This window comes from Ceratotherium simum, chromosome 28 (assembly GCF_057802395.1).
Source record: "Ceratotherium simum simum isolate JZ-2026a chromosome 28, ASM5780239v1, whole genome shotgun sequence".
Taxonomy (NCBI): Eukaryota; Metazoa; Chordata; class Mammalia; order Perissodactyla; family Rhinocerotidae; genus Ceratotherium; species Ceratotherium simum.
In genome coordinates this window covers 23,651,783-23,723,871 of record NC_141927.1, presented here as the reverse complement: position 1 = coordinate 23,723,871, position 72,089 = coordinate 23,651,783, and positions in this window count along the sequence as shown.

Genomic DNA, 72,089 nt, shown 5'->3' with positions numbered 1-72,089 from the left:
CCATTGACTCTCTCACTGAATCACTGCCAAGCAATCTTCCAGGGGCAAGCGAGAGCTCCCAAAGCAAAGGGCACGGTATGATTCCTTGGATTTTTCATATTGAAAGATTCATGTGCTTTGCAGTGCAGCAGTAAAGCAGAGGAACCCAACAACATGCTTAGTCTTGCATTGCTGGCATTTTGTAAAGATCTGAATTAATGAAACACATCATCACAATCAGGCGAGCCTTAAGTAAAGTAGTTGTTCAATAAAAGATTGTTGATACGATTAGAATATAATTATCTGCTTGAAAGTGAAGGAAAGACTATTTGTCTTAAAGGATTTTAAACACAAGAGAATTGAGTATTGATCAGAATGATCAGGAAAGTCTCCTGCCAACTATTGCCTTTTAAGGGACTGGTAGTAGAGCAATACTAAAATTCAAGAAGGAAATATTTATTCATATAAGACATTAAAGACCACATTTGATTTTGAATTAATCATGTTTCAGTGCTAATAAGAAAATAATTTTAAGAAAAATAATATATCAATGTTGTTATAGCCAGTAAAAAACCATGATACACAGTACTTTATCAAATTCTAGAAAATATTATTTCTGATCTTGCCCATTAAACTTCTTTATCCAGGTAATTGGGACTAATGGAGAAGATAATCAGAATCAATGCTAAAGCAACACAATCTCATTTTTCTAAAATGAGCTTGTCTCCTGCTCTGGCAACTGTCTTCAGGCCACTTAGAAGTAGAGTATGACACACAAATTGAGGAGACTTAAATCATATTGTCTTGTCAGGAACTATCTTTTGTAAGCCATTTAGTCTTCATGGAACTTAGTTTTATCTAAAAAAGGAAAGGATTTGATTAGAAAACATCTTAAATTTATTTTTATCTTAGTCTTATGAAACTAAAAATATTATATTTGTTGATGTGTTGCTTTTTTGTGACTATTTTCGGTATTAAGATACCAATTCCTATAATAATTATTGTATTGGGCATCTGCTATATTTCAAGTATTGTATTAAGAATGTTACCTTAATCTTCCCATTATTTCTATGAAGTTAGTCTTACTATTTCCATCTTGTAGATGAAGAAATTTTATCAGAGATTATAAATATTCTGTGTGAGGTCCTATAGCAGGAAAACGGGGAATGGAATCCATTCTAAAACTATAAGAACAGAGCATGAAAAGAACAAAAAGAAAACCAGGTTACAAAATTGGGCTCCTTCAGTGTAAATACTGCATGCCCGAAATACCAAACCTAAAAGAGATTAAAGACAGACCAAATGCTATGCTATGTCTCAATCATCAAATGCAAACTAAAGAGCTATGCAAATAGATTCTTCTCTTCTGTTGCATTCATAAGCAGAAGCCCAAAAGAAATTTACATGCTAACCCAATGAAAAAGACAAACAGTTTTATAAGTCTACTATCTAGAATTTTATTAATTGGATTTTATTTTGCATTCAGGGAAATGTTGTATGGGAGAGCTCATATTCATGGCATTAGAAAAACTAAAATTCCATTCTTCTTAATAATCCTACTCTCCACATAATTGCATGGCTGGTCAGTAGGAAGTTTCAGCCACTAGAGCAGGAAATGTGATAGCTTGAGAGAATTTTAAATAGTAACTTGCCAAAAAAGAATAAAAGTTTTATGCCAGATAATAAATAATTTATTTCAGCTTTAAACTTAGAAATTCTTGGAGTTTAAATTTGAAAATGGCTAAGAATTGTGGGTGCTATTAAAAGAGACAAACTCATGTAAAATGGAAGTACAGGCAGAAAACACAAATAAGCAATTTAAAATTGTCATAAAATCATAGACTGTTAACAGATTTCAGAAATCATTTTAGCCAATGTTTTCATCTTACAAGTGAGAAAATTGAGACCTGGAAAAATTTTTCCTTATTCAAGTCAAAAGATTAATGGTAAGGGCAAGACTAGAACTGAACCTCCTGACACACAGCCAAAGGCTCTTTGCACTGTTCTGATTTCCACGTTAGCACCCACATTCCAGACTAGTCCTTCATTCCAGGCCTGAATTATGTGGGTGTGGGGGTGGGTGTGTGCAGCCCTAGTTTTTATTCACTTAGCAAATAGATGCTAAGCATCCACTTTGTGTCAGACCCTGCAGTAGACTCTAATAATACAATGATAAGACAAAACTGATAAGGTGGCTGCCATGGAACTTTCATCAGTGGATACATAACTACACAGTAGGATAAGTGTTCTGAAAGAAAATGGACTTGTGAGGAGCAAAAGGAAAGCAGTGAGGAGGAAATGTCTTCCCGAGTCAGTGATGTCTGGACTGACACCTGAAGGATGAGTAAAAGAAAACGATCCAAAAGGGGATGATGGTTTTTAAAGGGTGAATATTAGCCAATGCCATGGTCAGGTGACAATATTTTTTAAAAAAGAAAGGAAGGAAGGAAGTCTACTTAGCAGAGACATGCAGGATACAGAGCAGAGTCATATAAGATGAGGCGGAGAGTCGGGCCAGGGCTGCGATACACAGTGCTTCTAAGTCTGTTGTGGTGGTTTATTTTATGTGTCAAGTTGACGGGGCCATGGGATGCCAGCATATTTGGTGCCCCAGTATTTGGTTAAACATTATTCTCGGTGTATCTCTGTGGATGTTTACAGATGAGATTAACATTTGAATTGGTAGACTGAGTAAAGTAGATTGCCCTCCTCTATGCGAGTTGGTCTCATCCAATCCATTGAAGAAGGTGGAATATGATAGAACTCACTTTCTCTGCCTGACTGTCTCTGAGTTGAGACATCAGTCTTCCCTTGCCTTCAGACTTGGACTAGAATTGGAATTTCCACCATTAGCTCTTTGGACTCAGACTCAGATGGGAATTTACACCATCAGCTCCCCTGGGTCTGGGTCTCTTCTCAGCCTCCATGATCCCAGGGGCCAATTCCTCATATTGTATTTCTTTATACACACAAACATCTTTTTGGTTCTGTTTTTCTGGACAACTCTGACTAATATACCTATTTAAGAATTTTTTTTATCTTTACGGAAAGAGAGATGAGAAAGTTTTGAAATGTTTAAGCCCGAGAAGTAACATGATCAAATTTGCATTTTGAAAAGATTGTTACACTTGCAATTTGTGCGGCTGATTTGAAAAAGCCCAAACAGGATAAATTAAGACCTTGCAGGCAGGAGAGGTTATTTTCGTAGTTGAGATTAGTAGTGATGGCAGTTTGGAAGAGGCAAGTGCCCAGAAAGACTCTGAGATTCTGGGGCAACGCATTTTTGTCATCCACCAATGATAGTTATTTTCTTCCAAGTTATCAGAATACTAATTTCCTATGTTCCTAGATATTTGTAACAAGAAAGCAGGTTAGGCCTTTTTATTCAGAGTGTCATTGACCCACAAGAACATTCTCAAATTTGATTGTTTCTAAATTATTGTCTTATAAATGGCAAAATTAAGAGAGACTGATTAGAATTTTATGTATCTGTTGTGTGAAAATGACTTACTATGTACAAGTATACCTTGTAGAATGTCTGGCACGTGGTTAAGTGCTTACTAAACGCTCTTGCATCATTGTCTATCCATTCATTCATGGTAAACAAACACTAAACCAAATATTCTTGTGTCTTCTAGAGTACATCAAAAAATTATTTCTTTTACAATAACAAAAATATATATCTATAAGTAATAAATATGTCTTTGCTTAGAGACAAATAGAGGCACTTGATAACACACACAGACATAGCATATACAAAATACAGAATATGATCCTGAAAAAAACATTGAAAATCAAATATCACAAAGAGATGAATAAATGTTATTTATGAAAACACTTCTAAGAATTTCATAAATATTCATAGATAGCACATTTAGCCCATTATTCTCATATTGCCTTATCAACTTTTAAGCCTAATCAAAATCAACATTACTCGTGTTTCTATTCTAACCTTAGTTCTGTTCAACAGAAGGCTGCCCAAATATTATCTATTTCCCCATGAACAGTTGTATTATGCCCAAAATAAGACAAATTTTAGAAAGTAAAGAAAGTTTCACATTATTGGGGAGGTTTGTTTTGTTTATACCTCAGTGGAACATATATAATATAGATGATATATACTACTTACAAATATATATAATTTATATAATTTGTATTTTATGTTATATTTACACATTATATATATATATAATTCATATATTATTTACAAATTCTTTAGGGTAAAAGTAAGATTTCATGGAAAATTATTTTATTTTGTAATAATAAAAGCAAATATGTGCCAAGTACCTTTTTTGTCCTAGATACGAAGTGTTTCAAACACATTGACTCCGGGGCCGGCCCCATGGCTTTGCTGTTAAGTGCGCACACTCCACTACTGGTGGCATGGGTTCGGATCCCAGGTGCGCACTGACACACCGCTTCTCTGGCCATGCTGAGGCAGCGTCCCACATACAGCAACTAGAAGGATGTGCAACTATGACATGGCTTAGCCGTTAAGTGCGCACGCTCCACTACTGGTGGCCCGGGTTCAGATCCGGGCGTGCACCGATGCACCGCTTCTCTGGCCATGCTGAGGCCGCGTCCCACATACAGCAACTAGAAGGATGTGCAACTATGACATACAACTATCTACTGGGGCTTTGGGGAAAAAAAAGGAGGAGGATTGGCAATAGATGTTAGCTCAGAGCTGGTCTTCCTCAGCAAAAAAAAAAGAGGAGGATTGGCATGGATGTTAGCTCAGGGCTGATCTTCCTCACACACACAAAAAAATACATTGACTCCTATCCTATTCACCTCAATCCTATGAGGCAGGTACTATTATTATCCCTTTACACAGATGAAGGAACAGCCTCAGTGAAGTTAAATGACATGCCTGAGTTTTCCAAGCAGCTAAGGAGAAGAATGAAGATTTAAACTCAGAAGTCCAGTTCCCAAGCCAGCCTTGCCACTTCTCTAGGTCAAGACTGCAGCATAGCTTTCACCGATGCAATTCTGATTTTAATCTACATATGCTTGGAACATTTGATGAATTTTCATTTAATATTTCTCTTTTATTTCTCTTTGTTCAGATAATTTTAAAAGAGTTTCTATTGAAGAGATAAATAAGTGTGAAATAAAAAGTATTTGGTACTGTTTCCATCATAAGCATTTAAAATGCTGTACAGGTAAATAATCCTACTGTTATTTATCGTTATATTTCTTCTATATACTTAGAGAGTGGATCCACCAGTAGGGTAGATTCTATTATTTTTCCCAACTATTCACTTTCCCCTTCCCTATACAAGAATGATACATCCTTTCCCAATGCCACGTGATTTACAATGCCCCGGGGGAGGAGTACACTTCTCTCTACTGGGACCAGTTTTTCCAATGGGATATAACACGTCTGACTCCAAAAATTAGAATCTTCAAATGCCATGGTTTCATTCTAGCTGCCTTACTCGTTTATTTTACATTTATGGAATGCTTTACCTACTAAATACCTACGTTAGAAAAGAAGAAAGGTTGTAAATCAATTATCTCAGCTTTCACCTCAAGATACAAGAAAAAAGAAGAGTTACTTAAAGCCAAAGTACGTAGAAAATCAGATATAACAACAAGCAGAGTGAAAGTCAACGATAGAAAATAATCAATATAAAAATTTTTTTTAAAAAGCTGGATCTCTGAGGAGATGAATATATTAATATACCCCAGCCAGACTGATCAGGGACAAGAAGAATGAAGATAAATTATCAACATTAGGAATGAGATAGATAACATCAGTACAAATTCTACAAATATTAAAAGGAAGACAATGAATATTTTGAATAACTTTATACCAATAAATTTGACAATCTAGAAGAAATAGGAAAGTTTCTTAAAAACACAAACTGCTAAAAGACACTCCAGAAGAAATATAAAAACTGAATAGCCCTATATCTACTTCAAAAATTGAATTTGTAGCTAAAAATCCTTCCACAGGAAAAAAAATTCAGGTCCATATGACTTCACTGGCAAATTCTACCAAACATTTAAGGGGAAAAAAAAATTACATACAAACTCTTCTAGAAAATAGAAGAGGAAGTACTACTTCCCAATTCATTCTACAAGGCTAAATTACTCTAATTCCCAAACTTGGTAAAGGCATTCCAATAAAAGAACATTGCAGACCAATATCCTTTGTGAACACACATACAAAATCTCAATTTTTTTTAGCAATTCAAATCTATCTAACAATACACAAAAAGGATAATACAATATAACCAAGTTGAGTTAATCACAAGAATTCAGGGTTGATATAAAATTCTAAAGTGAATCTATATAATCCATCCTATTAACAAAGTAAAAATAGGAAAATCATGTGGTCATTTCAGTAGATACAGAAAAGTATTTAATAAAATCCAGCAACCATTCCTGACAAAAATTCTGAGCAAACCAGGAATAGAAAGGAAATTCCTCAACTTGACAAAGGGCATTAAAAAAAAAAAAAAAAAAAAACAAACCCTAGAGCTAATATATTTAATAATTAAAAAACTGAGTGCTTGCTCCCTAAAATCTGAATAAGTCAAGGATGTCTGCTCTCACCATTTCTTTTTTTTTCATTGAGATATAATTGATATATAATAGTTTCAGGTATACAACAGAATGATTCAATATGTGTATATACTGCAAATGATCAGGTAACATCCATCACCACACACAGTTACAAATTACTTTCCTTGTGATGAGAACTTTTAAGATCTATTCTCTTAGCAACTTTCAAATATACAATACAGTATTACTAGTTATAGCCACCATACTCTAAATTACATACCCGGGACATTTATCTTATAATTGGAAATTTGTACATTTTGACCAAGTTCACCCATTTCACCCACCTCCCACCCTCCGCCTCTGACAACCACCAATCTGTTCTCTATAAGTTCAGGCTTTTTGCCTACGTCATTTCTAAAATCAACATTATACTCGAAGTGCTAGGCAGAGACTTCAGGCTACACAAACAAATAGAAGGCATCCAGATTGGAAAAGAAGCAAAAATGTTTTTGTGAACAGACAACATGATTATCCATCTAGAATATTAGATGGTATCTACAAAGGAGTTACTAGAACTAATAAGTGAGTTTAGAAAAATTGAAGTATAAAAGATCAATATAAAATCATACATTTCCATAAACTAGCAACAAACACTTGGAAAATAAATTTTTAAAAATTCCACGTACAATAGCCTAAAACTTATAAAATTCTCAGGGATAAATATGATGGAAAATGTTAAAGACATTTTAAACTATAAAACATTTCTCAAAGAAATGAAAGAGGACAAAAATAAATGGAAGCATAGCCTGTGTTTATGGGTGGAAAACCTCAATATACGGTTAAGATATCAGTCTCCCCAAATGAGTCTATAGTTTCAATACAATGTCAGTTAATATCCCATCAGGCTTTTCTATAGAAATTGACAAAATCATTGAAGATTCACGTTTGAATACAAAAGGTCTAAAATAACCATAACAATATTAAAAAAGAGGACCAAATTGGAGAATTAACACTATCTGATTTCAAAGCATATTATAAAGTTATGATAATCAAGATAGTGCTATGTTAGAGAAAAGACAGACACATTGATGTATGGAACATAATAGAAAGACCAGAAACAGACCCACACATATTCGGACGTCCCTTGCAGAGACGAAAAAGCATTTCTATGGAAGAAGGATAATCTTTTCAACAAATAGTGTTGGAACAATTGAGTAGCCATACGCAAAAAAAATGAGCTTTGATCTATCTCTCCCACTATATACAAAATTGTTATGGCTTTCAGACCTAAATGTAAATGTTAAAACTATAAAAATTCTAAAAGAAAGCATAGGCTAAAACTTTGTCACATTGGATTAGGCAAAGATTTTTTAAGTACAGTTCCAAAAGTATGATTCTTAAAAGAATAGATGACAAAATGGACATCAGCAAAATTAAAAACTTCTCTTTGAAGGATACTGTTAAGAAAATGCAGACAAGCCACAGAGTGGGAGAAAATTATTACATCACATAAGTTTATATTTATATCAGAATTTATATCAATTTATATCAGATTTATATCAGAATATTTAAAGGACTCTTAAAAATCAAAATAAGAAAACCAGCAACCTAATTAAAAGTTTGTAAAATATTTGAACAGACAGTTCACCAAGAAGGCATATGGATGGCAAATAAGCAGAAAGAAAGATGCTTAACATCACTGGTTATTAAAGAAATGCAATTTAAAACCCCAATTAGATACCATTACACACATACTAGAACATCTATATTAAAAAGACTGATGATGACCATCAATGGTGATGATGTAGAGGAACTGGACCTCTCCTACACCACTGATAGGAATATAAAAGGGAAAATCCACTTTGAAAACAGTTTGTCAGGTTCTTAAAAAGTTAAATATACACCTACCATATGATCGAGCCATTCCACTCCTAGATATTTATCCAAGAGAAAATAAAAGTATATATCAATAAAAATAACTTTACACTAATCTTCTTTTTTTTTTTTTTAAAGATTTTATTTATTTATTTTTCCCCAAAGCCCCAGTACATAGCTGTCTGTCATAGCTGCACATCCTTCTAGTTGCTGTATGTGGGACGCGGCCTCAGCATGGCTGGAGGAGTGGTGCCTCGGTGCGCACCCGGGATCCGAACCCGGGCCGCCGGCAGCGGAGCGCACGCACTTAACCACCAAGCCACGGGGCCGGCCCTACACTAATCTTCTTAACAGCTTTATTTGTAATAGCCAAAACCTGGAAACAACAGGTGAATGGATACACAAGCTGCCGTATATCCACAAATGGAATACTACTCACCAATAAACAGAAACCAGTGAAATACACTACAAATACACTCAAAATAATCATCCTAAGTGAAAGAAGCCAGACAATAAGTAGTACATACTGTAAGATTCCTATTATACAAAACTCTACAAAATACAAACTAGTCGATCACGACAGAAAACAGACCAGTGATTGCCTAAGATGTAGGTGGGGGACAGACAGGGCACAAGGAGTCTTTGTGGGTGACAAAGTCACTATTCTGAAAGGGGTGATTATTTGTTTTGTGCCAGTCTCAGCCTATCAATAATCAATGTTGTGGTTGGACCGGCCCTTGCAGTTCTTATTATGTGTGCAAGATACCTTTCAGCAGTAACCATCAGGAAATTTTGAAAAAATACAAGTTTATTACATACAAGACCTGGAAATTACAGAGCACATCTGGGGCCATACAGCGTTTCGGAGGCCCACCCTTTATTGCTGAATTTAAAACATAAGAGTGGGAATTTAAGTGCAGGAAGGAAAAAAAAACAAGTAGCCCAACTGGTCTGTTATTGAAATCAACCAAGATCTCTAAAACAAGGGAGCCTCAGCAGGGAAGGCAGCCTCGCTCTTTATCTAGTTGTGTGGCTGGTAATGTGTTTATTCAAGATAGCCCTCTTTGAAGTGTGTGCCTCTTTGAAATAGATGCCTCTACAATCAAAACTTAGGTCAGGCACTTGCATTACAAAAAAGAGAAAACCCAACTGTCAGGGCTTATACTACATTACTTCATGGATGTATACTTATGTCAAACTTACCCATTTTTACATTTTAAAGATGTGCAATTATGCTTTAATAAAGTAGTTAAAAGGGAAAATAAAGCAAAGTTGAAACTGGAACTTATATATCTCCCAGCACTATCTAGGATAGCATCATTTTTAAATTAAGCACATTAAGCAAATTAAGCAAAGTGTCTCTTTTTTTTCTTTATTATTTTCAAATTACCTTAACACAGAAAGTTAAAGGTTTTTGGACTTCTTTTCACACAGGCATTGAGAAGAGTATATTCTACTAAACAGTCCTATTCTGGAATTTGCAAACTGATACAGATGGTCTCCAACTTAATGATGGCTTGACTCAAGATTTTTCAAGTTTACAATGATGCAAAAGTGATACTCGCTCAGTAGAAACTGTGCTTCAAATTTTCAATTTTGATCTTTTCCTATGCTAGCCATATGCAGTACAATACACTCCAGTGATCCTGGGCAGTGGGAGAGAACCACAGCTCCCAGTCAGCCAAGTGATCACGAAGGCAAACAACCGATAGACTTACAACCATTCTGTACCCATATAACCATTCTGTTTTTCACTGTCAGTACGGTATTCAATAAATTACATGAGATATTCAACACTTACTATAAAATAGGCTTTGTGTTAGATGATTTTGCCAAACTGTAGGCAAACATAAGTGTTCTGAGCACATTTAAAGTAGGCTAGGCTAAGCTATGATGTTCAGTGGGTTATGTGTATTAAATGCATTTTTGACTTGTGATATTTTCAACTTACGATGGGCTTATCAGGATGTACCTCCACCCTAAGTCGGGAAGCATCTGCACACCCGTTTGCTCTCTTCTGCATATAGATGAAAATATGTCTCACTTTGTGTTCAGAGGAACAATCTGTTTGCAATGCCTTTACCTGATTAGATATCTATTTGCTTTACTTCAAATAATTTCATATTACCTCACTGCTAAATTTCATTATATAATATTCATGTAAGTTTTTCCTTCAAATACTCATTCAATAACCATTTACTGAGCAGTCAAAATATACAGGCACCGTACTGGGTCCTGCGACAATAATGAATACGGGATGATCCTTGTTCTCAAGGAGTCAGCATCTTTTAAAGGGGAAAGTCATGTAAATAAATAATTAACATATTGTACTACACATATGATAGTCAAGAATTATAAAGATAGAATTGTGAGAAGCAAAATGAATGATTAGTTTTGATTGGGGAGTTGGTGGAGTGCTGGCAGAGCAAAAGATGTGTTTCAGGGAAGCCTTCATAGAATAAGAACCAAATGAGCTGAGTTTTGAAGGGTAAGGGTGAGGCAGACAGATAAGGGGAAAAGGATATTATATGCAGGACACGGAGATGCCTCAGAGAACCGGAACTAAAATAACTAAGGGAAAGAGATAAGAATTTGATGACAATATTTGATGTGTAATATGCCATTGCTACAGTGCCTGACCTTTATCCTGAAAGTAGAGGAAAGCTATTAAAGAATTAATGCGAGATAGTGATATGATCACATCTATGCAGAGAAGGAATTTACACATTGATATTTAACCTTGCTTCTTACAGTAAAAGGGCACCTTTACCAAAAGAATATCAATGGCTTATCCAAATCTTTTAAAGTAATGATTTGTTGATGGCTTTGAAACTCAAATGCTTTCATCATATTATTGTCCTATCAAAACACATTACCAACTAAAGAGATGGCCATCACATTTGACATAAGAAATATATTTTAATACTTTTTGCATCTTTGACGTAATCCACGTGTAGAATACTGTTTTCCACTTGTATCTATCTTCTGTGTCATTATTATCTCAGCCTATTGCTGGCCACTTCTGAGCTTTAGAGGGAACACTTTCTTGGGAATCTAAGTTGATTGAAAAAGGAAATTGTGCCCATCTCCTCTAATTTCAAGACTTTTCTTTTCCGCCAAGAATAAAAGCAGGATTATGCACAGGATAACCAGTTTTATTAAAGGAAAATAATGATAGTTGTGAGCCTTGAAAATACACAGAAGAAAAGTATTTGACATAGGGAAGTTTATTAGACCCATCTTTGACATTTCTTCTCCCAAGGAAATAAACTTCAGCAATTTACTTGTCCCCTCAGGTTAAAGGTTCCTTTGTGTCAGTTTTTTTTGGTTAAGAGTATTGTTGATTCCTAAACTTCCATGATCAAATTTTTAAAAGAGACCATATCTTAAAACTTCTCTGGCCAAGTCATCTCGGGAAATAAAAGCACAAAAACTCAAGTGCAATATTTCTCAAAGTGGTACACAATAATATTTCTAAATATTTGGAACATGAACAGCATAACCTTAAGCTTCAAGTTCTAAGAACATGGAAACACTGCATCAAAGTAAAAAATATTTTAAATAGTCTTGATACTTTGCAAATAGTTGATAGAACATAAAATATTCAAAGATAACTCCAGTTGATATATGCCTATAAATATTAGGAAAATATTAAAAAGGGAAGGTTTAATTGTTTATATACGATTGAGTAAAAATCTATCAAACTAAAAACTTGAATCAATAAAAGTTACTACTGAGCACACATAGTCCTGTGGAAACACTTTGCCAACATTTATAGAATTAGCTATTTTTCATATCAATTTAACATTTTATTGACTTTTTTTCTTATCACCAGACACCTATAATCCTCCCTACAAACATCTTGTCTTTTCCATTTTTGTTCATATTTAGTTTTTGGCAACTGCAGCTTGTATAATTATGTTGGAGCAGGACCAAATTTAGAAAAAATTGTAAAGTACAAAAATTTTCTTTGGCTCACTTCCCACCTCTAGCATTTCATGGAACAATGGCATTTCTCTCCATCAATGCCTTTCCTGGATTCCTGGGGTATTATTCCCAGATTATCCTTGACGAAACTCTACTAAGGTGTTAGCTCCTAAAAACATATGTTGTTATTTCTATGGGGTTTTTGCTTTCCTGATAATGGGAACCACTGTGGAGAAGACTGGATACACACTGTTCAGGATGGCGGCCATGTTCATCACCAAAAAGCCACTCTGCTTCTGAGGGTGCAGAGAAAGTGTCTTCCAATAATAACTTGATCATTCACAAATTAAACCAGCATTCATGTTTGAAGGAAGTAAAATGAAAGCATACATATGTAAATTTGTGCTATTTGCTGTTTCAAATTTTTTGCCCATGGATTTCTAACTCTTCCATATAATCTCAAGTTATTTTCTATTTATAGTATAAAAATTTTAAAGAATGGGGAAGAGAAAGTAACATTGAAATAGCTCATGTGAGTAACAATTGAGTATCTTCTGAGAAAGAGAGGCTTCTAAACGCAGGTCAAACACTGTACTTCCCATCTCACCTGAAGCACGCTGGCCACTCCACTCCACCAAATGCAGTTCCCTTGGGACCTACGCTGGATGGACACGAAAGGTCTCATGAGGTAAAAGGCTAGGACACTTGCTCTTTCTGACCAGGCAGTGCTGTGGCTGATTAATATCCATCCAAAGCCACAATCACCTTCTGATCTGAGGAGCAGGTGACGTGGAGATTCTGAAGTGTCTTGATAAATTATGCAGGCATACCAAACAATACACATAGCAGGTTAAAAAAAATTCAATCACTAAAGTGGTTTGCTTTGTTCTTTTAAGAACTGAATCTAGATAGTTCATCATCAATTCTTGACAACCTCTAGCATGAAAATGCTGAGAAATTAGTATTACATGGGTACCATATAATAGTTATTTTCTTTCCCAATGAAATGTTTGGGAAAGGAGAGAGGAAGGAAGGAAAATAAACAGGGTTATTTTAATAGCCTTTGAAATTTATTTCTTCCATTCTTTCTTTAGATTAACCAGAAGACCAATTTATTCACAATATCCAATGCCTTTGTGTTACTACCTCTTATCTTAAGCCTTCCTTCCTCCTTGCCAATACAAATTATACCCACCTTTCAAGCATCTTTCAAGGCCCATATCAAAGGTCAAATGTTATCTGCTCCACAGTCCATTTTGTAACCACCCCAATTTCCATGTGATTTCTCTGATAATTATACATATGCTGTCTGAATTTACAATATTTCTTCTAGTATAGTCACAAAATGTAATTGAAACACATAATTATAATTTGGCTTTTTTATGTTTACCTCATCTCCTTCTTAAGCACAAGAACTTTTTGTTTGCATATGTTGGGCTTTTAACAAACAGTGTGTAAAAAATTATAGGAAAAATAATTCACTGTACCACTTCATTCAGAATTCACAAAACAGAAATTTAACTTGCATCACATAAAATAAGTTAATACATGGGAATTTACAAATATATATAACTTATAGTTTGTTAGACCCCCACATTGTTCCATAAAGAGTTTAAAGCAATAAGAAAACATAAAAATCTACACATTTATTTTAGCAAAATATACGAATAAATTAGCAAGTAAAACTAAGGCACTTCTATAACCAATATATTAAATTCGATACTCTTTAATTTTGTCCTCATTATAGGAAACCAGTTGTTTTCTTTTTTTTTTTTTTTTTAAAGATTTTATTTATTTTATTTTTTCCCCCCAAAGCCCCAGTGGATAGTTGTATGTCGTAGCTGCACATCCTTCTAGTTGCTGTATGCGGGACTCGGCCTCAGGATGAACGGAGAAGTGGTGCCTCGATGCGCACCCGGGATCCGAACCCGGGCCACCAGCATCGCAGCGCGCGCACTTAACCACCAAGCCACAGGGCCAGCCCTGAAACCAGTTGTTTTCACTGGTTGTCAACAGTCTTTCTAAATATCATGATTATGATAAATGTAAAATATTTTTACAAAATATTTGGGTTTCTATGTTACTCAGGAGAAAAGGGAAGGATTCACTGGTCCTTCTGATTTTTTTATCCTTTTATGGATGTTCTCAGGAACATCAGCAGGAATTTTGTTTGCTTTTATCTTTGTTTTTTCATAAGAAGGTAGGGAGAGAGTGGGTTAACTGATATCAGACTCCCTAGCTGAGCACATACACCCCTCAGAGTGTGGCCCTCTCCAGTCTCCCCCATCCCAGCCATCAACAGCCCCCCACCACTATTCACAGATACATGGCATACTCAGAGATTTGACCAGTCCTTCTGTGTGGCCTTTCTTGGCAAATCCCTACCTTTGCTTTATTTGACTAACTCACTCTTCCTCCAGGATCCAGCTTTGATGCGACTTCCTAGGGGGTCTCCATTCTTAATTTCCCCAATTTGGGTATCAAATGTCTGTACTTTGTGCTCTCATTACACCTAGCCCCATCCTGGTCTATGCTTGGTATTCCCATGTAAAAACAGTACCCCATTTTACTCTTAACAGTGTCCTGGTTGGATGATAGATTATAGTCATAGAGTTTAACTTAACACCAGCTGTGATTGGAAGGTTAACTCCTGGCCTCTCATCTCAGGGCACCCCTACCAGCCATCACATGGCTTTCATCAACATCGATTAACTGGAGCCAACTCTGAAAAGTTATCAAAAATACGGAAAGCAAACATACGGTCACATTGTGGTTGTGTTATTGCAAAGATCCATAGAGGCACAAGCCTTAGGAAATTTTCTCAGAAATATTCCCCTTTTGGTTTTCATGAGCTTGAAAGCAGAACATGCCCAGTAACATAATGGTAATGTCAAATTCCAAAGACAGCCCTGTGATAGCTTTGCCAGTATGTAATTCACTCGGTAGAATTCTAAGGCTTTCATTTCATGACTCACACTGTTGGTGATTTGAGATTAGGCCACAAAAAGGAACAAACCCAACTTTTCACTAAGGGTCTACCTGAATTCTGCAAGACATTTTCCAGTGATAACAAACAATGCTATAATATAGTTACTGACAATTCAATTACTGTTTGAAGCACATAAATTCTCCAATATTTTCACTTGAGGTGTTTAAATCTATGACTAGTATTTTTTGAGCTAATCAAAATAGAACATATTGTTAAATATTTAAATTGAGGGCAAGATTAAGGATGGTGACTGGGGTCAAGATAGGAATTCAATTCTTAACACACTTCTTGTTGTGTTTAAAATTTAGCTAAGAGCTGATGTGAGACTGCTAAGTTATGATTCAATGGAAACAAATGAAAGAATCGCCATACGGGCACATCTACAGTGTGTATTGCCATGAATCCTATATCTGGCAGTGACTCCAGTGGGAGATTTTGGTAAGTTCATACCAGCACCGTTTAACATCAACCTCCAAAGGTTCAGCTTTGAGGTGAAGAGGCCATTTAAAAAAAGAAATGCTAATGAATAATAAGTAAAAAATATATTCAACCCTATCTAGTACTCAAACAATTGCAAATTAATATACATGGGCAACATTTTCTCACTATCAATTTGGTAAAGTTTTTAAAAAGATAAAAATATCCACTGTTGAGAAGCTGGGCACCCTCGTGCTCTACTAATTGAGCATGGAAATGAATAGAGCTTTTCTGGAAAGCAATTTGACAATATTAAAGACCTCTCCAAAATAAAGACTACAAAATGTTTGATTCCACAGTTTCTGCTGATTGTCCCAATAGAAAATAATTGAAAAATTAAATCAGAATCTCTGGGCATGAGGCACTCAGCAGTATTTCTAAACCCCTCCCCAGGTAATTCTGAAATAGCCAGGTTTGGGAACCACAGGTTTACACAGATAGTTAACGTCAGGAAAAGATGTTCATTAAATGCTGTTAAGAGATTAAAAGCAAACTACACCTTGTTATTTTTGAAAACACAAGGAAAAACACACATATACACATATCCAAGACTGAAACTATAGTCAGGTGTTAACAATAGCTATTTCTAGGTAACAAGATTATAGAGAAAGAATTTATGTGCAATGTTTACTATTATTCTTTTGGTTAATTTGTATTTTTCCAAATGTTACATAATGGAAATATATTGCTTTTGAATTAATAAAGGTTATTTTTACAAGATTAGTGTTAAAACATCTATTATTTCATAATAATATTTCACAGGAACTTAAGCTTTGAGAATCTCAGAATTACCTAAGTATGTTTTTAAAATGGTAGACTCCTTTGCCCTACCCAAGATTAATAGTCCTGAATGTCTTGGGAGGAGTGAGGCCCCAAAATACATATTTTGAACAAAATCCTCACGTGATTCAGATGCAGAAAATAGTTTGAGAACACTGTAGTCTTCAATAGATACTTTACATTTATTATAATCCCTGTTAAATAGGAGATAAACTTATTAACTTACCTCTACAACATATCCCAGTAGTTCTCAAACTTTTTGATCTCAGGAACCCTTTACATTCTTAAAATTATTGAAGACCCCAAAGAGCTCTTGTTTATGAGTGTTACATCTACTGACATTTACTATATTAGATATTAAACTCAGAAACGGTCTAAACATTGATTTACTAATTTGCTTAAACAATATTAAACTCATTACATGTTAGCAGAAATAACATTTTATGAAAAATATTTGTCAAAACAAAAAAACAATTAGTAAGAAGAGTAGCATTGTTTTACATTTTCACAAATCACTTTAGGTTCTGCTTTACAAGAAGACAGCTGTATTGTCATAACTGCCTCTGCTTTCAATCTGTTGCTATGTGTTTTTTTTGTGGAAATACAAAGAAAAACTGGACTCATACAGATGTGAGTCCACTGTAGTTGGAATAGGGAAGAATATTTTGGCCTTTTCAGCTAATTTTGGATATTCTTTGATACTACAACAACAGTCAACAAGTGGTAGTTTCTTAAAGTTTAGTTGCAATGTGGAATCTGAAACCTATCTATAAACTTTTCCCACTCAAGTATATGAAAAACCTTGGTTTATCTTGCATTTTGAGTGAATTTCTTACCCATGCCTGATTCTGTAACATAATACATCAGTCATCTGGAACATACTGGTTCACTGAATTATGCCAATTTTCTAAATGGTGACACATTTCATTACACACTATATGTTTCCATCTATTGATGAGGGTCTTATTCTTTTAGTCTTAAATAGTACAATTGACTTCCACATCAAAATATCAGTTTGTTAAATCCCTACCCACGTTATCACAAAAATTAAGCTCACGACGGTAGGTGCAAGTTTTCTAAAAATCATAATTTTCACATGAAAGCTCAAAGTTCATCTCTGGCAACAAATACTGTCAGTTTTCCTTGAAGTGACAGACTGACGTTGTTCATTTTTAAGAAAACAGCGTCACATGCATGTCGGAATAACACTTCTGTCACTGTTCTTTTAAGTGAAATGGTGTTCCGTGGAAAAGCATCAAAGCTCTGCTCACAGGCCAAACAAGCCCGAGAGTCCTTTCCTAAAGACAGTCACTGTGCCGCGGCACGCAGCGGAAGCGTTGCACGCGCACTTTCCATCCCATCACGCAAGTTACCAAAAGCCTTTAGTGAATGTTAATCACTGTAACTGCTTTATCAAGGATATTTTTAAGTGCGAGTGCGTAGCGGTAAAGAATACAATGAACACTAGTACATTTTGGTGCGACTCCCTTGATCACATTAAGAAGCCAACCGTATCACCTACTTTTGACCCATGAGTGAAAGTGTCAACGCAATAAAAAAGGCAAACAATATCTTATTACCATTATTAAAATAATTTTAACCCTGAAGACCATTGAAGGAGTCTCAGGGGACACTGGGGTCTGCAGACTAAATTTCCCTGCCCTGATCCACTGCCAAGATTAACAGGCAGAAGATTTCCTTCCTTCCATTAAACTAATGCCTCTGGCCTCAGTATGATGAACTTTTATCACAATACACTCTAACGCTTTTGCTCCCAACAGTTCAGTTAGCCAGTGTCCCCTGGGTAAATTCCTAAATCTATGTCTGCATGTGGCATACCTGTTATCATTATTCTACAAATTAACACAATATTATATAAGCTAGTGAAATATGAGTGCAAAACAAAGAGAATTGATACTGCAATCTAAGCTCCACAAAAGGAGGTTATTTTTGAATTTACTACTGAGTCCTCAGCACCTTGAACAGTGCACACAATAGACAATTAGTAAATGTTTACTGGATGATTGATTTGTTATTTGTATGAAAAGAAGGTGAATCTGTTGAGGCAGAGTCAGGATGGCGGCGTAGGCAGACTCTGAACTCACCTCCTCCCGCGGACACAGCCAATTTACAACTACTCATGGAAAAACTACCCCTGAGACAGAACTGAAAACTGCATAAGAGGAACTCCTGAAACAAAGGACGATCCTAACTGAGGTGCAAGAGGCAGAAGCTCCCTTCTGGAGAGAAAAACGCCGCCTTCACAAGCCGCCAGCTTCACGGCCGCCGGGAGCAGCTCACAGGTACGCAGCCTCCCTGGAGGAGCGGGGCCCTGAGCCAGGAGCGCCCCCGCTGTGGGCATTTTGTGGACCCAGCACAATCAAGACGAGTGGCATAATATCTGACTTTGCCTGCTACTAAAACATTGGGGAGCAGCCCCAGAAAAGCTGGTTCACAAAGAGATTAAAACCGGCTCTTAAAGGGCCCACGTGCAAGCTCACCCGTTTCAGAGAGCAACCTGAGATCGCCAGAAGCAAAGGTGCACAGTGCTTTGGTGAAAAGAGACTCACCTAATAGGCCCTGGGTGCATCTCCGTGAGAGGTGAGACCTCTCCAGGGACTGGGACATTGGTGGTGGCCATTGTTGTGGCCTGGAGTTCTCCCTGAGGCCTGCTAGCCCAGGGTCTGCCCCACCCACTAGAGCACCAATTTAATCCAGCTCAGCCAGGGCAGGCAGCCCGCCCTAGAGATTGGCCCCACTCAACAACAAGCCCTCAGGCAACTGGTGGGCCTGCATAGATTGGTGACTGGATTCTCTGCAGCCTGGCAACTGAGCCAACTTTAGCAGGGCAGGGTGTGCACAAGGAGCAGGTGGAGGGCGTGGAGCGGTGGCGGAGTGTGTGGGGCTCCCGCCGTGGAGAGACTGGGTCGCTTCAGGAGGTTGGGGCGCTCACACGGGGCAGGACTGTGTTGACTGTGTGTGTGGACCTGTGGGCGGCAGGGCTTGTCAGCTGCAGAAGACTTGTGCTTCTCAAAGACCCACATAGGGGGTTTACCCCACCTTCCAAAGCCTGAAACAATTGGGTGCTCCCGTGCCTGAGGCCAGCCCCACTCAGCTGCAATGCTCAGAGAGCTGACAAGAGACCTAATAGGCAAGAGGCTTACAGCAATTGTAAGGCCCTGAGCGTAACAACCTGCCACGCTGGGGGCCTACTCACTTAAAAGAAATATTGCAACACAAATGTGGTATTAGAACTTGCAGCCAACTGTGCTGGGGCTCCCCACACCTGATAAAGAGATTGAAGGGCCCACAACAACTACAAGCAGCTGAGCATTACAACAGCTGGCCAGGAGCATAACTCGGCCTCCCTGGGCACCTACAGGGAAAGAAAACAGGCCACAACAGAAGGACACACGTAGCCCACATAGGGGTCACCCCTGGAACGTTGAGAACTGAGGGAAGCACGGGGCAGGCCTCCTAAGCCATCACTTACATAAGGTCACCTATCCAAGAGCAGGAGACATAGCTGACCTACCTAATACGAAGTCACAAGCACAGGGAAAGAGGCAAAATGAGGAGGCAAAGGAATACATTCCAAGTAAGGGAACAGAACAAAACTCCACAAAAGGAACTAAGTGAAACAGAAATGAGCAACCTACTTGACAGAGAGTTCAAACTAAGAGTGTTAAGGATGCTCACTGATCTGGGGAGAAGAATAGATGAACTCAGTGAGAATGTCAAAAAAGAAATGGAAGATATAAAAAAGAACCAATCAGAAATGAAGAATACAATACTGGAAATGAAAAATTCACTAGAGGGACTCAAAAGGAGAGTAGAGGATACAGAAGAACGGATCTGTGAGCTGGACGAAAGACTAGAAGAAATTACCCAAGCTGAACAGGAAAAAGAGAAAAGAACTAAAAAGAGTGAGGACAGTCTTAAGAGACCTCTGGCACAACATCAAGCACACTAACATCCATGTGATAGGTGTCCCGGAAGGAGAAGAGCGAGACAAAGGGGCAGAGAATCTATTTCAAGAAATAATAGATGAAAACTTCCCTAACCTAAGGAAGGAAACAGACATCCAAGTACAGGAAGCAAAAAGAGCCCCAAACAAGATAAACCCAAAGAGGCCCACACCAAGACACGTCATAATCAAAATGTCCAGAATTAAAGATAAAGAGAGAATCCTAAAAGGCGCAAGAGAAAGTCAAGTTACATACAAAGGAAACCCCATAAGGCTATCAGCTGACTTCTCAGCAGAAACCTTACAGGCTAGAAGAGAATGGCATGATATATTTAAAGAGCTAAAAGGAAAAAACTTACAGCCAAGAATACTCTACCCAACAAGGTTACCATTCAAAATGGAAGGAGAGATCAAAAATTTCCCAGACAAGCAAAAATTAAAGGAGTTTGTCACCAAGAAGCCAGCGCTACAAGAAATGTTAAAGGGACCGAATTAAGGGGAAAAGAGAACCCACAAATAGGAAAAATGATCTATTTCTATGATAAGAGGGTAATGGATACAAATGCACAAAAAAGAGGTTAGATATGATATCAAAAACATAAAAGGAGGGAGGAGGGGAGTTAAAGAGTAGACCTTTCAGAGAGGGTCAAACTAAAGAGACCATCAATTCTGTACAGAAGAAGAAATGTACAGAGAAGGACTACTAAAACACTGAGAAAAAAAATGTTAAAAAATGGCAGTAAGTACATACTTATCAGTAGCTACTTTAAACGTCAATGGACTAAATGCTCCAATTAAAAGGCATAGGGTGGCTGATTGGATAAAAAAACAAGACCCATATATATGCTGCATACAAGAGACACACTTCACACCTAAAGACACTCACAAACCGAAAGTAAAGGGATGGAAAAAGATACTCCATGCAAATGGCAATGAAAAGAAAGCTGGGGTAGCAGTACTCATATCAGACAAAATAGATGTTAAAACAAAAACTGTAAAAAGAGAAAAGGGCATTACATAATGATCAAGGGAACAATCCAACAAGAGGATATAACACTTGTAAATATCTACGCACCCAATGTAGGTGCACCTAAATATATAAAGCAATTATTAACAGACATAAAAACAGAAATAGACAGTAACACAATAATAGAAAGGGACTTTAACACTCCACTTACACCAATGGATAGATCATCCAAACAGAAGATCAATAAGAAACATTGGCCTTAAATGATACACTAGAACAGATGGACCTAGTAGATATATAGAGAGCGTTCCATTCAAAAACCGAAGAATACACATTCTTTTCAAATGCACATGGAACATTCTCCAGGATTGATCACATATTAGGCCACAAAACAAGTCTCCACAAATTTAAGAAGATTGAAATAATACCAAGCATCTTTTCTGACCACAACAGTATGAAACTAGAAATCAACTATAGGAAGAAAATCAGAAAAGCCACAAATACGTGGAGATTAAACAAAATGCTACTGAACAACAACTGGGTCAACGAAGAAATCAAAGAAGAAATCAAAAAATGCCTGGAGACAAATGAAAATGAAAATACGACATGCCAGAATTCATGGGATACAGCAAAAGCAGTTCTAAGAGGGAAGTTTATAGCAATACAGGCCTATCTCAACAAACAAGAAAAATCTCAAATAAACAATCTCACAATGCACCTAAAGGAACTGGAAAAAGAAGAACAAACAAAGCCCAAAATCAGTAGAAGAAGGGAAATCATAAAAATCAGAGCAGAAATAAATGAAATAGAGACCAAAAAAACAATAGAAAAAATTAATAAAACCAAGAGCTGGTTCTTTGAAAAGATAAACAAAATTGACAAACCTTTAGCTAGACTCACCAAGACAAAAAGAGAGAAGGCACAAATAAGTAAAATCAGAAATGAAAGAGGTCCAGCATACATTTATGATAAAAACTCTGAATAAAATGGGTATAGAAGGAAAGTACCTCAACATAATAAAGACCATATATGAGAAACCCACAGCTAATATCATCCTCAATGGTGAAAAACTGAAAGCTATCCCTCTAAGAACAGGAACCAGACAAGGATGCCCACTGTCACCACTCCTATTTAACATAGTATTGGAAGTCCTAGCCAGAGCAATCAGGCAAGAGAAAGAAATAAAAGGGATCCAAGTTGGAAAGGAAGAAGTGAAACTGTCACTATTTGCAGATGACATGATTTTATATATAGAAAACCCTAAAGAATCCACCAGAAAACTTTTAGAAGTAATAAACGAATATGGTAAAGTTGCAGGATACAAAATCAACATACAAAAATCAGTTGCATTTCTATACACTAACAGTGAAGTAGCAGAAAGAGAAATTAAGAATACCATCCCATTTACAATTGCAACAAAAAGAATAAAATACCTAGGAATAAACTTAACCAAAGAGGTGAAAGAGCTGTACACGGAAAACTATATAACATTGCTGAAAGAAATTGAAGAAGAGACAAAGAAATGGAAAGATATTCCGTGCCCTTGGATTGGAAGAATTAACATAGTTAAGATGTCCATACTTCCTAAAGCCATCTATCGATTCAATGCAATCCCTATCAAAGTTCCAACAACATTTTTCACAGAAATAGAACAAAGAATTCTAAAATTTATATGGAACAACAAAAGACCGTGAATAGCTAAAGGAATCCTGAGAAAAAAGAACAAAGCTGGAGGTATCACACTCCCTGATTTCAAAATATACTACAAAGCTATAGTCACCAAAACAGCATGGTACTGGCACAAAAACAGACACACAGATCAATGGATAGAATCGAAAGCCCAGAAATAAACTCACACATCTATGGACAGCTAATCTTTGACAAAGGAGCCAAGAACATACGATGGGGAAAAGAAAGTCTCTTCAACAAATGGTGTTGGGAAAACTGGATAGCCACATGCAAAAAAATGAAAGTAGACCCTTACCTTACACCATACACAAAAATTAACTCCAAATGGATTAAAGACTTGAATGTAAGACCTGAAACTATGAAACTTCTAGAAGAAAACATAGGCAGTACGCTCTTCAACATCAGTCTTAGCAACATATTTTCAAGCACCATGTCTGACCGGGTAAGAGAAACAATAGAAAAAATAAACAAATGGGACTACATTAAACTAAAAAGCTTCTGCACAGCAAAGGAAACCATCAACAAAACGAAAAAACAACCTAACAATTGGGAGAAGATATTTGCAAACCATACATCTGATAAGGGCTTAATCTCCAAAATATATAAAGAACTCATGCATCTCAACAACAAAAAAACTACCAACCCAATTAAAAAATGGGCAAAAGACCTGAACAGACATTTCTCCAAAGAAGATATACAGATGGCCAACAGACACATGAAAAGATGTTCAAAATCACTAACTATCAGGGAAATGCAAATCAAAACTACAATAAGATACCACCTCATGCCCATCAGAATGGCTATAATTAACAAGACAGGAAACAACATGTGTTGGAGAGGATGTGGAGAGAAGGGAACTCTCATACACTGCTGGTGGGAGTGCAAACTGGTGCAGCCACTATGGAAAACAGTATGGAGATTCCTCAAAAAATCAAGGATAGAACTACCATATGATCCAGCTATTCCACTGCTGGGTATTTATCCAAAGAACTGGAAAACACCAATGCATAAAGATACTTGCACCCCTGTGTTCATTGCAGCGTTATTCACAATAGCCAAGACTTGGAAGCAACCTAAGTGCCCATCAAGGGGCGAATGGATAAAAAAGATGTGGTATATATACACAATGGAATACTACTCATCCATAAGAAACGACGAAATCCAGCCATTTGTGACAACACGGATGGACATTGAGGGTATTATGCTAAGTGAAATAAGTCAGAGGGAGAAGGTCAAATACCTTATGATTTCCTTCACTAAGTAGTAGATAATAACAACAATAAACAAACACATAGAGACAGAGATTGGATTGGTGGTTACCAGAGGGGAAGTGGGGATGGAGGAGGGTGAAAGGGATAATTCATCACGTGTGTGGTGATGGGTTGTAATTAATATTTTGGTGGTGAACATAACGTAATCTGTGCAGAAATAGAAGTATAATGAGGTACACCTGAAATTTATACAATGTTATAAACCAATGTTACTGCAATAAACAAAAAATTAGAAAAAAAAAAGTATGTCAAGAAATCAGGCCAAGTCTCAGAGTCAATTTATTTTTTGAAACAAAAATTCTGTGTATGATGATATCATATTGCATTTTTATAAAAGTAATATGAATACAAATTTAAAAACGTTTCTCACACATACTTTTCTGTGTCTCAACACAAAATGACCATTGCAGAAATATTGTAATCAGAAGAAATAGTGCAGTGATTATAATCAAGAACAAGCTGAACTTTCTTTCTCTTTGTGTATTGATGAGAACAGGAAATGAATGATCAGAGAGAAATTTGCTTTCCCCTCTAGGCATTATTCTCTCCTCCAGAGTCAGGACAGCCACTGAGGACAACAGTCCATCAACCCCAGAGGAAATAATACTTTAACTTTCAAAGAGAGTACAGCTTCCGCTTTCAGGAAGCAGCTTATTCAGTCTGCTACAAAGCAGATATGCTTCAGAGTTGACTTTTAACTTGTGTCACTCCAACTCAAAGGAAAGTAAAGAAAAAAGAAATGAATTGATTTTTAACCATCATATTGATTATTGAGATTATTGAAAAACTACAAGGTGAATTTATCACTGGGTTCTTTATTTCACACATTTAAAAGATCAGAAACACTGACTTTCCCTAGGTTACCCAGCTAGGAATGGCCAGAAGCAGGACTTCCAACCTGGCCTTATTCCAAAGTCTTTACACTTCCCACTCGTTCACACAGCTGCTCATGTAGATATCCTTGCAGCTCTGCAATAGAGATATGATTCTCATGGGTAATCATTTGTATAAGCCACTACATTCTCAATGTAAGGGTTCTATTGCTTTAATTCCAAATAATTGGCTGAGTTACCTAGAAAAAAATTAAATTAGCACTGATTGTCCTATCAATTCCTAATATTTTTACTGCTTTTGTCAACAATGCTGTATTATATACTTCAAAGTTGGTAAGACACTAGATCTTAAATGTTCTCAGCCCAAAAAGAGAAATGATAATTATGTGATGTGATAGAGGTGTCACTATGGTGGTAATCATTACAATATATAAATGTATCAAATCAACTCGTTGTACACCTTAAACTTACACAATGTTATATGTCAATTATATCTCAATAATAATAAATAAAAAGTCAAACCAGGGAAATCAATGCTCTATGAGGAAAGGTTTTTCTCTATTAAGTGAATTCTAAGTCCAGATATTATTATTATTTTCTTGGATTATAAAGGGGTCCTGCTGATAAAAGCATGGGAACTATTCAAGAATAGAGATGTGACCTACCTCTCTGATATGGCTAAGTAGATTAATTGTCCACATGCTGTGGAGACCTGCTTGTAAATACTGGAAATACACTAATGTACTCAATAGCGCCTTACATTGGGAGGGGCCCAGGATTTCCCTTTTTCTTTGTGAAAATTTACTGCTTCTTGGGTGAAAGAAATAGGTGGAAATATTTCCACTCTGTTCGATACAAAATACTTCAAAATACATTCAAAAAATTGCAATCTACTTATAGAAAGGCTTTGACAGGTTTGAGAGAATTCAACCTTTTCTTTGACCTCACCAATTCCCACATCAATATATCTCCCTAGAGCACCAAGGTATGAAATTATTATTCAAAATCATCTATAAAGTAAGGTCAAAACCTCTTTGTATCTTCAACAATGTTCACCACGCATTCCAATGTGGTCAACTTCCATTATTACTTCCTAGCACTTACATCTATATTGGTTTTTTTTTCCTATTTTACCCCATGTCCACTTGCATAAAAAATTATGCCGCTCAGGCTCACATTTTGTAATGTCTTCAAAAATTTAAAACTATAAGATAGAGCCGGCCCCATGGCTTAGCGGTTAAGTGCACGCGCTCTGCTACTGGTGGCCCGGGTTCCGATCCTGGGCGCACACCGACGCACCGCTTCTCTGGCCATGCTGAGGCCGCATCCCACATACAGCAACTAGAAGGATGTGCAACTATGACATACAACTATCTACTGGGGCTTTGGGGGAAAAAAAGGAGGAGGATTGGCAATAGATGTTAGCTCAGAGCCGGTCTTCCTCAGCAAAAAAGGAGGAAGATTAGCATGGATGTTAGCTCAGGGCTGATCTTCCTCACCAAAACAAAAAATTATAAGATAAAATTACTAAATAGGAGTATCAACTTTCTTATTCAAGACTTGAACTTTTATGCCTTTAAAAATCTGTCAGAAATTTAGTCAAATATGATTAAAGATTTACTCACATATCTATTAGCATATAACATACAATTTTCCATCTTAAAAATAATTTCTTTGGAACAGATCAATGGCTTGTTTCACTAGAATCTAATGTCTAGATGACTTGTGTTGATAAACAAGTCAGTTAATAAGATGTAGATTGCTTATTAGCATTTTTTTCTTCATTAGAGTCAGAGAAATAATGAGAACAGGCGACATGTACAAGAAGAGAAATTCTACTCCGATGCAGAAAACTTCTCCAACTCTAAAACCCAATTAAATTAATAGAACCAGGTGATTGTCTTTTGTAATACAGTATTTATTTCCCAATGGGAAGAGAAATCTCAAATATAGTCAAGACAATGGGAAACAAGCAATTGAAACTGCTTATAGATAATGGGTTGTTTCCGATTTTAAAAAATAGTCAAAAACATATTTTTTAGATTTAAATTGTCTTAAAATCACAATTCTTACCAAGATATCTCTACCATTCTCTTTAGAATTATCACAATATAAAATGGAAGGGATAGTTTAACAAATGGTCAGAAACAAAAAACTTTTGTTAAATACAGAAAAAATTAAATTCTCCTTCTGCTCTTGTCTGTTTCCTGGTTTATAGCATTGCCAGTCATCTTGTGGTCAGGACTACAGGATGTGAGTGTCTCTTCCTTCTCATCCACAACATCCACCTTATCTAGTTGGGCTTCAAATTCCGCAATTCTCCTCTCCATACAACGTTTCAATCTGTTCCCTCTCTTCCTTTTTCAATGCTGGTACTACAGTTCAAGTCTTTATTCTCTTTCAGAGGGACTTACGAAACTTTCCGTCTGGCCTCTCTGGCTTTGCTTCTCTCTGTCCTCAAAATCCCCCTATACTCTGTTGCAAGTTTTGATCAGAAAAACCACGATATAATCAGAATATTCAGTTATTGAAAATGTTTCATGGTTCCTGCTACCTGTAAAGTAAAATGCACTTTTTTTTTTTTTTTTGTGAGGAAGATCAGCCCTGAGCTAACATCCATGCTAATCCTCCTCTTTTTGCTGAGGAAGACCGGCTCTGAGCTAACATCTATAAAATGCAGTCTTCTTAGCATTACTTTCAAGGTCCTTTATCATCAGAACCCCAAGCTACACTATCAGTGCTTTACCTTCCTCATCATCTCATTGTCCCCTTCTAGGTCTCTTCTGACCCTTACTCCAGTTAAACTCTGCTCTATCAGAACATACCTCATGATTCATAATGATCCTGACCTTTTTTTCATGCCTTTCTTCTTTCTAGAAAGCTCCCTAACTCACTTCTTTATGATGTATACCATTAAAGCCAAAGATTTCTCCTCTATGAGTTAATTGTCTCTTCCTCTGCCAACAGAAAAGAAGCACAATAACCCCTTGTGAATAACTCGATCTCTGCAGTGTTCTGGTGACAGTGTTGGCTGAGGCCATATGAAAAGGGGTGGTGGTGGTCTATCTGTTTGTTCTTTGGCTGCAGGTGCAGGCATCACTCATCTTTGTGTACTCCCTGATCTGACCCAGAGCCTAGCACGATGTTCAGGGGATCTTTGTGCACTTGAGTTATGTAAAGGATCAGGCCAAGAGACCTGCATAAAGACAATACTTAATCCAAAAGGTTAAAAACAGAAACAGGATAATCTTCTAAAAGGAGCTATGAGGCTTGGAGCCTTAGGCTCTCCCTGTTTTACATGTTCTTAGGGAGCCAGCTAATTAAAGAAATCCACTGGTGAATTTCTTGTAAAGGGAAGAATTCTTTGGCAAAGCAAATAATCAACCCTTAATTTATAAAGTACTTACAGAGTCAGGTGCTTACGGTATCACCAAACGGCACTTTAGGGGCCCTTCATCATTAATTTGCCTCTGTAAGCACCTAATTCTAAAGGAATGTCTAAGATTCTGGAGAAAACTGGGTTGTAGATGATTTAAGCTGTTAATTTTGATCTTCTACAGAAGAATGCTAATAAGGCTATATTTGCTTTCCTATTTAAGCCTTAAAGCACAGAGTAGACAAAAGAATCTCCACAGGTAACATTCTAATATTAAATTCCTTTTGTTTCAGGCAAAAAGCAATAAAAAGTTTTCTATGATTAAAAGAATGGGTCTATTGTGTTATTTATATATCTTTGATTTGGGAGTAAAATTTTGATACTTCTTTCTCAGTCTAAGTAATGATAATTTTTAGAAAGTCTGCTGCAAAGTTGGTTGTTGTTGTTGTTTTTAAAATAATTTTCCTCCCAGAAGCAGATGAACTGAATTGTTACTGTGGATTAAGAGTTAAAGCTCTGTCTGGTTTTACTTTGAGTATTTTATCATCAACATTCAAAAGCTTTCGAAAAGAAGCATGGTTATTATTTTGGTATTACAAATGTAAGAAAGAGAAGGAATGCACACACCCATAGTACTTGTCTATTGCGCCCTATTTTTCACAAAATGTAAGCTCCAGAATTTCCATATATGACAGGTTCTGGGGGTGGCAATCTGCCCGAGGCGGAATGAAACAGAAGAAGCACTAGGATATTTCCCCCAAATTGGAGTTTCTTAGTAAACACACTCGTTGTTTTCTTCTTTGTTTTGCTGTGTTTGGTTTTGTTTTACCTAGGATACATGTGTATGTGAGGTGTTTTGGTGAAAGTAATTGAAATTTTGGAGAAGATAAAATTTCTACAAATCATTTCTTGGTTTCAACCCTATTTCCCAATTCCTAGGCCAATCTCTATCACAAATGCAATTTATTTTATTTTCTCCCCCTCTACATCCTCTCCTCCCTCCCTCCTTTCTTTCTCTCGTTCGTGGGAAAGCAAAGAGATATGTTTCTAAAATTTGTGTATGAATTACATGTTAAAAAAATAAAGTTGAAATGCCTGAGGAAGTAACATATGGTGAAAATCTTTGCAAGAAAATCCTATATAACATGCAAAACTCTCCATATTTGAGTCCCTGCCTACTTCCTTTGCATTATCTCTGTATTTTAGACATACTTGGCTAATTCTGGTTTCAAGCTTCTGTCAAAGTGTTTCACACTCCCATGCCTTTGCGTTTGCCATTTTCATTGCCTGGAAATCATACATTCACTGAATATTTTTACTGAGATCTACTCGGTGTGAAGAAGGGTGCTAAGTCCTGGGAATACAGCGGTGAAAAAGATATTCACAGTTGCTGCCTACATATGACTCGGTATCCTTCCTCCCTGGCACACTGCTGACATCTTGTAGCTTCTGTATTTCTTTCTCAGCGACATGTTCCCTGAATTCCAGGCAAGAATTATCAGTCCTTCTTTTGATCCACTTATTTATATATTTGAACTTTAATATACCTATGTTATAGTCCTGACCAAAATGCTTTTAATATGGTTATTTACCTACCTGATTCCCTTATGAAACAGTGAATTGCTGTATCTCTTTCATTTTCGTATTATTAGTACAGTGCTTAGCACTGAATGAATTAATTAAGACAATGACTAAATTGAGTAACTGATTTTTCTAGAGAGAGTAAATTGAATTTCAACCTCAATATTTTTTACATGTACTAATTTAAGCCTTTGCAAAGCACATATTGATATGAAAGGGACAATTAGCACAGAATTTTAAAATGTGAAGATACAGAAACTACAATGAATGTAATCTCTAACATGAATATGCTATTCTCTTATAATAAACCTCAAAATTCCTCAGTTTTGCTACCTGAAATACAAGAATTATGATGCTCTTCTTCTATTGTTTTCTAAAATAATCACAACCATTACACAGTTCTATCTGTGTATGTGGGTATTTTTATCACAAAGGTGGTTACTATTCATATCTAGAGTGGTTGAACTCTTCAGAAGAAATATGCTATTTAATTGGAAATTCACAGTGGCAATAGAATCAGCATCTTTTATGAAAGCTGAAAAGTTGGCCTTGGGCTAAGAAGACTTCTAATTCTTTATGAACAGAATGCAGTTTAGAAATTTGCAGACAGCTATTAAAACAACACTGTGTCTATATACATGCATTGGATCTCGAAGTAACCTAAAGGCACCATAGATTCTGCCAGGCTTGAGTCATCAACTAAACTTTCTTGTCCTTATTGGAAATATATATTTTAAAATAACAGAGCAGGGATAACTATAGAATACTTTATTGAATTACTTGTAAGTTCCTTGAATATGGCTATACCATTTTATTCATCTTTTATCTATACCACTTCCCAGAACACTGACTTGACCATGGTAGAGTCTCAATAAATATTAGTCAATTTTACTTGGGTTTCCTATTGCTACTAAAAGAAATTTGGATAAATTTCACTGATTTGGGGAGTTAGAAATAAAATAGAGGATAAATATTTAAATAGCATTTTGCAAATATTTGTCTTTTAACCAACTATGTGTGGTTCCAGAGAGCCATGTAGATCCATGTCATAAGTCAGAAGGAGTCAGATTTTGGTTAAATCTAATAGAAACTGTTTTAACAACAGTAGTTGCCTAATAACAGAATGGATTTCATATAAGGTAAGATGTTTCCTACTGGTGGACATTGTCAAACAGAATGCCTAGAAGGTAGCAGAGGATTATCTTCGGCTTGGAGGCTGAGATAGAAACCTGAAATCCTGTGAGACTATAACTGTTCTTTAAGTGTTGTAAAAGAGAAAATGGCATAGATGAGTATATTCAGTGCATGTGTTGGTTTATCCAATTATCTTAATAGAGTGTTACCATATTTTTTATAGTCGATAATACATGTCCTCAATGCTATTGAGTTGTAGATTGCCTCTGGACAACTTCTGAGAATCTAGAATCCTGTAGGTTTCAGGACTGGTCATAAACTACCTTAGAAGTAATCATCACTTTCCTAGGAAGGTGGAGTTGCTGGAGTCCTGAAAACAACTCCTTAACGTTGGAATACACAGACATTCATTACCTAAGATCAAGAGAAGTCATTATAGGGTTATGCATTTTGGAGGTAAAACACTTAGATAAGTTCATGGACCTAACTAATCAATAGAACAGAATTTCTGCAATCAACCACGGCTTGAGTCCAGTTCCTACAAGGATAAAAATGAGAAGAGGATAATTTTCATTGGAATTCCATGAGGAACCCCAGCTCTTTCAGCTGATCTTGGTTGACCAGTATTCAGATACTGTTCGAAGAATACCATTTCACTTTTACAAACTCTTGGCCAGATGCATATCTAATTTAAAAATGCAACCTTTAAAAATGAAAATTAAATTTCAGAAAGGTGCTTTCTGTAATATTATTTGGCTACTATCATTCCCTTGGGCTCCTTCTCGGAAGCTGTACGAATTTATAACTCGTAGAAAAAAAGGTGTGAAATGCAGACATTTGTCCTTGATTGTGTTAGAAGATTTAGAAACATTATAGGGCAAAAATAATTATAACAAATGCTGAAAGCAAAGAAATTTGATTGACTTTGGGAACTTCTGACGAAAAAGATTAAAGTGCAGTGTCAGAAATGTACTTTTCAACTGAAAATATGATTCAGCAATTCGAGAACTTCTCACTTCATTTTCTTCCTCTGTGATGTGACTTTTTATTTCTCCCTGGAAATAATTCATGCATTTCAATATCTTTGAAAAGAAAATGATCTTCTTGTAGTCAACCTGACTGTCATGCTGTATTGTTTAATTAAACATAATAATTTACCTTGGAATGTTTGAAAGTCAATTGTCCAGAGCTTCTGTGATAAATGTGAGTTGGTTACCTGGCTTACTCTACAAGCATATTTTTGTAGATAAATTTTTTTTTTGAGTAAGATTGGACCTGAGCTAACATCTGTTGCCAATCTTCCTTTTTTGCTGAGGAAGATTGGCTCTGAGCTAACATCTGTGCCCATAATCCTCTATTTTGTATGTGGGATGCCGCCACAGCATGGTTTGATGAGTGGTGTGTAGGTCTGTGCCTGGGATTCGCACCTGTGATCCCTGGGCCGCTGAAGCAGAGCACGTGAACTTAACCACTATGCCACCAGGCCAGCCCCTGTAGATAATTTTTAATTATAATTTTATGAAGGAAATTTTTTACTAAATATAAATTCTTGGGGGTGAGGAGTAAAATTTTTATTTACTCATCAACTAGTGTTTAACTAATCAACATAAACTGTTGGTTTAAATTTGACCAAATTTGATTAAAGAGAGCAAAATACAATATATATATTATAGTATAATATGTGTATAATAATATAATATATATGCTTTATGTTTCACCTATGTGTCCTTCTTGAAATGCAGATCCTGTCTACTAATATCAAATCCAGATTGAACCTTAAGTTTTCTTTCTTAAACTTAATCATGCTGGGCATAGTGAATTCCAAGGCATGCATCAGGTGATGTACTATCTTCAGTGAATGTGTATGGGCATAAGTACTGTTCTCTAAAAGCAGAGTCAGACTGTTATAAAAGAAAAAAAGGCATATCTATTGTGTTAGAATTTTAAGATGGCTCCCAAGATTTCCACTCCCTTGAGTACATTCATTTTCTCTCAGATATCCAGTCAAACAGTAATCTGCATGCTGCTGTGAAGAGATTTTGCAGATGTAATTAAGATCCCAGATCAACTGATTTTAGAAAAGAATATTATCCTGAGTGAGCCTGACCTAATCAGGTGTGTCCACCCTTAAAAGAGACTTAGCTCTTCCTGGAGAGACAAAGTATAAGAGGGATTCATTGAGAGGAAGATTCTTCACTGATGACTTTGGGGCAAGGATTGAGAGCAGCCTCAGGGAGCTGAGAGCAGACCACAGCTAAAAGCCAGTAAGAGAACAGGGGCTTTATTTCTACAATTGCAAAGAACTAAATTCTGCCAACAACGTGAATGAGCTTGGGAGAGTACCCCACGCAACAGATGAGAACGCATCCTTTCAATACTTTGATATTTGGCCATGTGGGATTCTGAGTCAATAACCCAACCATGCCATGCACCTACTTCTGACTACAGAACTGTGAGATAATAAATGGGTATTCTTTTAAGCTACTAAGTTTGTGGAAATTTGTTACACAGCAATTGAAAACTAATGCACCTATAACATAGCTAAATAGAGCAGCACCATTTCAAATAAATGAAATTTGTGGGGCTGTACTAAGACTCAAATCAGAATAAAGAATTGACTTGAAGGTAATAATTGTCCCCTTACCCCCATAACAAACATCTTAATTAACTTACCACTCAATTGGAGTCAGGAGGCATAAAGCACAAAGAGCATGTATTAGAGTGGCTAGCAATAAAATCTTGAGCAAGGCACTTTACCACTTTGGACTGCAGTTTCTTCAGCTGTAAAATGAGAGGCTAGAACTTGGTTATCTCTGAGATTCCTTCCAGGTCAAGACATCTGAGATTTAAGTAAGAGGTAGTAAAGTGAATGAGCCGTGATATGGTGGAAAGAAGAGAGTACTAGGAAGAGGAGAAAAAGACTTGGGTTAAATTCTGTGTTACAAACAAGCAGCATGATCTTGAAGAGATCACGTCATCTCTGGACTGTGATTCACTTGGTTGAAAATGGGGATAAAACCACCATGACTCAAAACTCTTTGTGAAGATTAAAAGAGTTATTCTGGGGAATCAACTTCCAGGATGGCAGTGAGGAACTTGGTGAACTCACTCACTCTCTAAAACAATGGAAATATGGGCAAAACAACTACCATGAACTATTTCAGAATTCTGGTAACTAGTAAAAGCTCATAACAAATGAAAAAATCCATTCAAAAGAAACTACTGAACCTCTGTAAGAGAGCAGGTCTGTGACATTTTAACTTGGGACTATTCCCATCCCCTTCTCCCAGCTCAGTGGTGTGGTAGCCAAAATCTGGCAGCACAGCAGACAATAGAGAGATCTGACCACCTCTGGAACTCTGTTAAAAGCACCATCCCCAGAGCACACTTAATACCTTGTCCAAACTTCTAGATCACTGTGAAATACACAAATATATACAAATTAAACAACACACTCCTAAATAACCAGTGAGCCAAAGAGGAAGTCACAAGGAAAGAGAAAATACTTGGAGATAAATGAAGACAACAACACAATATCCCACAAAGTATGGGATACAGGTTAAAGCTGTGCATGGGGGAAATTTATATCTGTAAATGCCTGCATTAAGAAGAAAGAGCTCAATAAATAACCTCACTTTCCACCTTAGAAACTAGAAAAAGAACAGCAAACTTAACCAGAGCAAGAAGAAGGAAGGAAATAATAAAGATTAGATTAGCAATAAATGAAATCAATACTGAAAAAACAATACAGAAAATCAACAAAACCAAAGATTGGTTCCTTGAAAAAAATCAAAAACTTTCTATATATTAGCAATAAACAATCTGAAAATGAAATTTACAAAACAGACTCTTAAATAATAACAAAAAAAAAAATAAACTATCCAATAATAAATTTACAAGAGAAGTGTAAGACTTATACATTGAAAACTACAAAACAAGAATTTATAAGCTGATCTAAAATTCATATGAAAATACAAGGGACCAAAACCTTCTTGAAAAAGAAGAACAAAGTTGAGGGGCTCATACTTCCCAATTTCAAAACCCAGTACAAAGCTACAGTAATCAAGACATTATGGTACTAGCAAAAGAATAGATATATATAGATATATATATAGATATATATATATATATCAATCAATGGAATAGAATTGGGAGTTCAGAAATAAACCCTTACATGTAGCATCAATTGTTTTGGACAAGGGTGCCAGGATAATTCAAAAGGAAAAGTATAGTTATTCAAGACATATTGATAGAACAATTGGATATCCACATGCCAAAGAATGAATTTGAAGCTCTGCCTCACACCACACACAAAAAATTAACTCAAATGGATTCTAAATATAGTTGAAAGAGCTAAAACTATATAACTCCTGGAAGAAAACATAGGAGTAAATTTTCATGACCTCAGGTTAGGCAACAATTTCTTAGCTATGACACACTAAAATGAAAGCAATAAAATTTTTTGAAATAGACAAATTTAATTTATAAAAATTTAAAAAAAATTTTCTACATCAAAGGACACGACCAATAAAGTGAAATACCCACAGAATAAGTAAAATATTTGCACTCATGTATATGACAAAGGACTCGTGTACAGAATATATAAAGAACACTTACCACTCAACAATAAAAAGACAACTAACCCAATTAAAAATAGGACAAAGGATTTGAATAAACACTTCCCCAAGGAAGATATACAAACAGTCAATAAAGACATAAAAAGATGCTCAACATCATTAGTCATTAGAAAATACAAATCAAAACATAAGATACTACTTCACGCCTACCAGTATGGCTAAAATATAAAAGAGAGAATAAGTGTCAGTGAGAATGGGGAGAAACTGGAAATCTCATACATTACTTGTAAGAATGTGAAGTGGTACAGCCACTTTGGAAAACAGTTTGGCAGTTCCTAAAGAATGCTAAATACCAAGTTATATTATGACCCAGAAGTTTCACTCCTAGATATATATTCAAAGGAATTGAAAACATAGGGTCAACACGGAAACTTGTGCATGAATTTCATAGTAGCATTATCCAAAATAGAGAAAAAGTGGAAATAACTCAAATGTCCATGAGCTGATAAGTGGATAAATACGTGATATATCCAAACAATGGAATATTATTGAGCCATAAAAATAAAATGTGGTACTGATACATGCCACAACATGTATGAACTTTGAAAATATTATGCTGGGTGACAGAAGGTCACATATTATAGTAATCCATTTATAGGAAATGTCCAGAATAGGCAAATCTGTGGATCCAGAAAGTAAACTAGATTTTAGTGATGGTGGCACACCTCTGTGAACATACTAAAACCATTGAACTGCACACTTTCAATGGGTGACTTTTATGGTATGTGAAATATATCTGCAAAAAAAACAGAGAGAGATCTCAGCAAAGCCGTAAAAAATATATATTAGTTCTAGGCACTTAAATTTTTTTTAAAAAACAGAGTTATACAATGTGACAGCAAAGTTATTGACACAAATATTTTATTTGCTTTGAAATAGCTGGTTGAAACAGAATTAAGACAGAGGCAAAAGGAAATATCAAGAATTACGGAGGAGAAATTGTATAAATCAAAGGGGAAATAAGACGAGCTAACAGATGACATTCATTAACTTCTGCCATTCTTCAGGCCACTTCCCCAGAGATCCCCTCCCCTGCAATGGAGTTGGGACCAAGCAGAGAGCACTGGAGAGGTTCTGCTGATGTTTCTGAGACCAGAGATGGCAGTGGAAACCTACCATGCCTGAGAGCCTATATTTACGTATGTATCTATTTGAGTAAGCTAAAGTCTTGGTTACTGAACGTCTGCTACCGTTACAAAGAAATAAGGTTTTAAATATTATAACAGTTATATTTTAGTGTCTATACTGTATTATTTAATGTGCTAATATGAGCTAAGCACTTACTAAAAATCAAATTGCTTCTAAGTCCTGATAATTGCTTAGACTTTATTTCCAGGTAGGCATCTGATTTGTATTCTATCATACACTACATGTTTTGAATAAATTTCTAGCATTTATCATCTACAGTAAGACATTTCTTTAAAGTAATAAATAGTTAAGATTTTAAAGATATAAAAAATCATATTTCTCTATCCTGTTGATTTGTGAGTACTCTCCCTTTTGCTGCCAAACACAGATGTACAGATTCTCTTTTAACTAATCCATATGAGATTTTAAGATAAGGCCAAATTAGTTTCACAACTGAAGCTTCCACAGCATTCGTTTTCTTATAAAATAAATAGATTTATTTCTTGCAGAATCAATGATAAGCAAAACTGATAATTCTGGTAACTTGCAATGGTACCAATGAATCACTATGTCTCTTTCTGTTATTATTATACTTAATGCACATTTTTTTCCAATGTAAATGTGGAATTATGGACCTTTGGTGAATCAGTACTGTTGAGAAATGGGCTGTACCAATACCAAATGTTCTTTTATCAAAATCTAAGGGAGCAATGGGCCAGCCCCAGTGGCCCATGGTTAAGTTCAGCACGCTCCATTTCAGTGGCCCGAGTTTGGTTCCTGGGCTTGGACCTACACCACTCGTCTATCAGTGACCATGCTGTGGCAGTGGCTCACAAACAAAATAGAAGAAGATTGGCAACAGATGTTAGCTCAGGGAGAATCTTCCTCAGCAAAAAAAAAAAAAAAAAAAAAAAAATCTAAGGGAGCAAAGATAATGATCATCTTTCTTCCCCAGTGACTTAGATGCTCCATGTCCGAAGCGGAGGAGTTGCAGCTACAGAGCATGTCCCTCTCCTCCACTTCGAGTAGCTGAGAAGTAGAAACTTTAAAGCGCTTAGGAAGCACACAGGGATTTTCACCTGAAAGCCAAAGCAGGAAAGTCATCACCTTTTTTTTCTTTTCCTTTTTTTTAACGCTAACATCAGAAGACATAAATCAATGCTGACTATTTCTAAACTTTTCTACAAGTATCCTATTTGAAGAATCTGTCATGTTCTAGACAAATGCCTTCTATAATTTTCACATGTTGCAGATATATTATTCAAGCTAAAATATAATTAATAATTGTGACAAAAAAGATAGAAGTTATTTGAAGAAGAGAAAAAGTATGTGTGTTTTATTACCTATGGGGGAACAATAAGTAGCATGGTGGTTCTGATATAGTTTGCCCTTGGCCTGTATCCTCTGATGTCTGCTTGGCTGGAATGAGATGAAGGGACTTATATACAGTATTGAAGATGAATGTCAATATCTTCCAAAATGATGCAGCAGTGTTAAGGATACTGTTGGCTAAAGAAACGCGTGCATATGGAATGACTTTCAGAACAGCTTATGTCGAGATCCATAAGAGGAACAGAGCAAACAAAGTCTATAACAAGAATGATTCTCATGGCATCTAAGAGGCAAGCACTAAATAGAGAATGGCAAAGGCGATGAAACACAAACCACCCCAGCTTAGGGAGCAAAGAGCAGTAACAAGAAAAGGAGAGTGATGTCTACTTCAGGGAAAGGGAAAAGAGTTTTGGGAAACAGTCGGACAGCTAATAGGAATACATGAGTGAAAGCAGGGCTGTGGAAGATCAACTGAATCCTTATAGTTACTTTAGTTATTTTCATAAAGACAATAGGCTGGATTTTTAATTACTCGCACCTGTATTAAGAAGTTAAACCATTTCAAGGCTAAAAGTGAATATATTATTTAAAAACTAATCATAGAATTAAAAAACAATGGATATGAGATCACTGTCAAAATATACATACTGAGAAAGCTCTTCGATATTCCAAAAAAGTGAGACACGCCATTGGGAGGCCTTTCCTGATAGAGCCCATTGCTTTGGTCTAAGAGTCTCTTAAATATCACATACTGATAGGTGTTATGTCAGTGTGCGTGTGTGTATATATACATTACATATATGTTATTTTATATATATATATTAGTGCTTAAACAGCTCCTAGTTGTTTCACTGGTGGTACTTTCACAAAAACTGTCCTTCCAGCTTCCTTAGCTGCTCCCAAAGGGCCCAGTATACTGTGCACATAGGGTGCCCCTCCCTGCTGACAACTAGTTAGATCCTGACATAAGATTGTGGATATATTGACATAGATCCCTAAAACTGCATTGGACTTAGCTGTTAAATTGCACTTGTATAGGCATTCCCGCCCTACTTATCAATATGGGAGGATCTCACAGACAGTTTAGGTAAGAGCACAAAATATGGAGTCAAGTTCTATTATGTACTAACTGTCTGACCTTGGCATATCACTTAACCTCTTTGAAACTCAGTTTTCTCATACTTAATAGAAATAATAATATCTTCACTTTACTTTATATAAGGAAACTGAAATGAAAATACAATTTTCATGATGATATTATTATGCACATATTATAATTTCTTTTATGAGCCTTTAACTGGATTAGTCATAATCATGATTTAGTGGAATAGCATCATTATCAATTACTGCATAGAGCCTCTTTTATTTGTACTTACTTTAAACAAACGTTACTTTCTGTTCTCTTTGTCCTGTCCACAACCCCATTCTCTTTCTCCTCCATGCACCGTGTCACTGGTGGAATTCTCCAGAAAACAGACTCTGAGACAGAGTTTAATGGATGAGGTGTTTATATGGAAGAGTGGAAGGAAGCAAGTTTCAGGAGAGAGAGAAGTCCAGCTGTGATGCAGGCCACATCAGCCTCAGCCAACCTCAAGAGGAGCCCTGGAGTTTGCAATGGCCCCTCAGAGTTATCCTGCACTGGCTGAGTGGCCAGAACTCTATACCTCAGTCTCGATCTGTCATAGGATGTGAGACTTTGGGCAAGGTGGCTCTCTGTAGCTGAGGTAATTCCTAAAGGGACTGATAGCTGGAGGTCACCTGCCCAGAATATTCCCAGAAACTGTAGAAATAAGTCCTTCCTTGAAGGGACATTTGGGCAGTGTATCACAGTGTCTACCACAGGCTCCAAATTCTATGTATTTAAATATATAAAAGATATTGTGTTGTATATTTTGTTATTTTTCTATTTTACCTTCAAAGTGTGTGTGTCAGATTTATCCATGCTGACAGCTGTAGATCTGGTTAATATAAAATTCTTTTCCACACTTCCTTCTATGTAACAGAATGAACACTGTTGGTGCTGTATCAGCAGACAAAATCCCAACACATTCACCATTGCTGTGTAGAAGAGATACTATTAAAATGAAATAGATTAGTCTGTTGCACGCACACTGGTTAGGCTCTTGAATCAATTAACCAATCACTCAGAACGGCAAGTCTCCAGTTTGTTTTGCGTATTGTCCAGTCTCTATATTTCTTTCCCTAATCCCCATTGCTTGATATGAAATGTCATAAGCCTTGACAATAACATCACAGGTTCTCTTTTATGTTTAGGGAAGTAAGCATTTGAAGGCAGCTTGGAATAGGTATGATGATGGCAACATTATCTTCTCACTTACTATATATTTAGAATAGCAATCAAGTAATAACAAATTGAATTGTAATGGAGCCAACCATTTGTTTTGTCGTCCTTAAATTTCATATGGGGAATTTAGCATAAACTAATTACTCTTGATGATTGTTTGACAGATTGGTTTCAAAGACTATGAAAAGAGATAATTTGAAGAATTAGGTTGAATAAACAATCACTATATTTCTCTAAGAGTCTGATTAATTCTAAATATAAATGTCTTGTTTAGAATGCATTGCACTGGATATTTGCAATGCACATCCTTCTCTTAATGCCAAAAAGCATTCTAAACCTGTCATGTTTTTGAAGCACCTTATTGGGCTGAGTCTATTGTAACGTTTATAATAACACTGAGTTAAGGACCAGTGTCACATAATCTGTGTAAATAAATTGACAAATAATTATTTCTATATTAGTATAAGGTAAATGAACTGACTTTATTTCTTTGTGTAATAAACTATAAATAAATAGGATGCCTATTTTTGTGCACTTTCCTTCTTGGCGGGTGGATGCTAGAGAACTAACATATACTGGGTATCTATTTTAGACTAGACACTTTGTGTATATTATATTTAAGCTTCGTACAAAGTAAACCTAAATAAAAATTAGAAATAGTATTATTTTCAAGATTATCAAAGGTCCCTCTGCTTGAAGAAAAAAATGATGGGGATCTCCTAAATGTATATAATACCTAAAGGATAAACATTTAGAATTCACTTACTTTAAAAAAGTCACATATTTAGTATATTGAGTAAGAATTCAGCCATTTTGAGTACATATTTTCACATTATATTTTATGTTACAAACTGTCAACATCACAATGCATCTAATGTTAAAGGAAAGCACCAGCGTTATCGCTCCCTACTTGTCCCTCCTCTTTCAATCCTCCACTCCTCTTGGTTTCAATCATACTGAAGTCACTGTGGTTCCATATGTACCCAGGCTCACTCTCTGTCTCTCTCTCTGTGCCTTGTGATGATCTTTCTTCTAGAAAGTCTACAGCATTCCCCACCTGCCATGACTTCTCCTTTGTCTTAGTAACTTCCCCACTGTATTTTATTTCTCCATTCAAATATCACCTTCTCTAGAAAGCTTTCCCTGACTCCTTCACTGAAAATCCTACCCCAGGCTGGGTTAAGAGTCACACCAATGGGTTTTCACAACTGAAATCTCCCTACACATTCCCCCTTTATACCACTTAGCACTCTATTTAACATGCCCATGTGCCTATTTGTTTCCAAATCATTTTAGTTATCCCCTTGAAGAAAGAAGCTGAGTCTTGCCCAGTGTTGTACCCTTGGCACCCAGCATAGTGTTTGATTTACAGTGGGTACTCGGTATTGTGGGATTAATGAATGCCCGCATGGTTGTGAATAGAGTAATATATTATCTATTTGTTATGTCTATGCACTAACATCACTTTTATATGAAGTTTCAGTGCTCTTTAGTGCGATTATTGAGTATGACAAATCAAATCCATGCTGTCGTGCATAATGTGTAATTCTTTGGGTTGGACCCCTCTTTGACTAAAAAATTTTCAAAATAAGAGTGATCTCATTCTCAAGAGCTCAGTCGGATGGGATGACGGTATCCCCTGCCCTCTCTGACACTTGCTTGAACCTCTATCCCAGCCCGCATTACGATCCCTTGTAGTTGACGGAATGTGTCCTTGCTCTCTTAATTCAGGCCTTAAAGTCAGAGAGCACATTTTTCATCTTTATCTTCCCCACAGTGCCTGACACACAGAATTGGCACAGTAACTGCAGGACCAAATTGGTACACGATTAAACAAAGGCCAAGTCAATGTCAGGTTTTTGTCTTCATCAGTCTTTTAAAAATAACTGCAGAATCTTTTGGGGGTTTTGTTGTTGTTGTTACATTTTTACGATTAAAAAAGTAATGTAACTCATTGTAGAAAATTTGGAAAGAACAGAAATATATATAAAGAAGCAGAATAAAATTCACCTAGACAACCCAGGTCAATCTATGTTAGAACTTGAGCACATTTCATCCAGTCAGTCTTCTTCAACCGTAGATAATCTTATATCATATAAACTATGTTATACTGAGTCTTTTATATTAGCATATTACTTTCTGTCATTAAAAGTTTTTTCACCAGGTAATATTCTACCCCATGAATTTCTATAGATTTTAAGCCAGTTTCTTAGTATTGAACGTTGTCGAAGATTGTTTAAAATTTTTTACAACTATCAATAATTTTGCATTATTTCAATAAATAATTATTGAAGTCTTTCTATCTGTTAGGTATTGTTTTACATCCTGGGATATAGCAGAGAAGAAACTGACAAAACTCCCTGCCCTCATAGAACTTACATACTAGATGAAGAGACAAGAAATAAACATGATAAAATAAAATGTAGTATATTAGATAGAAATGAATGCTGAGGGAAAATAAAACACAGCGTGGAAGTGGAAAAGAAAGTGTCAGAGGTGGTCACACATTTAGGTTGAGACGGCCAGAGGGGACCTCATGAGAAGAAGTTTGAGTAAAGACCTCAAGGAGGTGAGGGAAACAAAATCATCCTGGAGTAGGGTGAGGTTGTGGGAGGGAGGAAGACCATTCCAGGGGAAAGCATAAGCAAGACCCTGAGGAAGAGCATGCCTGGCATGTTTAATGAGCAGCAGAAGGTCCCACTGATTAAAGAACAGGGAAATAAGAGATAAAATCAGAGATATCCCAAGAGGATCAAATTTTTGGCGTTTCCGGCCATTGAAACTATTTGGCTTCTGATCTAAATGAGCTGGGAAGTCACTGGAAGCTTTTGGGCAGAGAAGCAGCATAATACAACTGGTGTTGTAACAAGATCTCGCTGGCTTCTGGGTTGAAACAGACTGAAGGGAGCAAGTCAGAGGCAGGGATGCTAACTGAGAAGCTACTGCAGTAAGAGAGGAGAGGGCATAACAACTTGGGCCAGAGGGTTGCAATGGGAGTCAGAAAGAGTAGTCAAATCCTGAATTTATTGTTAGATCAGATGTAGGTATATGATAATAAAAGGGGTCAACGATGACATCAGGTTTTTAGGCTCAGGCAAGCTGGAAGAAAGGAGATGCCATTCAGTGAGCTGGAGTAGATTGCTAGAGGAACAGGATAAGACCGTGTCCATTTTCCACAGCCTTAAGTCTGATATCTAAGTGGAGATGTCAAGTAGGCAATTGAATGTACAAATCTGGAACTCAAAGGAGAAGTCCTGACTGGAGATATAAATTTGGGTGTCCTCAGTCTAGAGATTATATTTAAAATAGAACATTCTCATGCATAAGTCTTTTTTTTTTTAATTTTTTGTTTATTGCAGTAACATTGGTTTATAACGTTCTATAAATTTAGGTGTACATCATTATACTTCTATTTCTGCATAAGTCCTTATTCAGATTTTTCATCATTTTCTTACCATAGATACTTATACATGGGATATTGGAGTTGGAGTTTCCTGATGAATTCATGTAAATTATTTTCCCAAAACACTGCGACAATTTAAGCTTTTTGCCTACATTGTCATTTTGCCTCTTTCAATATGCTAATTTGAAAAACAAAAAACACATGCACATAGATTTTTTTTGTACTATTATTTTGCATTACTTATTATTGGTGAAGATATTCTTGGCTTAGAAACTAAAATGGAAGCAAGATTCTATCAAAAACAGCAAAATCTACAAATATATGTTTACATGTACACAGCCACACAATATCATTTGCAATACTGAAAATATTAATTTAGAATTTGTTTGAAAGAACAAATGGGCAAAGAAGACTGAAGACTAATGGAGCATTAGCCCTATTAAATATTTAGTCATATTTAGAAACAAAAATAATTAAATTGGTACCAATATTGGCCCTCAAAACAAACAAATTGGTAGGCAGGCCACTATACTTATTTAAAATAGCATATGACAAAGGAGGTACCACAAACTGGGAGAAAAGAAGAGATAGTCAAGATACAATGAATTAATTATGACTCTATTTGGGAAAAAATAGTTTAGCTCTTTGCCTTCTGATGAATACAACAAAAAATACAGATATAATTAAATTAATTTATCATGTGAAATCTAACCATATTTTTTTTTTTTTTGTGAGGAAGATCAGCCCTGAGCTAACATCCATGCTAATCCTCCTCTTTTTGCTGAGGAAGACCAGCTCTGAGCTAACATCTATTGCCAATCCTCCTCATTTTTTTCCCCCCCCAAAGCCCCAGTAGATAGTTGTATATCATAGTTGCACATCCTTCTAGTTGCTGTATGTGGGACGCGGCCTCAGCGTGGCCGGAGAAGCGGTGCGTTGGTGCGCGCCCGGGATCCGAACCCGGGCCGCCAGTAGCGGAGCGCACGTACTTAACCGCTAAGCCACGGGGCCGGCCCTAACCATATTTTTTAAACGAGAGGAAATTTGGAGAATAAGTCCTAATTTCTAATGAGGAAAATAAGTTTCTAAACTAAATAAAAGAAATTACAGAAGAATAAAAAAAGTTCTGTATGTATGTAAACAATATTAAATGGTCAAAAACAAATGGAAAAACCATTGTGACAAATATGATAATAATAATAATTAAAGCTCATATAAATTCACTGGAAAGGCATTCAGGCCGTTAAAGGAAATGGAAAAAGAATATAAACTGGGGATCACAATTTTTTAAAAAGTGAAGGCTAATACACATAATAGTGACCTTCATCCTTAATGAGAAAAGATGTTAATTTTAAGACTGCAGGGTACTGTCTTGTGGGTGGAGTAAATGACTGAGCTGATTGATAGAAGTGCATACCTGAAGGGTGCTCTTCTGCCAAGTATAATTTCTTCACAATCTCCAGCTCTCATTTTGTTATGCCCGTATCTGAACCTCAGCATCTTTTATGAACACTTCTTGCACTTATTCAGTGACTACGATTTTAATTAGTTGTCTGATCAGATTAAAAGGATGAAGGAACATAAGTAAAAGAATGAATATAGAAAGAAAGTATACATGATCACTTTGTGAGCAAAAAAAATAAAGAAGCAAACAGCAATAAAATCCTTATTATAATCCTGAAAGATCTAGAAAGTTTGTGAGAAATATCCATATAAATCGTGAATCTAAGAGCCAAAGAAGAGATCGCTTCTTTTCAAAGTAATTATTTAGTGTGTATTCAATTGACTCATTGTTTGTATCAAGCAAAAGAATATTAAAATATCAATTCTATTCCATTTTATAAAGCACAATATCTTTGACCTGCTACTGTAACCCATTGTCCATATTCTTACATTTGTTTTTCTGAAAACCATACAAGTTTAATGCAATGCCTCATGTAATAGGGAAGTAAGGATCATTTTTCCTTATAAGTTTATTTTAGCATTCTGTGATGAATATGGGTTAAAATGTTACTTTAAATGATATGGTACATTGCTGCTTGACCTTTCCTCTATAATAAAATTTGGTGCACCTTTCAAATAATCATCCAAAAAGATTCAAAATATCATCGAGTCCATTTGCCTCTGTTCAAAGTGTACTCAAATTAGCATGACTTTCTGGATTTCCCGAATCCCTCTCCCCCACCTCCAACAATTTTCCTTAAAATGTTTATAACAAGCGTGATATTCCTAGAATCTAAATTCCTAGAATTGTAAATTCTTTGGCTTCATTTTAAACCATTTAATTTCATACCCTCTCTGACTCAAAGAAAAAAATGCCAACAGTACAATATACCATCGTAATAGGAATGTGTGGTACCCTGTATTTGTCACGAGAAACTATTTTTGAATTCCACCCCCTCAGCTTTCTTTCTCCAAGCTCAGCTCCTTTTTATCTAGGAAGAACTGACAAAAACCATGTAAACAGAAGAAATTCCTGTGAAAGTATTTTGCTTCTACCTGAATTTTTTAAAAATTGTGTTTAAATAATATTCTCTTATTTTTAATTTTTTATAGAGAAAAATTTCCTAACAAGGAAATTCTGAAACAAGATGTGGAGTTCACATTATTTCTTTCATATTAATTTATCATGCTGATATTACTTCATATGCATCAACTAATCAGCTAAGGAAAGTGGAGGGTGGCTAAGGAGTGGAAGATTGGGCAAGTAACTTCACATGGGCTCCAAGTTCTTATCTATAAAATGATGAGAATAATACCTGCCCTATGTATTACATATATTTTTTTTTTTTTTTGGCTGAGGAAGATTTGCCCTGAGCTAACATCTCTTGCCAATCTTCCTCTACTTTGTATGCGGGTCGCTGACAAGTGGTGTAGGTCCGCACCTGGGAACCGAACCTGGGTCGCTGAAGAGGTGTGTGCTGAACTTAACCACTAGGCCATGGGGCTGGCCTCTGTATTATATATTCTTGAAGTGTGCATTAACCAAGAATAATCTGTGAAAATGCTCTCAAGATATATGTTAATATATAGTATTAACATGTTTATTTCAAATAAGCATACTATTTCCAATCAGAATTTATTTCAAATTTCATTTACATCTAAACTTAGGTAAAAATTTTATCTTATGGCACTGAGACAATTTCAAAATTCTCAAAAGATTATATCCTTGGCTTTGCAAGTCCCCCTCCTTTACTAGGCCAAATTTCCAAACACTCCCTGGGTCTTCAAGTAACATAACATGCGTCATCAGGATGCATCACCTGAGTGTAGGGTGTATCACAACACACCTCATTTTCTCCTTTGATACTCCACTCATTCAATCATTGATGCACAAATGTAAAAAAAAGTGAACTCACTGCATTGAAATAGAAGCTGTCTATTCTTTTGAATAACTAATTTCTGTGAGATATGACTGTAAAAAAGGACTCCGTAACATTAAAAAGAGCAGTCTGGAAATCCTGGCATCCACGAAAAAGTTATAGCATCACTCCTCTTTGGAAAAAGCCAAAATTCTGTTTTCTTTTCTTGTAAAACCAAAGTTAAATGTTCATTTCCTCAATAGTTTACCATTCAAAATATTATTGATATACACCTAATTAGGTTTCAGACATTTGTTAAGGAACAATAAATATATTATAGAAAAAAATAATAAGGTTTGTTTCCATATTAAACTGCCTTGGAACTTAGTAAAAAAATTATGGTAAAGTTTTAATAATTTAATAGCAAATTAGAAAACCTGGTCATCACCATTATAGAATTAGTGCCCTAAGAACACCAAATGCTGGTGAGGATGTGGAGCTGCAGGAACTCTCGCTCACGGCTAGTGGGAACGTAAAATGGTACAGACACTTTGGAAGACAGTTTGGTGATTTCTTACCAAACTAAACATACTCTTACCATACAATCCAGAAACTTGATATTAACCCAAGAAGCTGAAAACTTATGTCCACACAAAAACCTGCACACAGATGTTTATAGCAGCTTTATTCATAATTGCCAAAATTTAGAAGCAGCCAAGAAGTCCGTCAGTAGCTATAGACTGAAAGTTTGTGTCCCTTCTCAATTCATACATTGAAGTCTAATCCCCAGTGTGATGGTATTAGGAGACAGGACCTTTGAGAGGTGATAAAGTCATGAGGGCACAGCTATCATGAATGGGATTAATGCCCTTATAAAAGGGACCCCAGAAAGGTCTCTTGCCCCTTCTGCTATTTGAGAACACAGCAAAAAGACGACCATCTATGAACCAAGAAACGGATCCTCACCAGACACTGAATCTACTTGTGCCTGGATCCTGAACTTCCCAACATCCAGAACTATGAGAAATGAATGTCTGTTGTTTATAGGCCCCCTAGTCTATGGTATTCTGTTATAGCAGTCTGAACGCACTAAGACAGTAGGTGAATAGATAAATAAACTGTGGTACATCCAGACAATGAATTATTCAGCGCTAAAATGAAATGAGCTGTCAAGCCACGAAAAGACATGGAGGAAACAAACGCATATCACTAAGTGAAAGAAGCCAATTTGAACAAGCTACATACTGTGTGATTCCAACTATATGACATTCTGGAAAAGGCAAAACTACAGACACAGTAAAAAGAACAGTGGTTGCCAGGGGTTGGGGATGAGAAGAGATGAACAGGTGGAGCAGAGGGGATTTTTAGGGCAGTGAAACTATATGTATGGTACTATAATTGTGGATACAGGTCATTATATATTTGTCCAAACCTATAGAATATACAACACTGAGAGTGAACACTCATGTAAACTACCAACTCTGGGTGATAATGATGTGTCAGTGTAGGTAGATTAATTGTAAGAAATGTACCACTCTGATGGGGAATACTGATAATGGGGGAGGCTAAGCATGTGTTGGGGGCCAGGGAGTTTATGGGAAATTTCTGTAACTTCTGCTTAATTTTGCTGTGACCTAAAACTGCTCTAAAAAATAAAGTCTTAAAAAAGCACAATTAACATCTGCGATTACTTACTTTCACTGGTGAATTTTATCCATCTCACCCTTAAAATGGAAAGTTTGGACTAGATGATCTCTATGTTTCCCTTCCAAATCTAGCATTCTGTGGTTCTAAAATTAGGATATAATTGAGCAGTGATTAGAGAAAGAAGTACCCACATCACAAACAAAATCTGCTAAACCAATGGCCAACTATAAGGGAATTATTCTTCCACACAGTTCATGTAGTTGGCAGAATAATGGCAGGGTCCACATCCTAACCCTGTGACTATGTTATCTTACAGGGCGAAGGGGACTTTGCGTATGTGATTAAGTTAAGGACCTTAAAATGGGGAGGTTTTTCCAAATTATCCAGGTAGGCCCCATCTAATCACATGTGTCCATAAAAGTGGAGAACCTTTCCAATCCAGGGTCAGAGAAGGAGACTGACTACAGGAGTAGGGTCAGAGAAATGCTACATTGCTGGCTTTGAAGATGGAAGGAAGAGGCTAAAAGCCAAGGAATGTGAGTGGCTTCCAGCAGCTGGAAAAGGCAAGTAAATGGATTCTTTCCTGGAGCCTCCGGAAAAGAAACAGCCCTGCCACCAACTTGGATTCAGCCCAGTGAGACCCCTGTCAAACTTCTGACATATAAAACAGTAAGATAATAAACTTATGTTGTTTTAAATCAACAAGTGTGATAATTTGTTACAGCAGCAATAGAAGTTAATATAGTCCAAAAAAGGGACAAATGTGTTTTCTCTTTTTAGAAGAAATGGAATTATATTTTAATAGTATTTATGCTAGAGTGTGAATAATTAGCTACTAGATTTCATCTAATTTCCACAATTTTAGGGATTTTTCATAAACTTTATAAATATTGCTGTCATTTATCAGGGACACAATAGTGAGTCTCAGGCAATATTAGATAATAGATAATATTATCTATTAGTAATAGATATTATGAACTGTGCTGATAACTGCCCACGACCTTCTTCAGCTGTGATAAATCTGATAACTTACCTACCAATGTCACACAGAATCTTAAACAGCATGTAAATAATTTAATGTCTGCACTTTGCTGATTTGGAGAAAAAATCACTAATAATCACCTCTTCACAGACTTTGGTATTTTTATAAGATGTCAAAAGTCTAAAGTGCCAACTTTACTTAGTAATTTTGGCATTATTTATGCTTTCTTATTCAGCTTTATTATTTCAGCATATGACAGTTCCCTCGATTCTTCTATGCAACTTGCAGGACTCTTAAATCCAGGGCAGAATTGATAACTATATCAAAAGGAGCTGTTCATTGGCTTGAGTTTTCCTTTAAATAGCATTCAAATACTCTCAGGGCCAGCCCCGTGGCTTAGCAGTTAAGTGCTCACACTCCGATGCTGGCGGCCGGGGTTCGGATCCCCGGGCGCGCAGCGACGCACCGCTTCTCAGGCCATGCTGAGGCCGTGTCCCGCATACAGCAGCTAGAAGGATGTGCAACTATGACATACAACTATCTACTGGGGCTTTGGAGGAAAAATAAATAAATTTAAAAATTTAAAAAAAAATGTTTAAAAAGATTAAAATACTCTCATAGAAAATATGGGAAATATTCAACTTAATAAAAATACATGTATAAAGCTTAAATTTATGACATGTATCTGAATTTTAAGATGCTAAAAAAATTCAAATAACAAAACATTCAGTAAATCTAGGAAAAGCAATGGTCCTACATTAGTTAGACTTTATTATTTTTTAATTCAGTATTAGTTTTCAAATAAAGAACCGCTTTGAGAAATTCAGTTAAGCAACTACAATTAATGAAATGAATCTCTCTCTCATAACCTCTCTCAGTTCTCTTTTGAAGAGCACATTTCAAATGTATATGCATTCATCATGAGAAAATCCATTTCCATCTGGCAAAGGTAATTGAATGTCAATGTGCAGACTTGAAGGGAAAGATCAACTTTGCTTTGTCATTGCTTTTAAAAAAGCCTGTTAGTGTCCCCCTGCCAATGACTCCAGACAGAAATAGACAGGGATTCTTCAAATTTGCTCCCCAAGGGTCTTTCCTTCAGGTCACAATTAACATGAGCCTGTCTTCTCTGTCTCTGATGTTTGCTGGGCCTCTCATATTGACGATACAGTTTTTACATTCCCCACGGGTGACAATATCAATCTCACTGGGCAATCGGTTAAATTCCCAGATGAACCGAAACAAGCTTCTCAAATAAGGCAAAAAGAAACAAACAGTTTTGTTGCTTTTGGGGAAATACTGCAGGTAAAAACAGTTTGTCATCTTTTTACCAAAAGCCATAAATAAATAAACAAACAAACGACACCTTCTCCCCCTTATTAAAATCAATCTCAAACACCAACATCTCCTTTCTCTTTAGAGCTTGCTGACAATTCAAAGGCTAGAATTAAGGAGAAGTATATTAAAAATATAAATGGTTTGTAAAACTGGAAAACTAAAAACCAAGTGGATGCTAAATCCAAAGAAATCTTTATATCTTTTATATATAATGCTGAAATTTTGGAGGCCAAGGTAGTACCAAAAAGAGGAGTATATTACGTTACTTACTTTAAGTCAAACTTTATTGCAAATAACATTAATAATTAATAATGCAGATTTCAATAGAAGTTGCCACAAACAGAATTTGAATTAATAAAATATTACAATAATCATTAATATTTATTATTAATTTTATGTACTTAATAATTTAGTAACTTAATTTTTATTTTATTGATAGCATTTATTCCCAACAAGTTATGTCATTTGATGTGACAGTTAAGGACAGAAACTCCAAAAGGATACTAGCTGGGTTCAAATCCTACTTCTGCCCTATAATCTTGGGTGATTACTTGACTCTTCTGGTTTTCAGTATACTCATCTATAAATGAGGTTAAAGGATTTATAAGCTTAAGGATTGAATGAGTTAAGTAATTCAAGTAATAGAACAGTTTCTAGCATAGAATTAGCAATGTATGAGTATGTGTATGTATGGTGGATTCATACACAACACTTCCAGTTTTGTGGAAAACTTACCAGCTATTTTACTAGTGTGATAAGAAACTCAAAGATAAGATGAAGAGCTTTAGAGTAACATCTTTCTTGAAAAAATCATATATCTATATTTGTATCTATCTATCTATCTATCTATCTATCTATCTATCTATCTATCTGTAAAGGCTGCTGGAAAATCTTATGTTGAATTAGGAAGACTAAAGATTTAGGGGGATGATGCAAGAGGTGTTGCATCTTTATTCCAGAAAGAAGTACCAAGAGCAAAGGGTATAGCCTGATAATATTAATAATTATTAACCTCTACTGAAAGATTACTATGTGCCGGGCACTTTGCTGTGAGCTTTTCAAACACACGATGATAAATCTCAAATAGTATACTTAAAGTGGCAGATGGCAGTGGGTCTCAATCCATGCTGCACATTGGCGTCCCCAGGGCAGCTTTTTAAAATATCAAAGTCTGAGTCTCACCACTGGAGATTCTAATTGATCCGTCAGGTGTGAAAAGTGGGCATTTGTATTTATTAAAAGTTCCTCTGGTATTTACAAAAAGCTCCTCTGGCATTTATGTGCATACAGGGTTGAGAATCACTTTGTTAACATGTTTAAGTTTTTTAATATCACCTCACGCCCGTCAGAATGGCTATAATTAACAAGACAGGAAACAACATGTGTTGGAGAGGTTGTGGAGAGAAGGGAACTCTCATACACTGCTGGTGGGAGTGCAAACTGGTGCAGCCACTATGGAAAACAGTATGGAGATTCCTCAAAAAATCAACGATAGAACTACCATATGATCCAGCTATTCCACTGTTGGGTATTTATCCAAAGAACTTGAAAACACCAATTTGCAAAGGTACATGCACCCCTGTGTTCATTGCAGCCTTATTCACAATAGCCAAGACTTGGAAGCAACCTAAGTGCCCATCAAGGGACGAATGGATAAAAAAGCTGTGGTATATATACACAATGGAATACTACTCAGCCATAAGAAACGATGAAATCCAGCCATTTGTGACAACATGGATGGACATTGAGGGCATGATGCAAAGTGAAATAAGTCAGAGGGAGAAGGTCAAATACCGTATGATTTCCTTCAGTAAGTAGTAGATAATAACAACAATAAACAAACACATAGGGACAGAGATTGGATTGGTGGTTACCAGAGGGAAGGGGAGGGAGGAGGGTGAAAGGGATAATTGGGTACATGTGTGTGGTGATGGGTTGTAATTAGTATTTTGGTGGTGAACATGATGTAATCTATGCAGAAATAGAGGTACAATGATGTACACCTGAAATTTTTACAATGTTATAAACCAATGTTACTGCAATAAACAAAAATAAAAATGTAAAAAAAAAAAAAAAAAAAAATCCAGGGTAAAGGCAGACTAGAAAGACAAACCATTTTTCCAACCCAGCCTTCACTTAGGATTTTGGACCAGTCTGTGCTAACAAGTAAATTAAAATGGCAAGTAAACAAAAATCCAATATTTTTACTCATTCCCTAAAATAGGAAGTAAGTGAAGAAATTACTGTGGGTAGGTGAGCTGAATTTTCGTTCATTTGCTTTTATTTTGGTCATATTGTGGGTTCTCTTTCTCTTACCCTGGAATGCTAACTTTCCAGAAAGAGAATGTACCTCCTTAGTTGCCTCTTGTCACCCCAAATTAAGGTTATCTAGGGGAAAGAAGAGTGCCTGGTTCCCCAGTTTCTCTCTCCTATCCCCAAATATGTAGTTGTTATAATGGTTAATGGTACCAGCTCTGATGTCAGGCAGAGCTATTGGGTGCAAATGTTCACTCTACATTTCATGTTGACTGATCATGGAAAACATTCTTAACTTTTCTAGACCTTGCTTTCCTCACTGGCTAAAAAAAAAAAATGGGTAATAGTACTAGTTTGATAGTGTTGAAAGAAATAAATGAAACAAACATGTAAATATTTTAATTAATATAATGTCCATCAAAACGTAATGCACAGTAAAAGCATAGCTTAAGAAATAACAGTTAAAGACCACCTGTTGTATGGAGTCTCCCCTAAGAATGGTTTGTAACATCTAGCCCTCCCTTTTAAACTTTACACAGGGTTTCCTTGGGGCAATACCCTACAGGTAGGAAGATTTATTTCTTCTATTCTCAAAGGGTTCCTTCCCTCATTAACATGTGGATGGTGAGGCAGGCTCCCAAATTGTGCCCTCAGCCTAATCACTGCACAGGCCTAATTAGAGTTCAGTGCTATTTCTATTTCTAACCATTAATTAACACAAGGTATAGATCATAAAGAAGTCCCTGGAGATTATAAGACATAATGCATATATCTCTGCATAGACCACACTGCCATGATACTAAACTCATTACTTCCCTGCAACTTTATCTGATCAACTAAAGGCCATTTTCATTTCTTCCAAAAACTTTTGGCATGAGTATATATCACTGGACTTGAAAGTATGTGACGCACACCTATCAACTTGTGAAGCCTCTTCCTGTCATTCTGTGTACATTTTGTTCTCTCCTTACCAATCACTTAAAAAATACCTGAGTATTTCCCATGTGAAAGGCACTATCATGGGCATCACAGAATAGAGAAGTTTTAAAAGAGATGTATTCCTTGTCCTCTTGGAGTTTATATCCTGTTTTAAAATTAATGCTAAGATAAAATTATTTAATCAGAATTGTGATTAAGTGAAAAGGACAGAAGTTCTTTGGGTGTATAGATTGGGTCATCCACTAAGGTGCTCTGTGGAGGTGGCTTTTAAGATGAGTTTCAAAGAAGAGGATAAATGATCCAGGAAAGAGTGATGGGAAGAAATTGTGCTTTGGGAACAGCCCATACCAAGATGTGGCAATAGGAGGGAACAACAGCTGAGATTGCAGCTGAACCCCAGAAAGCAATAGGAAATGTGGTACAGGCAAGGGCTATAGAGATTTGGAGGGTCAGACTTTGCATCTACATGTAGGCTTAGCTAAGGATTTGGCACTTCTTTCTAGAATCAATGAGAAGCTATGGAGCAATGGAGCCAGATGATTAGGTTTGTGTTCTTAAAATATTCTTTTGGTTTCAGTGTGAAGAGTAGATTAGAAAAAGCAAGAATAATGCAAAAGACGATTACTGGATGTGGATGACAGGACCAGAAGTGAAAAGATCCGAGAATATGTATGAGTAGAATCAAAAGGATTTGATAATGGATTATATGTGAGAGGTGAGGGAGTCAAGTTTAAGAATAATTCCCTGGTGTCTGGTTTGAAAGGATGAATAAGGGTGCCAATTTTCAAGACAAAGAACACTTCTTGGGGACTAGATTTAGATATATAAAAGAATAATTCGGTGTGTGACATCTTCTGTGGAAGATGTCTATATGTTATAGGCATTCAAGTGAAGAGGTTGTGTAGACAGTTGAATAACTGAACCTAGAGGTTAGAGAAGAAATTTGTTCTGGGGAAGTAAATTTAGGAGATTTTGGTTTATCAATAATTAAATCTATGAGAACAAAGAGAATATAGAGTAATGAGAGAAGGTTGCCAAGATGATTGGGTCTGTTTGGATAGCAGACTTTTTACCATATTTAATTTTATGTATTTTAAGAGAGAGAAACCATTTTATTTAAAAAGGAATTGTAATTGTGTTCCTGAAGTCAAAGTTAATGACATAATGGCAGCCTTAATTGTAGTTTATTAAGAATCCTTACATAATGCCAACCGGTTACAACGAACATATATTTTAGGAGAAATTATGGGTTAAAATGTTTTGTAATTCTCATAACCACTACATCAACTTGCGGTTGAAACACTTCCCACCTGTAGTCCTTCTTTCTTTCCTCCCTTCCTTCCCACCTCCTTCCCTCTCTTCCTTCCTCCATCCATCCATCAGATATTTATATAACAAATACTACACTCTGAACATATATAAAATGAAGAATTGCCTGCCCTTAAAGATTTTATAATCTAGTTCAAAGAGATTTGTAAACTGCTATAATAAAGGAGCACAGAATACGACCTAGAGAAGGCTCTACAAAGATGCTGATCTTTGAAAATAAGTAGCCATTTCCTCAATAGATGAGGGAGGTACACTGGACGGGTTGGAGTGTTCTGCAGTTCCCTGCTGCAAACGGCTATGCTAGGATCAGTATCTGATCCAGAGGGAATGTGGGGTGAAGTGACACATCAGGTTTTTTCTACTTGGGAGGTTAAATAGGAAAGAGGAGGGTAGGATAAGGAAATCGTTATACCAGCTTATACCTCAGAATGAGGAAGGCAAGACAGAAAGGAAGGAAGGATGGAAAGGAGGAAGGGAGAAAGAGAGGAAGGAAGGGAGGGAGGAAGGAAAGGAGAGAAGGAAGCGAAGGAGGGAAGGAAAGACAAGGGAGGAAGAGGAAGAGAAAGAGAATGAGGAGAAGAAGAGGAAAATGTTGAAACTGCAACAAGAGCAAAGAGATGTAGTGACAATGCACCCTATACAGCACAGGGTGCCTACCGGTGACAATGTATGACATGGGTTATCTTCCTCATTCCCCGAGAAGAGACCTTTCAATGAACTAGATTTTTCTCTAGTTACTCTCTGGAAGGTGGATATTTTATGAATACCATAAACTCCTCCAAGTCATCATAGTAACTTTTCAAACATTTTCCATAAAAACTTTATGAGTATAAATAATATCCACTTGACTCTAGGTAGTAGATGTAAAAAAAAATCAAAATAAAGAACATTGATAATTATAAATACTGAGCACATCTTAGAGGAAAAAGTCATGAACAGAAAGTAAAATTTAAAAATCAAATTATTTACTTTTCCTAAGTTATGATTTGATAAATCTCCAGTGCCTCTCGTTTTGACCATTTCTTCATTCATCTGGCGCATGAGTGATGCTGAAAGGGATACTATAGTCAATAACATTGGGCAGGAAGCTTGTCCCTAATAATGATACACAGTAACCTGTATGGCACAGAAACCAACCAATCAAAATCAACACACTAACAGCACAAAAAATTCTGGCTCCTAAACAACCAACTCTACTACATTGCTGTGTCCTGGCTGAATGGCAGCCCTGAGAATACCTATCAGCTCATATATAAAAATTCAGTTTAATCATCATGCTGAAATCATTGAAGGCCTGTGGTTTTAGGCCAAATAGGTTTGATTTCAATTCAGACATCAGTGACACTCATGTTGAATCTCATTTTTAGATCACAATAGGAAATCTGGAAGATATTTTATCATTGAAGTCAAATAAAGACAAAATGTCATTGAATTCACTTAATATTCATGAGTATCATTGACTATTATCCACATTTCCAAAGGTAATGTAAGCCAAAATTCAGAATCCCTTAAAAAAATAGACATTTCCCATATTGACACACTGTAGGAATGTTGAAAATTAAAATGTTTTTGATTAATTTGTACTCTCTGATTTGTAAGATTTATACCCTGAAGTGGAAACCTCGTCTATGAAATACAAATTTTCTTTTCCTGTGGACTGTTTTACTCTAAATAGCTCAGGCTTTGAAACTTGATAATCAAATTTATTAATGCCAAGATTTTTTTTAATAATATGTAATTTATGTTGTGAAAGAACAGTTACTGAAAGGAAGAGCTTCAATTTCTGTTACTCCTAAACTTGGCACATTCCCAGCATAAATATTAGTCCAATTATACCTATGGACTATAAAGTCTTGGATCAAGTTACAACTTTGAGTTGGGAGACTCTTCTACTATCTTTAATGAACCCTAAATTAGATAAGCAAACTTAAGAAATAATTGGCCAATAAAATCCTCTCATGATGACTCACTGGTGGCAGCAGCTTTATGATGAGTTGAAGGAACAAAAAGGAACGTGTCCATTATCCATGGGTGTGCCTCACAAATACATCTAATGAGTCACCACCCACAAGGCCATTGGTCAATTTGGACCCGAATATTTTCCTGTGATGATAAGAAGACAAAGACATTAGGAGAACAACATTTAGGGATATAAAAGTTTTCTCTATCACAGTAGAGCATTTTTAGTTATTACTAAAAGTTTACCCGGTTTCAGATTGAAAAATTTGCTAAGTCAAAGTTTTATTTAAAGGAGATTGATACATACAATGTGTGAAGGACTGCAGTTATTTGGGAAAAAATGCATAAAACTGTGCCAAGCAATGTACCAGGCATGTATACAAATGGAACTTAAACAACAGATTGTACAAATTAGAGATAATAAATTTTTTTTCATGTTTTCAGCTGCAGGAAATGTCATATTAATGTAAACCAACTGTGCAAGAGAAGGAAGTGTTCTATCTAATATAAGTGAAAATAACGCATGCAACAAATCATGGGAAAATGATCCATGTTTACATCCAGTAGGAAGAAATGCTGACAGTCAATCTTTTTGGAGGAGGGCAAAAATCACTCATTAATTGGTAAAATTTATCAATAAGAATGATTAACCATTTTAATATCTAAAGCAACATAAATGTTGACAGAGGCATCTAATTTATTTTAAACTATTTTGCTCAGTAAATGCCTAGGGCCACACTTGGTGGGTGTATGCCTGATTCAGTCCACAGCTGTGTTAGGACAGGACAAAAGCTCACAACAGCCAGGCTTTCATTTCTGGAGGATTCGTTCTGGACCTTCCATACCCAGCTCCACCTCTGCCTGTGTTCCATCCACTGTTTTGATCTCCTGGTCTTCTACTTGTTTCTCTTCTGTCTTCTGTTCTTAATCTTTGCTTCCTTGGCTGGACTCCTCTCTCCTGACCAGGCATTGCTTGGACTATTTCCAGGCATTTTGGCCCTTGTGACTTGGGGCTCCCTTATATAATATGACCCCTCTGTCAACTCTGAAGCTCATATCCAAGAACTCCCTGGGCTTGAATGTTCCTTTCCTAGAGGATCAAGTGTCATACACAAGTTTTTAGGTCCATGACCTAAACATAAGTACACACCTTGCTTTCTCCTTTTGGCTTCCTTTCTGATATGGACATTGTTACACTATCCTTCTGACAAAGTTCACCAGAAATAAAAGGAGCATCTCTTTGGTTTTCGTGAACGCCCTTGTATATTGCATGCACATGCCTCTTCAGAAAGCTGTCTATCGCAATTTGGTTCCTGACTATTCCTGACATCGAATTTCATTAAGATAAATATAAATACCACAAAATCAACATATTTTCTTTACAACTCTTAGCCTAGGCAAATATGCTAATTTACTGGGAAGGTCAGTTACCTTAATCAGGAATACATGCTCCTTGGTAGTTTAGCTAGCATTTACTCAAAAGTTGAAGCAATTAATTCCTTAATTAACATAATGTATGTTAGAAGTTGGTTGTTATTGGAAAAACCGGTAATATTCAAAATGTGATTTGGCTAGAAATAAGTTCAAAGTATTCCTTCTCTTGCATAAACAGGATATAAATGGCTCTTGAGCCTCTCATCTTTGTTCTTCAGATGGTGCCATGGCTTGATTTCAAGTGTCCTGTATCCAGCTATGGAGACAGAGAGTTTTGGTTCCCTTAGGCCCACAGTAAGTTTAATTAAATCCTGTCTCTAGAATACTATAGCATTTACCACAATGATCCTTTTATGTAATATATGGTTAGAGCACCTAAAAGGACAGAGATTTCATTGAGCAACATGTTTTAAAATGTTCTCATGACTACTGGCAAATAAATGACAGTATGTGTACCAAATTCTAAGACTTGCCATCATGTCTAATAGTGACATGGCAGCAGAGAAAACTTCTGATCCTCACCTGTAACCACTGAAAGATACCAGTAATTATGAAAAAGAACCAAATAATTCTGAATGATATATTGGCTTAGGTTAGTCTGTAATAGAATAGAAATCTTAAAATCTCAACAAAACAACAAAAATATGCCAATGGGATGGTTATTAGGGTAACTAATAAAGTGTTCTCTAAGTATTTGAGTCTGTTAAAGAATAGATAGATGATAGACAAATAGGGGGATAGGTAGATAATAGATAGGTAAGATAGATAGATATTAATCATAAGGAAGGACAAAAATTAGAAAAGTTTCAATCAGTTCTAAAAAATGGGAAAATTTTCCTGAAGGAGTTAAACCTCAAGATTTGGAAGGACAGCTGGCATGGGATCTATGTGTAACCTGTAATAGTGGTGTATAGTGCCAGTTGGGGTACATTACATAGTAGACCATGTATGAGTGATTATTCCAACAGACCATGAAATTATTCAGAAATATTAGGAAGAGAGGAGACACACTGTTACACTTGGGTAAAAGTGAGGAGAATTTAGATAGGAGGAATAGCAGAAAAGAAAGAAGAGAAACTATGGGAAGTATTTACATCAAGAGGGTTAAAACACAAACTCTAGTCAGGCCCTTCCTCATGATTAGTCGTATTTTATATCAGGAAATTCTGGACCACTAATTCAATACCATTAGATGATGGAATGGCCATTTAGAGTCTGGAATAATTGAAAAAGTCAATTAAAGAGAATAATTTGTTAACTTTTAAGTAAAAATAGTCATATTCTTCCTCAATTTCTAATCTTACATTATTAGCCACCTTAGAGAGTTTTATAAAATGTGTTTATCCTGAAATAAATTAAGCTGTACTTAATAAAAAAATGCCACTTGAATTGCTGCCCTCAGCTTTTTCTGCAAATTCTTTCCATTGACCTTGTTTCTTTGGGAAAATACACTTGATTTCTCTATCTCTTGTGGTCTTCCCTGAAAACAACATTGCTTCCAAGTACAGAAAGTATAGCATAATGTTTTCTATAAATGTCAATGTTATTTTTAAATATCTTAATCCTTTTCAAAAAAGATTAGATATGGTTCAAAATGCCACGCAAAACATCTCATTATCAAATAATACACACATTTCCCCTTTCTGTGAACTAGAAGCATAATTTACCTTTTATTTATATGCTAAATTCACTATAAAATAATTTCAGCAGAAATGTTTTAAAATTTCTCTGTAAAACACTATATTCATATCAGAATAAAATTCCTAATGAGTTCTTACTTTGGCCAATAGCACAATTTGTTGAAGTTTTTAGTGAAAGGATTCTCTCTTCAATAAGATTATTTCATATTAAGCATTATGTTTAATTAGATAATATTCTAAATTTATATCTTATAATTAGATACGATATTCTATGTTATTTTTCTAAGAATATTTTTTTAAATTATTGTGCACATTATGTCAACAGATTTCTCTTCTTAAAACTGCCTTAGGAAGTGATGTCAGCATCATGGCGGAGTGAGCTTTCCCGTAAACTCTTCCCCCAATAAGATACAATAAAAAGAACAGTCACAGACCAACAACAGACTCCCAGACAGCGAAAATGAAGATCGGAAAGATCCACACGGCCGCACATCTGAGAGTGGGACATGCTGGGCCCCCAGAGGAAGTGGGGAGAGGTAAGGAGAACTCCTCTCCCTCACCATCAGATCAGCGATCCCGGTCTGCGTGGCTCCCAGAGAGTGGGGAGAGGCAGCCCTCAGTGGGGAAACTGTAGCTCTTTGGGCTCTCTCAGGCAGTGGGAAACTCCCACACAGAAGACTCAGAACTACTACAGGGCTACCATAAACATCTGAGCACCCCAGGAGAGCAGATAACAAGGGGCGAGCGAGAAGCCCCCCACGCCAGGGACCCAGCAGGCAAAAGAGAGAGCCCCTTCTCCCCCACATGCCGGACACTGCAGCTCAGCCGACCAGACCAGACCAAGCTGCCGGTGGATCGCAGCGAGCAGCCAGGGCAGAGTGCAGGGGGCTCAGATTACATAGCCCTTAACCACCATACGGTGGTGGTGGGTAGAAATTGCAACGAGGTATTCCCAGGATGAGGAAAACAAAGCAAATGCAGAAACCACAATGCAAAGGTACATGAAATCACAAGACCAGAAGGAAAATGACAAGCACCCGGAAACCAACCCTGAAGACACAGAAATCCATCACCTAAACGACAGAGATTTCAAAATAGCTATCATAAGAGGCCAGCCCATGGTGTAGCAGTTAAGTGCGCACGCTCCACTGCTGGTGGCCCGGTTTCAGATCCCGAGCATGCACTAATGTACCACTTGTCAGGCCATGCTGTGGCGGTGTCCTATATAAAGTGGAGGAAGATGGACACAGATGTTAGCCCAGGGCCAGTCTTCCTCAGCAAAAAAAGAGGAGGATTGCCATGGATGTTAGCTCAAGGCTGATCTTCCTCATAAATAAATAAATAAATAACAAAATAGCTATCATAAAAAAAATCAATGAAATACGAGATAAAACAGACAAAAAATTCAATGAGACTAGGAGTTTCTTCACAAAAGAGATTGAAATCATAAAGAAAAACCAATCAGTACTGATGGAAATGAAGATCAAAAGGGAGGACATAGAGGAGAATCTGGAATCTTTAAAGAACAGAGCTGACAGTATGGAGGAAAGAATTAGCATTATAGAGGATAGGAATACAGATATGCTCCAGATGGAAGAGGAGAGAGAACTAAGACTAAAAAGAAATGAAGAAAGTCTCCAAGAAATAACTGACTCTATTAGGAAACGTAACATAAGAATTATAGGTATTCCTGAGGGAGAAGAGAGAGAAAGAGGAACAGAGAGCCTATTCAAGGAAATAATAGCTGAGAACTTCCCAAATCTGGGGAAGGAGCAGCAAATACCAGTAAATACATCAACAGGCAAAGGCCCACACCACGACATATTGTGGTACGGCTGGCTAAAGTCAATGACAAAGAAACAATATTAAGGGCAGCTACACAAAAACAAAAAATAATGTACAAAGGAACCACCATCAGGCTCTCAGCGGATTTCTCAACAGAAACTTTACAGGCTAGGAGAGACTGGAATGATATATTCAAAATACTGAAAGACAAAAACATACAGCTAAGAAAACTCTATCCAGCAAAAATATCCTTCAAATATGATGAAGAAATAGTAACTTTCCCAGATAACAAAAGCTAAGGGAGTTCATGGCCACCAGACCCTCACTACAATAAATACTCAAGAAGGCCCTCAGGCCTGAAAAAAAGAAGAGAAAGGGAATACAAAGCTTGGAGCAAGTAGAAAAATAGGTAGACAAAATCAGAAAAATAGTAGATCTTTACCAGAATAGGTTAGCAACCACTTAAATACCAAAATCAAAGATCAAAGGAAGGAAATCACCAAAAATAAATATAACCTCATCACTGTAAACACACACCCACAACACAAGATATAATAAGGTATAACAAGAACGACTTAGAAGGGGAAAAGGAAAGAGATTGAATTGACTTAGTATAAGGAAATAAGAGGCCATCAGATAATGGACTATCTCATACACAAGACTTTTTATACAAACCTCAAGGTAACCACTAAACAAATAATCAAAACAAAATCACATATGATAAACAAAGAGAAAACTAGAAGAATCATAAGACAGAACAACCAAACCGAACTGGCAGTCTGAAACAAATGGGACAAGAAACAGAAGAAATGCAAAAGAACCAGAAAATAAGTGACAAAACAGAAACATTAAGCCCTCATATATCAATAATTACCATAAATGTAAATGGATTGAACTCTCCAATCAAAAGATACAGAGTGGCAGGATGGATTAAAAAGCAAGGCCCAACAATATGCTGCCTCTAGGAAACACATTCAGCTCTAAAGACAAGCACAGGCTCAGAGTGAAAGGATGGAAGACAATACTCCAAGCTAATGGCAAACAAAAGAAAGCAGGTGTTGCCATACTCATATCAAAGTAGACTTCAAGATATAACAGGTTAAGAGAGACAAAAAGGGAAATACATAATGATAAAAGGGACACTCCACCAAGAAGACATATCACTTATAAATATATATGCACCCCACACAGGAGCACCAAAGTACATAAAGCAACTATTAACAAACCTAAAAGGAAACATTAAGAACAACACAATAATAGTAGGGGATCTTAATACCCCACTTACATCAATGGATAGATCATCCAGACAAAAAGTCAATAAAGAAACAGGGGACTTACATGAAAAACTGGATGAGATGGACCTAGTAGACATATACAGAGCACTCTGTCCAAAAACAGCTGACTACACATTCTTCTCAAGTGCACATGGAACATTCTCAAGAATAGAGCATACATTGGGAAACAAAGCAATAAATATTTTTTTTAAGTTTTTTTATAAATTTTTCCCCCAAAGCCCCAGTAGATAGTTGTATGTCATAGTTGCACATCCTTCTAGTTGCTCAAAGCAATAAATTTAAGAAGATTGAAATCATAACAAGCATCTTTTCAGATCATAATGCTATGAAACTGGAAATCAACCATGAAAAAAAATCTGGGAGAGTGACAAAAATGTGGATATTAAACAATATGCTACTGAACAACCAATGGATCACTGATGAAATTAAAGGAGAAATAAAGAAATATCTGGAAACCAACAAAAATGAAAATATGCCATACCAAATCATATGGGATGCAGCAAAAGCAGTCCTGAGAGAGAAACTCATAGTGATACAAGCCCACGTTAACAAACAAGAAAAAGCCCAAATAAGCAACCTTAAATTACACCTAACAGAACTAGAGAAAGAAGAACAAACAAAGCTCAAAGTCAGCAGAAGCAGAGAAATAATAAAAATCAGAGCAGAAATAAATGAAACTGAGACCACAAAAACAGTAGAAAGGATTAATGAAACAAAGAGTTGGTTCTTTGAGGAGATAAACAAAATTGACAAACCCTTAGCCAGACACACTGAGAAAAAAAGAGAGAAGGCTCAAGTAAATAAAATTAGAAATGAAAGAGGAGAAATTACAACAGATACCACAGAAATACAGAATATTATAAAAGAATACTATGAGAAATTATATGACAACAAATTGGACAACCTAGAAGAAATGGGTAAATTCTTAGACTCATACAACCTCCCAAAACTGAACCAAGAAGAAATGGAAAATCTGAATAGATAAATCACAAGTAAAGAGATTGAAATAGTAATCAAAAACCTCCCAAAAAATAAAAGTCCAGGACCAGATGGCTTCTCTGGTGAATTTTACCAAACATTCAAAGAAGATTTAATACCCATCCTTCTCAAACTATTCCAAAAAACAGAGGAAGATGGAACACTTCCTAACTCATTCTACCAAGCCAACATCACCCTGATACCAAAGCCAGACAAAGACAATACAAAGAAGGAAAATTATAGGCCATTATCGCTGATGAACATAGATGTAAAAATCCTCGACAAAATATTGGTAAACCGAATACAGCAATACATTAAAAAGATCATACACCATGATCAAGTGGGATTTATACCAGGGACACAGGGATGGTTCAACATCCGCAAATCAATCAACGTGATGCACCACATCAACAAAATGAAGAATAAAAACCACATGGTCATCTCATTTCACAAGATACAACATCCATTTATGATAAAAATTCTCAACAAAATGAGTATATAAGGAAAGTACCTCAACATACTAAAGGCTATTTATGACAAACCCACAGCCAACATCATACTCAATGGGGAAAGACTGAAAGCCATTCCTCTGAGAACAGGAATGAGGCAGGGCTGCCCACTCTCACCACTCCTGTTCAATATAGTACTAGAGGTTTTGGCCAGAGCAATTAAAGAAAAAGGAATAAAAGGAATCCAAATAGGCAACAAAGAAGTGAAACTCTCACTATTTGCAGATGACATGATTTTATATGTAGAAAACCCTAAAGTATCCATTGGAAAACTATTAGAAATAATCAACAACTACAGCAAAGTCGCAGGGTACAAAATCAATCTACAAAAATCAGTTGCATTTCTGTATGCTAATAACTAACTAACAGAAAGAGAGCTCAAAAAGATAATACCATTTACCATTGCATCAAAAAGAATAAAATATCTGGGAATAAATCTTACCAAGGAGGTGAAAGACCTATACAATGAAAACTACAAGACATTATTGAAAGAAATCCATGATGACATAACGAAATGGAAAGACATGCCAAGCACACCGATTGGAAGAATAAACATAGTTAAAATGTCTATATTACCTAAAGCAATCTACAGATTCAATGCAATCCCAATCAGAATCCCAATGACATTCTTCACAGAAATAGAAAAAAGAATACTAAAATTTATATGGAACAACAAAACACTCTGAATAGCTAAAGCAATCCTAAGAAAAAAGAGCAAAGCTGGAGTCATCACAATCCCTGACTTCAAAACATACTACAAAGCAATAGTAATCAAAACAGCATGGTACTGGTACAAAAACAGACACACAGATCAATGGAACAGAATTGAAAGCCCAGAAATCAAACCACACATATATGGACAGCTAATTTTTGACAAAGGAGCTAAGAACATACAATGGAGAAAGGAAAGTCTCTTCAATAAATGGTGCTGGAAAACTGGACAGCCACATGCAAAAGAATGAAAGTGGACCATCTGCTATCGCCATTCACAAAAATTAACTCAAAATGGATCCAAGACCTGAAGGTGAGACCTGAAACTATAAAACTCATAGAAGAAAATATAGGTAACACACTATTTGACACTGGTCACAAAGGAATCTTTTCGGATGACATGCCTACCCAGACTAGGGAAACTAAACAAAAAAATAAGCAAGTGGGACTTTATCAGATTAAAGAGCTTCTACAAGACAAACGAAACCAGAATCAAGATGAACAGACAACCCACCAGCTGGGAGAAAATATTTGCAAAACATATATCTGACAAGGGGTTAACCTCCATAATATATAAAGAACTCACACAACTGAACAACAAAAAAACAACCCGATCAAAAAATGGGCAGAGGAAATGAACAGACACTTCTCCAAAGAAGATATACAGATGGCCAATAGGCACATGAAAAGATGGTCAACATCACTAATCATCAGGGAAATTGAAATCAAAACAACACTAAGATATCACCTCACACCTGTTAGAATGGCTGTAATCACCAAGACAAAAAACAACAAATGTTGGGGATGATGTGGAGAAACAGGAACCCTCGTACACAGCTGGTGGGAATGCAAACTGGTGCAGCCTCTATGGAAAACAGTATGGAGATACCTCAAAGAATTAAAAATAGAAATACCCTATGATCCAGCTATCCCACTACTGAGAATCTATCCAAGGAACCTGAAATCAACAATCCAAAGAGGCTTATGCACCCCTATGTTCATTGCAGCATTATCACGATAGCCAAGAAGTGGAAGCAACCTAAGTGTCCCTCGACTGATGATTAGATCGAGAAGATGTGGTATATATATACAATGGAATACTGCTCACCCATAAAGAAAGACAAAATCGTCCCATTTGCAACAACATGGATGGGGCTGGAGGGTATTATGTTAAGTGAAATAAGCCAGAAAGAGAAAGACAAACACCTTATGATCTCACTCATATGTGGAATATAAAGCAACACACGGACAGAGAGAACTGTATTGTGGTTACCAGGGGCAATGGGGGTGGAGGGTGGGCACAAAGGGTGAAGGGAGATGTATATATGGTGATGGACAAACAAAAATGTACAACCAATAATTTCACAATGTTATAAACTATTAAAACATCAATAAACAAACAAAAAACAACTGCCTTAGTATTTCTTTTGTAAATCCATTCCTTTATGATTTTTCCTGAGCATTGTTTCTTCCTTAGATAATCATTCTTTTAATTTTAACCTTCCATTTCTTTTTTAAATAAGTTTATTTTTATCATTATTAAAATAATTCATCTTCATTATTTGAAATATTGCCTAAATGTAAAACTTAAACCACAAAACTAATAAAATATGAGACAATATCCTTATGACCCCCTGAATTTGGAAATATTTCTTAACACTTGTCCCACTCCCACTCCTATATCACAAATTATAAGGAGAAAAATTGATAGATTTTATTTCTTCAAAGTTAAATATTTGTTTTTATCAGGTAATGACATCGTAGACAAAATTAATAGATAAGAATTGACTATCTAGAATATACCAGGCATTTCTTTAATCATCAAGAAAAAGATCTGGAATCCCAATAGGAACATTGTCAAGGTTATAAAAAACTGATTAAGATGGTGAAACCGATTAAGATGGTAATGGTTAATGCTAAAGAGAGGCTCTACCTCATTAATAGTCAGATTAATGATAATTAAGAAAAAATGCACTATGATGTGACAGTCATTATTGGAAAAACAATAAAGTCAGATAATATTAAGTCCTAGAAAGAGAGAGGACTGAGGACCTTCCTCACCACTGGCTGGTGTTGAAACTGGAGCAGCCAGTCTGGAGCACAGTCTCCAGTATTTGGTGAAACTGAGCACACGCACAGTCTATCACCTAGGAATTGCTCAAAATATACCAGAGAATCCCCCCCACACACACACACACAAACTAAGAAAAGCAGTGTTTGATTAAATTAATCACAGTGTTAATCATGGTGTCAAATAGTTGGAACCAACCTAGGAATCCATCTAGAGCAACACATCAGTGAAAACATATAAGGAAAGAAGTCAGAAGCTACAGACCAGATGGATAGCAGCACGGACAGATGCTCAATTAAACATTGAGTGGGGAGGGCCGGCCCCATGGCTTAGCGGTTAAGTGCGTGCGCTCCCCTGCTGGCGGCCCGGGTTCGGATCCCGGGTGTGCACCGATGCACCGCTTCTCTGGACATGCTGAGGCCGTGTCCCACATACAGCAACTAGAAGGATGTGCAGCTATGACATACAACTATCTACTGGGGCTTTGGGGGGAAAAAATAAATAAATAAAATCTTTAAAAAAAAAAAATTGAGTGGGGAAAAAAAGACGAAAAAAAAGAATGAAATTTAAAGCTCAAAATTACTTATATAAGCTAAAGATGCACATAAAAATATATATTTATACACACACATACACCTAAAAATACATACATCTCTACTTACAAGGATATATATATCCTTGTATATATATATATATTTATATATAAGAAATGTAAGAAAAGTACATTGGAAGCACATTCATAAATACAATAAACGGTATTTCCCTATGAGGGAAAGATAGTGTTAGGGTTTGGACAAAATATAAAAATAAAATAAAAATTTAAAATCCCAAAGAAAGGCTTTCCAAAGACTGATGTTGATATTGTGCCATTGAATGAGATCAACAAAATGCTGTGTGTTTGAGACATAAAAAGAAAACACAAATACAGTAAAGAAAAGGCGAATTATATACTAAGAATATTAACTCTGTTTCATATACTGCAATAGCTACAATTTCTTACACTAGTTTTAAGAAGTTCCCTATTATTTTATAAAAAGTTTGTTTATATATAAATGTATATTTACATATAACTATATATATTTGTATATATAAAGTATATAAATTGTAGAAACTATGAGGATTATAATATATGTGCATATTCAAATAGCACTTGACACTATGTGAATGTTTTATAAAAGTTACTTTTTGAATACTTTTAAAAACAGAATACTTTTACATAAATGTCTACAAAGCTTATAAAGAAGTAAATATCCAGAAAGATACTATGTGTCTACTAAACCAATGGCTCTTAAATCATGCTCTGGAAAACTCTCCTAACTACTGTGAAGATGTATCGGGTTGTCTACAGGCAAAAATAATTTTTTCCCTTTCTACCAAACAATGAAAATTTACACTGTTACCAAATAAAATTTAATTTAAAGACAGACTTTGGCTTCTAAAATGCTTGAAAGTCATTCTAGAAAAAAGCCACCCACTCAAATATGTGTCCTAAATTGAGAGTCACCTCACGTCCTTCATCAATACTGACCTCAACTAACCAGGATTTATAAGAATAAAGGTTAAACCGCAGAACTTTGTGTGGTACACACGCTTCTGTGAAATCAATTAGAGACCACCCACTGGGTGCGTATAGTTCTGTTTAGCTTTAGAAAACTACCTTTCGCCTAACTTGGGTTCTTATGAGAGAAACCATTTTCCTTGTGAGCAGTACATGTCACAGATAGAGTTACTAAGGCAATAAATTAGACTATGCCACCATTATGGAGTCAGAGTATTTTCAAATATATACACTTTAAAGAAACAAGTGATATTCCTCCCACTCCCAGAGAATTTATAACAATTCAATAACCTTAAATTATGTCTCATAAACAACTCAAACTATTACCATAAAACTTTATTTTTATTCTCTCTGCAAAAACGATGCAAGTTTTATAAATGTTAGTGGATCAATGAAATATAAATCATTTGTCTATAAAATGATGGTAATTTACTTTATGCAGGTACCTCCATGATATGGGGTCTACTATTTCCCAAAGTGCTCTTTTTGGCTTCCAGTTAATTATTAAACAGTACTGCCTCACCTATAAATTAGATATCTCTGGTAATTAACTTGGGCTTTCTAGTAATTTTGTTCTTAATGAAGAATGAAAACTGCTTGAACCCATTAGAGTTATGTCTTCCATCTCTCTCTCTGCCCCTGGGTGCTCTTAAGCTATGTGAATAGAAAAGAACCACAATATACTAACATTTCTGGAATAAATGGCTAATTCTGCCTATCCAATCCCTATTATCAAAAAATACTAAATATTATTTGAAATAATGTTCATGATGTATATAACCAGGGACAAATAATAACAATTTGGGGAGTAAGAAAAGTTTATTAATAATAAAGCATCGGGGCCGCCCAGTGGCTCAGCAGTTAAGTGCGCACACTCCACTGCGGCGGCCCGGGGTCTGCAGGGTCGGATCCCGGGCGCGCACCGACGCACAGCATGTCAAGCCATGCTGTGGCGGCGTCCCATATAAAGTAGAGGAAGATGGGCATGGATGTTAGCCCCAGGCCAGTCTTCCTCAAGAAAAAAGGGGAGGATTAGCATTGGATGTTAGCTCAGGGCTAGTCCTCCTCACAAAATAATAATAATAATAAAGCATCATTAATTAATGTTTTTTGGAAAGAACAATTTGAACTAGGAAAAATTATATATTAGTTTGAAACACGTGTAATTGATGTACTTTTTTTTTTAGGTCAAAACCAGACAAATAGGGAGCATTAGAAAGGAAAATTCCCAGTGTGTTAATTGCTGCTGTACACTTTGTCTGAAGTTAGGCCAAAAGAGTTTGTTAATAGAATTTTTCATATCTCTTTGATGAGCTGATAGGAATAATTTATAACAATTATATAATATATTTATGTATCATGGCAACTTTATTTTTATCTAAGTTACCTCAATTGATACTCAAATGTTCAAGAAGTTTGGAAAGATAGGTATGGTCCTTATTTTGAAAATGAGGGGAAAAAAACGTTCCCCTTATGAAAAAAATATTCATAAATATTTACCTAGTGGCCACTGTATAATAGGTACTGGCTAGGGACATGGCAAAGTCCCCATGAGGCCACATTCTGTTAGGAGACACGATAAACAAGGAAACACATGAATTTGCAAGTTACAGACTTTTATCAAGGTGCAGAGAACCTAACTCAAACTCTTAGCAAATATAAATAGAAGTCAAGAATACAAAATTTCTGATATTCTGAATTTCTAGAATTCTTATTGCAACTTACATGAGACCAATAGTTGGTTACTTAATTTCAGACTGCATTGTTTGGTGTTCTCTGAAATTTTTTCTTGCAGGTTAAACTTATCTCCCTAATTATTCTGTAAGATTCTGAAGACCTGGGCCACATTTTAGATGTCATTATTTCTCACATAGCATCAGGGACAATGCTTGGCATAAAACAGGGACTCTAGTGACATGGATCAATTTTTCCAAAATTATCAAGGAGAGGTTTGAAAATCATTTGCATCAAGTTGATTAAGTATCTCACCTTGTTTACACTATTAATCCATTATGTTAATCATTTTACTTTACCTTCCAGCCCATTCCTTATGTCAATTACTATAATTTTCAATTAGAAGAGCCCAAAAGACTTGTTATACGTATCCACCCGTCCCAAAATCATGAATTGTTAGATTCTGAAGCTAAGAATTAACTGAATCCAATCACCTACCCTCCAAAGTAAACCCCCTTT